The sequence below is a fragment of the Thunnus thynnus genome, chromosome 5 (genome assembly GCF_963924715.1).
Source record: "Thunnus thynnus chromosome 5, fThuThy2.1, whole genome shotgun sequence".
Classification (NCBI taxonomy): Eukaryota; Metazoa; Chordata; class Actinopteri; order Scombriformes; family Scombridae; genus Thunnus; species Thunnus thynnus.
The window spans coordinates 28817372-28879687 of NC_089521.1; the positions used below are offsets into that span (position 1 = coordinate 28817372).

The 62316-nt window shown below is 39.8% G+C and overlaps 2 protein-coding genes across 2 annotated transcripts; both read left to right on the forward strand.

Annotated features, from left to right (window-relative positions):
- Positions 1-1751: 1751 nt before the first annotated feature.
- lrriq1 (leucine-rich repeats and IQ motif containing 1) lies at positions 1752-45109 on the forward strand. The gene is made up of 26 exons (XM_067590603.1): positions 1752-2103; positions 2346-2442; positions 2677-2741; positions 2858-2978; positions 4113-4333; positions 4675-4749; positions 5065-6891; positions 7586-7738; positions 7916-8066; positions 8623-8816; positions 9774-9901; positions 10075-10148; positions 10666-10759; positions 19090-19269; positions 22742-23206; positions 23691-23874; positions 25380-25505; positions 25940-26023; positions 27048-27181; positions 27985-28056; positions 28183-28271; positions 29187-29288; positions 35826-35928; positions 36813-36873; positions 37507-37627; positions 41192-45109. The coding sequence occupies exons 1-26, from the start codon at positions 1981-1983 to the stop codon at positions 41326-41328; spliced, it is 5181 nt and encodes a 1726-aa protein (XP_067446704.1). The 5' UTR covers positions 1752-1980; the 3' UTR covers positions 41329-45109.
- Positions 45110-46300: 1191 nt separating this feature from the next.
- Positions 46301-53779, forward strand: alx1 (ALX homeobox 1). Its single transcript, XM_067590604.1, has 4 exons — positions 46301-48205; positions 48631-48935; positions 49316-49444; positions 52342-53779. The coding sequence occupies exons 1-4, from the start codon at positions 48016-48018 to the stop codon at positions 52681-52683; spliced, it is 966 nt and encodes a 321-aa protein (XP_067446705.1). The 5' UTR covers positions 46301-48015; the 3' UTR covers positions 52684-53779.
- Positions 53780-62316: the final 8537 nt, after the last annotated feature.

Below are 62316 nucleotides of genomic sequence, written 5' to 3' on the forward strand. Positions count from 1 at the left end.
TCCAGTGGCTGCCAAGATAATGGCTACAGACGAGTAACAGAAAACACTTGACAGTGTAAACACACGGCTGCTATCCAAACCGCTGCTGCGTTTGGGCCGGAGCCGCCATTGACTGGCATAATCTGCTGTATAAATCTGCAGCTTGGCCCTGTCTGGCTGCTGTCTGGGCTCTCTGCACTTGGACAAAAGCGATGGACACCTTGCCCACTGACAAAGGGCCTGGCCCTAATCGGAGCGGACAAGGCTTGCTGATGGAGCCTTTTTGAGCAATTGAACTTGGTCAATGAATCTTAGAGGACCTAATGAAACATAAGGGACAGGCAGTTTGACTCCAACAACGGGGGGCAGCACCAAGCTGTCCTGTTTCTGGCTGTCAGTCTCAGGACTGAAGTTGTGCTTTGACCCACAATGACCTTTATGAAGGCATGTCTGTTCTGAACCTGTGAAGATTCTAATGGTGTTGACCTTGCAGGCCACATACAGTAAGTGTTGTAGATGTGGTGCCTTTCATTGTCGCTGTGGAATTCAGTTTTGTCCTTTGAAGAGAAAATGAGTCTGATCTGGCGCCATTCTGTTGTTTTGTTTTCCTCCTGAACCGTCACGAGAACGGAGAACAGGCCTTAGTGTGTCTCCGGAGCAAACAGTTTGGGATGGAGGACATGCTGTTCTCCTTTGAAACTTTGAGGAAGGAGACTGGGTTCCTTTTAGTAAGCCCTCGGGAATGTGTATGGGAACCTGTGTGGGCCACTGGAATCTCCTCAAAGAGACAGAATACAGTACGAGTGCAGAGCCTTCACCACGGGAGAGAGGAACCGGTCTTTGTGATGAAATGCCATAGAAAAAGTGTGCATTGTTTACAGCCCAACATATTTTTTGTTCTTCTGGTCTTGTGATTCACCTACAAGGTCTCACTGACCCCTTCTAGCTGGCTGCCCAAAATGCCCACGCAAGTCCATGACACTACCTTTTATTTTCAAACAGAGTTGCTGCCACCCTGCAGTACCGCTGTTCTCAGACTGCTCATTGCACAAAAGTGTAACACTAGTTGGCCAAAACAAGTCAATTTTATAAGTGATAATTTCTATGTTTTGTACCTAACAGTTGTAATTTCGTTCATTTCCTTTCCTCTCCTTATATTTCTGATGAATCTTTTCATTTATAAATATCTGAATATTGCTGTGCTCAATAAATAAATCAATAAAGGACTTTGACGTAATTCCTGCAGAACTAAAGTATTTTGCCTAAAAAAAGAACAATGAACAAACACACAGTGTAATATAATATAAATTATAAATATCATTACACCTTGGATCTACTTCATGGGGTTTACATTATAAAACATAATTCCCTTCTCAAAATGTAAAAAATATATATGATCTTTTTTGCTTTCAATATATCTCATGAGATTAGAGGTCTACCAACAATAAATCAGGTTTTATTTTAATTTTAAGTAACTTTAAATTATGAATAAAGAATTCTGCAAGTAAAAGGAAAATAACCAACAGTTCAGATCTGAAATAAAAAAAAAACTGAGTTGAAAAAATCCAGCTATAATAACAAAGATGGATAACTATTCAAAACTATTACAGTGCTGTACTCTTTACAAAGATGAATGACAGTTTCGCTTTCTTTTAAGCAAAATACACAAATGTCAGACAACTCAGTACATATTTTTAGAAGGGACTTTCAAGCATAAGAGCGATAGTAAAGTTTCCATTTGCCTTTTGCACGATTTGTCCCTTGCGAGGTTCCGTAGTTCACATCGTCTCCATGGAGACCGAGGTATCTCCAAGACGCGAAAGCTTCATTTTGACTTGTTCTGCACGTTATAGCTACTATTAAATTAGCTTTGACGTGCTAAACAGCATATTATTTAGATAAATATGGGCATTTCCCGATAATAACAACAACTCAAGATACATTTCTGACGATAAACGATGTTAACTGAATTGAAAAAAACCTGTCTGACGTTTAAAAACCATGACGGATACTAATGAGATGTGTGCAACAATCATGCGGGAGCTGAATAACTTGGTCATCTCTGATACGGATGAAGGAGAAACTAAAGAAGAGCAGAAGAGCTTTTCATTTCACGAAGAGGAGGTAAGTTAAGACGAGGCCTGGATAACTAACTGTTACTTTAAGAAATAGTTGAAATTAACATTTGTTAATGTTAGCTTGACAGGTGAAGTTCACGCAAGCTAAATGTATTTTATTATGTTTCATGTTGAAATGAATGCTGTTGCTGCTGCGTTTTCTGTTTCCAGTATTCTGTTCATGCTTATTATATATCACTCTTATCATATATGGGCTAATCTAACTTTAAAGTTGTTTTCTGACAACAGGCCTCAGATGAAATTCCTCAGTCACTTCTCAGCTACTTTGAAACTTCAAAAAGCAGAGCAGCAGTTTGTGAGAAGCTCATCCTTGAGGAACTTGAAGGTATGGCAGCTTGTTGAATATCAAGCACATCATGCAACATTTTTTTTTGTGCTTCTTTATGCACTGCTTTTCTGTGGTAAACAAGGGAAAGACATTACTGCAGCTTCTCTATTTAAACATGATTTATCAAATGACAAATGTAGCCTGGCACTTTCATGATTTAATCAGTCAACTATTCAGCATTTCTAGATGATTACAATGGAGAAAGACTTTTCCTTCTCGTCTTCCCTTCAGATCTCACTGCATCACATCACACTGAGGACATGAGACGAGGAGACCTGCCTGCTGCACTTGATGAGGTAATGATGACACTGAATGAGCCGGTAATTGCTCCTCATTACAATTCAATGTAAACTCTCTTACCTGTATGACACATCCAAAAATACAACAGCCTTTCTTACATTGCCTCATACAGGTTACGTGTGGCACAGAAAATGCGGAGAACAACACTTTCACTGACACCCGCCTTCTTCCTGCACCCACAGAGTCAGAGGCACTCTTCACTCACAATGTGTCAGTGTGTCACAACAAAGAAGGTACAGTACATAATCAGAAACATGAAGTGAAAATGCTCAGTGCAGTGATGTGTAAAGCCTGCAGGGTGACACAATTTGCACTACAAACTGAGAAACACAAGACTCACATTCATACATCTACTGAAATTTTGTAGATTTAAAAAAAAAACTTCACATGGTGAAGGCTGGCTTTATTTCAACGACAGCAGAGGAAGAGAAATTTTATCTTAGTTATGTTAGTTAATCTTAGTTATGTTATCTTTTTCATGCTCATTTTCCAATTAAAAGCATCAACATTTGCTCACAAACTTTGCACTTAAGTTTCCAACTCTGCTCCAGAGCTTGTGAATAAAAAGCACTATTCATGAGCATTATCACATTATCTCCCCAGTATCCTTACGCCAGCATGATAGCATGATATTAATTCAAAGTGTACAAATATAGGTACAAAAGTGATAAAGCATCTCACATCAGTAGTGCTGAGTGATATGTCATTATATAATGTCATAATGTTGTGCCTCAATGAGCACTGAGGTGAGAAAGTTCATTGTTACAATCATAAAATCTCATCTGTTATGTACCTACATATCTAAATTGTTTACTTACATTATTCTCTTGAGGTTTATACACATGTTAATGCACCGCTGTGGGTAAAATGTTACTCTTTTCAGTCAAAGTTCAGTCTTCTGTTTCTATGGGAAGCACTGCCATGTTAAATATTGTAGTTAATATCACAGGTAGGACGGAAGTTGATGCTACATTTCCTCTCTCTCCTCTCTGTTCCTTTTTCATTGCACTGTTGTGGCCTTGTGATCTCCCTGTGCACTAAAACCCTTTATGGTAATAGAGCTTTTGCTCACAAGAGGTCACCATTGTCCTATTTTTTTCTTTCATACAGATCATGTAGTTTAGTAGAATAATGATGAAGGTGAACATACAGAGGATGCATAACCCCACCTTGTACACAGGGAAGAGGGTTAAGGGTTACATTTCAGAGTAATTTAAAGCTTTTATGCAAATTCACTGTCGACATCATGGTCATTAGACAAAAAAACTTGAAACTGATCGGCCCAAATGCTCCCTCTATCGTACATGTGTATTTCTCTACACTCGTTGTGACAGCTTGAAGTCTGTGAGCTTTTATACTTGTCACAGATGAAGCTGGAACAGATGAATATACAGAGTGTGAGCAACATTTGGCACTGGACACGAGGACCCTCGAGATCTCACTGAATGACGAAGAGAGAAAGAAAAGCGATGAATATGAGGTGGAACGAGAGAGGCAACACCGTGAGGAGATGAAGAAGGAGGAGCGAAGGAGACAAAGAGAGAAGGACTTCCAGGAGGAGCTGAAGAAGATAATGGAGGCAGAGAAGGTGAGTCACTCTGGACTCACCATTTATTCACCATGTTTTGTGTCCTGGTAACTCTCAGTAACTATTTTAGTTGAGCAAGTATCTAATCCTCCGTTGTGTAGTGAGTTGTCTCATATACGTCCTACTGAAAAAGGGAAACTAGTAATAGTAGTAATAGTAGTAGTAGTAGTAGTAGTCGTAGTAGTAGTAGTAGTAGTAGTAGTAGTACTAGTAATAATAGTAGTAGAAACTAGTGTGACAAGTATGAATGAGAGAGAGATAACTTTGTTTTAAAAAGTGTAAAATGTCACAATGTATGCCATTATTATGTTTATAATTTTATGACTGTTTTCTCTATCCAGCTCCATCAGAAGGAGCTTGAGTTGAAGGGGAAGAGGGCTCAGGAGAAACTTGAACAGGAGTTGTTGATTCAGCAGGTATGTCTGAATCCTCTTGTTGTATTTTTCACCACCTGTCCAACGTACAGGGGGTTTACACGACGAGTGTAGGCGCTACATTCATCATTATTTCAACAACTTTACTTCACAACTCAGAGCATCAATGATTTCATACACTAAATCATTGTAATCTACACTTAGCAGTCATAGTTCAGTGTTTGTCTTTAGGTGAATGGGTTGTGGGTTGTTTGTCATTTCCATAGGAATTTATTCATGTACTTGCAATCAAATGTTTCCAATGAAATGAAACAACTTCGTATTGTTGTAACTTTGTTGGCTGTCTCCACTGACCAGGAGCTGATCAGCAACTTACAGAGACGAGTGGCGGAAGAGAGGAAGATAAAGGAAGAGGAGTGGAAGAGAATGAAGGAAGAGAAAGAGAAAAAAAAGAAGGAGGAAGAAGAAAGGAGCAAAAGGGAAGAGGAAAACAGGAGGAAATGGGAAGAGTTAAAAAGTAAGGCAGAGGCAGAGAGGAAAAGGATGGAGGAAGAGATGAGGAGGATGAGAGAGGAAGCAGAAAAGAGAAAAATAGAAGAAATTAGACTTAAGGAAGAGGAAGAGAGAAGAAAAAAGCAGGAGGAGTGGGAAAAGAGGGAAGAAGAGGAAAAGAGGAGAATAGAGAAGGAAGAAAATAAGAAAAAAGAAGAGGAAAGACACAAGATAGAGTTGGAAAAGAAGAAGCTGGAGGATGAGATGAGAAGGATGAAGGAGGAAGAGGAGAGGAATAAGAGGATAAAGAAGGAGGAAGAGGAGAGAAAAAAGGTAGAAGTGGCAAGGAAGAAGTTTGAAGAAGAGAAGAATGGAAAGATGGAGGAAGAAATGAGACTGAAGAAGGAGGAGGAGTGGAGAAAGAAGGAAAAGGAAGAGCAGAAAAGGAGAGAAGAGAAAAATGTGAGAATAGAGAAAGAGGTGATGAAAAAGGAGGTTGAAGAGAGGAAAAAGCAGGAGGAGATGAGGAAAGAGAAAGAGGAGGATGACAGAAAAAAGATAGAGGCAGAGAGAAAGACGTATGAAGAGATGAGGAAGACGGGTGAAAAAGAACATGGAAATAAAGATGAAGAAATGAGACTTGAGGAGAGGATGAAAAAGACAGAAAAGGAGAGGAAAACAAGGGAGGAGGAGGAGGAGAGGAAAAGCGAGAAGATAAACATGATGGAGGAGAAGGAGAAGGAGGAGGAGGTAAGAGGAAAGGAAGAGGAAGATAGAAAATTGGAAGAAGAAAAAAGAACTAAGGAAGAGGATGAGAAAAGGAAAAAGAAAGATGAAAGGAGAGCGAAAAAGGAAGAGAGGAGGAGGAGGCAGGAGGAAGAGATGAGGAGACAGAGGGAAGAAGACGATTACAGAAAAACACAGGAAGAAATAAGACTCACAGAGGAGAAGGATGAGAAAAAAGGGTATGAAGCAGAAAACAGACAGATGGAACCTGACAGAAAAAACAAGTACGAAGAGAAGAAGCAGGAAGAGGAGGGCATGAGGAAGATGGAGGATGGGAGAATAAATATAGAGGCAGAGAGGAGGCAGATTGAGGAAGAAGTGAGAAAAAACAAAGAAGAAAACCTAAAAACAGAAGGAAGAAGACTCAAAGACGAAGATGACATCACAAAGTTTATCATTCAGGATGAGGAAAAGACGGAAAAACTGATTAGAGTGAATGAGCTGCAAGAGAAGAAGAGAGAAAATAAAAGCAGGAAAACTGAAAATGAGAGAGAGAATACAGATAACACAGGGAACTCCCAGACCTCCTCCAGCCCTGCTCCTTTACACAGTGAGTCCACAGTCAGTCCCACCATCACTGAATCTGTACAACAACATGACCTGGACATTAGTCAGAGCTCTGTATGTAAAACTACGGGCCAAGAAGATCCAGTGATAAGGCCTTCCACTTCTTCTTCTTCTTCTGGCTCTTTGCTCCTGTGCCTCCCAGAGCACACAGAGCAGAAGAGGTTGTCGTGGATGAAAGACTGCATCCCCTGGTCCAAACTCTCCCTCCAGAACAGGAGGAAGCAGAGAGGATGTGTCCGAAGTTGGAGAGGACCGAGGAGGGTCGCCGAGGCCAGCAGCCTGCCACCGCTCAGTCCAGATACTCTGCTTCAGTCCACAGGCTGGAAATCCCTGAAAGAGGTATGATTTGTACAAATGCAGAGTGTTTATACTGATACACTGAACCAAACCTACTGAGGATACCACTTGTGAAGAATGTAATTAATTGAATATGCGTTTTGCGCATTTTAGGCTGAAGTGCCTGTATTATGTGCCGTTATTGCTTGTAACATTTTCATGCCAAAAAAGTAAAAAGTAAGTTGTCTAAGAATTTTATTTTCCTCACTGTGGAAAACCAACTGAAACAGTGTTTTTGTACACATGAAACCCTGAACTTATTTTCCTGAACCAAGGCTACTAACATAAAGGTGATTTAGCAGATTTTTAAGGCCGGGAAGGGATCTACTAGTGCTATTAACAGGGAGGCTATGGGATATATTATCACATTAAATTAAATAAAACTCACAAAAAATATATGAAGTAAATAGCATTTTTTGCACATTTACCACTGATTCATGTGGCTTTGATTAAAGAGGATCCATCATTTTAACAGTAAACCATATCTGGCTCTTCCATATTTTGTTTTTAAAGCCCCTATATGTAGAAATGTATGTGCTGCCACAGTGTTTTTTATGCTGCCACTAGGGGGTACCAAAGTCACACATTTTCTATATTCTACACATAAGGACTAAAAGAAAAGACCAATGCAATTAACGATATATATCTTTGCCATGTCACACTTTCCTCCTTAACCTCTCCGCTTTCTCTGTTTCAGGTGACCACAGTGACTCTGGAGGACTTGCTTGGCTGTAGCTTATCTACTGTCGTCCGTTGTCGTCAACTTCGGTCCCTCACCCTCAGACGGTGTGGACTTAAAGCCCTGGAAGGCATCAATCAGTTACCAGAGCTCTGCTACATTGATGTACAGGTGAATATTCAGTCAATATATAATGATTTATTACTGCTATTTATAGGATTTTTTTGAAGGGACATGAAATAATTTGAGATCCTTTTTTAACTTCTATTTTGTGCTACAGGAAGTGAAGGAGAGATCAGTAGTGGTGGATATGCTTGTGTCCAAAGATCTTCTTTTGATTTGTTACAGGAAAATGACATCTCTTTTGTGGACTGTGAAAATATGACCAGTTTACAAGTTCTCCGACTTGGCCACAACACGCTGATGTCCATTCATGGTTTGAGTGGTGCTGACAATCTGGCTGTTCTAGACCTCTCACACAACTCCATCACCCGCATTGGTGAGACCTGGAAAATTCATTACTGTATACAATATCCTGTGACACATTCACTTTGATGTTTCAAACTTTAGAAAATATAAAATAAGATAAAACATAGAGATTAGAACATATATTGTCATAATGATGCGTAATCTGTATGTATGTATGTAGCAGCTTGAGGTGTTCATGTCTGGCAAGTCTGCAGTTGTACATAAGAGGGCAGCATCTCACTTCTTTTTAAGCCCTGCGTTTCATACACTTTATGTATGTATTGAAATGTGATCTATTTACTGAACTCAACCTGAGCCCTGAGGCTGAAGTCATGAATAGATATTGGCCAGGAAAGAGGTCAAACACATTGAATTGTATATTGAGCTACTGTATTACCGAAAAACTTTGTTGTGGCTCACCTCTAAAACTGACTCATAAACCCACATCATACAAAGATGATGACGGTCTCATTTCAACTTGAGCTTTTAGACATACTTATGCATGATTTACTATTAACATGCAGACTTATTTTGAGCTGTTTCCCAGTCTCAGTAGTAGCTTCTTCTCATTTTGATCTCAACCCCAGCTGGTCTGGAGTCTCTGAGGAGACTGCAGAGGTTGTCAGTGGATCACAACCAGCTGATCAGCACTAAAGGGTTGAGGGACGTATACACACTCCTCCACCTGGACTGCTCACACAACCACCTGGTAAACGTGGAGGGTCTGGAGAACAGTGCTCTGCTCAACACACTGGACCTGACAGCTAACAGCCTTGCTGAGGTAAAAACAGCCACAGCTGATCACTGTTCAGTGTTGCTATTTTTGGAGACCTATATGGAAACTGGTTTGGATGTTTTAGGGGGGTGCGGGGTTTGTAAGTCAGCATGTTGTATTGAATTACATCCACATCATGAAATCAGCAGGAAAACCTAATTTCAAAAACAGTGTGTTTACCGTCCATTTATTTTTTCACCTTTTGTAATTCAGAAGCAGAAGCAAATTCCCTTCCCAGAGATAGGTGTTTGAGGCTACTTGGAGTGATAAATAATATGAACATTAGAGTAGGCATCTGGTATGGATATCAAACCTTCAAACTAAAATCTCAAAAAGTATAACAAATACATATGGACTAATTTATTTAAACCTAACAAAATCAGGCATAGATAATGGATAGATGGTTAGAATTCATGAGGGGCAATTCATGCATTTTTGAATTGGTCACTTATACAGGTTTCATTCAAACTAAAAGAGAGAAAGTGTCAGCATGCACAATACCAAGGCCCTGTCACTGACACACCTGAATGAAAGTAATTAATTAATGTTATTAATTATACCCAAAAATGAAATGCCCAAATGTCTGTATTGAGAATGCTCTCTAATCAACAGTTAGAGAAAAAAATGTGCAATTACTGAAGCTTATCTTTCTCTTTCTTTGAGATTTTAACTCACATGTAATTTATGAGGCAAAGTCAAGAAAAAGTTACATGCAAAATAAAAATACATATGAACAAAAGTCATTTGTATGATAATGTATACATCTTCAGTATTTCCAAAGGTCCCTACAGAGTTTTACTTGTGGCCGACACTGATGACTGTAAACACAGCAGGACTAAAACAACTGACATTGATGGACGGGGTCATTTAGGCGCTGCTGGACCAGCAGCAGCAATGTAAAGTTAGTCTAACCCCTCAGTGTGACCAGTGTTAACTGACAACTTCACCCCGTTTGTCCATCAGCCCCCTAGTTTGAACAACCAGGTCCTCCTCAGAGAGCTACATCTGGATGACAACAGCATCTCCTCCCTGCAGGGCCTCACTGCCTGCTGGCTTCCCCTCATGCAAATCCTCTCTGTGGCCCAAAACAGGTACGTTCCTTAAGTCCTATTTGATATCTGCTTGGTTTTGTGATAGAAACATGAAGACGTAAATGAGCTCTTCGACTAAAAAAAAAGAATAAGAATCTAGATATATGCTGAATGTTAGCTAAACACTTAGTCTAGTACTCAGCTGTGTTACAGTGTTTATCTGTGTTTCCTAGAATTACCCAGCTGCCCTCCATGTCTGATTTTGTGTCCCTTGCAAGCATTGATCTTCGATTCAACTGCCTATCAGGTAACAGGTTGTCTTGATTAAACAGACTATAAATCCCTTTTCGTCTTCATAAAGCATACCAGCTTCTACTTTGCATGTAACATGAATGAATTCAAAACCTGTGTTGTTTCGTCTTTTCTTTTTTACTGACTTTACAGCCAATATGTGACACTGAAAAATTAGCTCAACCATTCTCAGGTTCTCATTGCATTCCATCTGTATGCTGACATTCCCGTACTCCCACTCAGCCACAGATTGATTGCACTTAACAAAATACATACATTTACGTGCACCAAATATATTTTTAGCCATAAACCCCTATGATCCCACCTTTTTATAGAATGCTACTGCATTCATTTTGGCAGTCCAGGTATATGACTTCATGGAAATAAGATGCATTAGTGCACAAGTCTCTGGAACGCATCTCTTTTTATTTCTTCCAGTGGATGTAGCCCCACCACAACTAGATTAGACAATGACGAATAGGTTGGAAAATACGCATTGACAAGGGGAAGTTGTTTCTCTGCTTCTCTTTCAGAGCTGAGGAACGTGTGTGAGAGCTTGGAGGGATGTCAATTCCTGCAAGAGGTCCATCTCGTGGGGAATCCTCTTGAGCAGGAGAGTGGCTGGAGGTAAGTTGAAGGTTGGACGTAGGAGTTGGAGCAAATTACATGGCTTACTGTTCTCCAGGATCTAAATAAATTGTTATCTCATCTGTGGAATCTTGTGGAATAGGGAAAAACTATTGTATAAAGATGATTTGAATGCGCTCTCCACTTTTTTAATTGGCAGTTCACCTATAGTGTACCACGTTTTCCTCCACAGTACCTGCTACACAGTTTCAAGCCAAGATAATGTAATTAGAAATTTCCGTTGTTCTTTCTGGAGGTTCTGTGGAAAAAAGTTTCAATTTCAGCTTTCTTTGCTATGAAATATCACTTGCTGTGATGGATGTTCAAAGGAACATACCAGCGAAAAGCCAGTATTCCTCTATCACAAAATCAGTCTATTGGCTCAGGTAGTCTAAACATTCCAGCAGAACACAGGCCTTCCTGTCCGCTTCCCAGGATTAGCGCTGTGATCCGCGTCCGCTATTAGATTACCGCAACGTGCCACTGACACGTGTGTACGTACGCCATACTTAGCGCTCGTAATTTCCCAAATATTGATACAACAGAAAAATCAATTATCTTTTAGTGTCAATTTGCTCATTCACTTATTGTGGCTAAATATTTTCCTCGTGTTAGGACAGTTGCAGTGAGCTTATATGTAAAATATGCAATGACCACTTATATTCTTCGTGCTTCTATTGGCGTGTCATGAGCAATGATGTCAGCTGTTACACTCACACCCATTTAGTACCAGCAAAATATCCAAAACATGAAAATCTACACTTCACTTTCCTGCCAAAAAAGCCATTAATGTTTCAGTTTTAGAAAATAATAGAAGACAGCATTTAGACTGTTGTATTGGGAGATTTCATTGGTAATTTTTGGGACTCTAAGTTTGCACCTTTAAATCAGCAACATCATATCTGAGAAGAGTCAAATGTCAATTGCACACGTCAAACATTGATGCTTTGTGCACTACTGGCCAGTCGTTCAGTAATGCTTACAGTTTGAACTTGAAATTTCTATTTTTATTTGTAAATTTTCTAGTTTAGTGGGTTTTTTCTGTCTAAAACTCCCTTAAAAAATAGGTTACTTGTGGACATTTTTCCCCTCTTAAGCCTTAACTGAAACATAACCTTAATATTTCAGTGAACTTTATTTAACCCCCAGTGCCAACAGTGGAATTAACCCTCTGTATTTCCACACTCATGCCCTGGCCCTTTCATCCCGGGCCAGTGATAACACTGGCTAAATTAAAGCACCAAAAGGCAAGCGCTAAGAATTACACTCCCTGTAGGCAGCCCATGATCCAGGAGACGTGGAAGAAGAAAACACTGAGCCTGATTAATCAGGGCCACTTTAAGAGCCTGTGTTTTGGAGGAAGTCTTCACTAAATGAAATACGGACTTGTGCTCTTGCAGGCTGGAGAAGGAGGACGCAGATGAAGGAATGTGAGCCAAGAACAGTGTTTCCCTCTGAAAGGAGGATGAAATTTATATCAATTTAGGAAAGGTTCAGGTTTAAGTCCAAGTGTAGTCAGTGTAGATAAACTGTTACTAGTTTCACATTGTCTAAAATGTATAGGTCCTGCTCTCTTTTGCAAAATATGAGTTTCAGATATTATTATAGGTAAAATGTAGCTTTTTTGAAAGTCTTGACAAACCTCCAACAGAAGGAAGACTAGTGCTGTGGTTATCACAGTACAGAGAAAATCCTCTTTCTGAGAACAACCAAAATATGTCTCCCAATTCTTTAATTAGAGTCACCCATTGTAAACATCAACTTGTGGTTTCTAATTATTTGTACATAGGTCGACTGTGTTCTACCAAATGTGTCTATGTAGCGTCCATTTCTTTCTTTTTTTTAAGAGTATATTTATTGATTTCTCAAGAGTCAGACAATTAAGGATGAAAGGGCATGATGGAAATTTGTACCATCTTTTCCAAACTACCCTGAATTAAAACACATTCTCCACACACACACACACACACACAATACAATAAATAAATATACAAAAAACATAATAAATACACATAATAAATACAAATAAATGCACATAATAAATGAAGACCAAGACAGAGGATTTATACAATTGGATATAACAAGGGTAATCAGGCATAATGACGGGATAATGGCATATTAAACACCAAGCCATACATGCAAATGTACCTCGAGATATCAGTTCATGCTAGTCTATAGAGACCACTCTGAAGGGCCTGGGTCCTGTCATCTTTAATATAGTCTAGGAAGGGGTCCCAAATAAAAAAAGGTTTGCCCTTGAGCCAGAAGCTTATAGCTTCTAAAGGGATAAGCTCCATAACACTCTGAAACCAATGTGAAACCTAAGGGACAGTGTTTGAAATCCACTGTCCCTTAGGTTTCCAGAACACATCTCCTCGCACAAAAAAGAAGCACCCTAAGCATCCTCAGTGAAGAGGGGCTAAGGCTCAGTGCTGCTGATTGTAAAACCTATAAAACCTGGTGATAAGTTTTCTGGTGTCAGGATTTTGAATAGCCTACTCCACAGCCGAAAGAGAAAACCCATTGGGGTGCAACTTTATAGCAGAAGTGATAAAACTGGATATTTGCAAATATCTGAAAAAGTTATTTTGAGGACGATTGTACTTCTCTCTGAGCTGATCAAAAGATATAACAATGCCAATGTCACCAAATCGCCCACAGTCCTTATACCCCTTCGAGACCACAAGGAGAAGGTGTGGTCGACCAAACCAGTTCTGGGTTTAAGTGGACAGGTGTGAGGAGAGAGATTAAGCCCTCTTGGTTTTCTAGTTTTCTTGTCAGTCTCTAGACTTTAAGAGTGTTTTGTAGGATAAGATTACCCTTTACATTAAAACAAACCCATTTCTTAGAGGCATATAAAATGTTAGGGAGACAGTGTTTCCCCTACCATTGCCTTGGAGGGATGACCCACCCCTCCAAGGGCCGGCGTTCCAGATTCAGAGGCGTGACATGTAACACATCAGTGTCAGCTCCCTGCCCTGCCATGCCAGCTGTCCCTTTTACACAGACATCGATCTGGCTCTGTGATTACCTCTGTAGCCGGCTTATTGGCAGAGCAACTCTGCCCCCTGACTCTGTGTCTGTACCTTTTATACAGAACAGCTAGGCGAAATAAAGGCGCAGTATTCCTGCCTTGAACACGCTGTGTAAAAGGGGCTAGAGAGAGAGTGTGTGTGTGTGTGTGGCTCCTCCAAGGTAAGCCAGGTAGATTCAGGATCATCTCTAAACCACTGCCACATATAACTACAGAGGCATGCAATTTGGTAACGTTTAATATCCGGTAAGTAAGTGTCAATCTAGCTTGCTTATTTCTCCGAAGAAAGGAAGACAAAGAGCTGTTTATGGGCGAAAGTGATTTCCTTGTCGAAAGAGCCGGGATCATTTGAAAGGGATACAACAATTGTGGAACTATATTCATCTTAAAAAGGTTCACTCTTCTTAGGAGAGACAGTGACAAGGCTGTCCAGTGGGCCAGGTCTTCTCTAATCTTGCGAATTAAGGGCACGGAATTAGCATTGTACAGGCCAGAGATGGGAGGGGGTGATATGTATACCCAAGTAGACAAAACCTGACAAGGACCAACGAAAAAAGTCAGAGCAAGTTGGGTACTGGGATACATTAGGGGTCAGGGGCCTTGCCTCAGATTTAGAGTAATTAATCTTGTAACCTGAAAATTGGCCAAAGGATCTAATTATCTCAACTGCTCTCGAAATAGAAGCCTCAGGGTTGTTTAGATAAAGCAGAACATCGTCTGCACATAGGTTAGATTTTATTCTGCATGGGACCTGCCTTACTTCTAATGGCCTCTGCCAAGGGCTATATGGCGAGGGCGAACAAATGGGGTGAGCCTGGACAACCCTGTATGAAGCCACACCCCACTGTGAATGCAGGAGACTTCAGGCCATTTTTAATAACTGAGGTATGAGGGGAAGCATATAGAAGAGATATCCATTGAATAAAGTTGTCACTTAAGTTCAATTTTGAGAGGACACCCAACAGGTAAAGCCACTCAATCTGGCCTTCTCCGCGTCAAGGGAAATCACTAGAGATTTGGCCTTCAACTTTGTGCCATACTGTATGAGATTTAGAAGTCTCCATACATTATTGCATGAATTACGATCATGTATAAAACCAGCCTGATCCTCTGAAATGATATCTAGGACGATACCTTCAAGCCTTAATTAGTAATTTTTAGTCCATGTCCAGCAAAGCAATTGGCCTGTAGAAGGCGCAGTCATCTGCAGGCTTGCCCTTTTTTAGAATTAATGAAATGTTTGCGTCCATCATACTGTCAATGACAGATTCAAAGGAGTAGGATAACATTGAGCAATGGGTTGATCAACAGGCTCTTGAAAGCTTTATAAAATTCTTGGGTCAGACTATCAGGTCCCGGGGCCTTGTTATTTTGTAGATCGTTGATAGCCTCTATGACTTCCTCGCAAATGACAGGCCTGTTCAGCAGCTCTCTCTGTGTATCTGAGACTGAGGCAGTCTGACACTGTATAAATGTTCATAGAATTCAAGGAATGAGTTGTTAATATCCTTGTTGTTATAAATTCTTCTACCAGGTCTGTCTTTTATAACTGGAATAGCCTGGGAGCCAGCCTTTACCTAGACTAAATTTGCCAAATATTTACTTGGCTTGTTCCCAAATTCATACATCCTATGCTTAGCAGACAGAATAGATTTCTGAGCCTCCATAGATAGGAGAGTGTCTAGAGCTGCTGTAGTCCTCAGGTCCTCTGAAAGGTTGAGGTTAAACTCTCCCTGTAGCTTGCTTAATTGTTGTTCAAGAATCTGATGTTCAGCCCTCTGCTTTTCCTTTAGATTTGCTGTAAATGATATAGTAAAGCCACAGATGACAGCCTTAGTGGTTTCCCAGAGTAAACTAGGAGACACACCTGGGGTGTCATTCTCAGTGATAAAATGATTAAACTGTTCTGTAAGATACAGTTTAAAATTAGGATTCTTCAGAGGGTGATTTGCAAACCGCCATTGCTGCTTGAAGTATTGTACTTTTGTGTGAAAAAATAATCAATTCTAGAGGATGATTTGTGAACCTTTGAATAAAATGTATAATACCTGTTGATGGGATGAGGAGTCCTCCATGTGTCAATAAAATGTATATCCTTATATATGTTACATTATATCAAAATGTATGATGTATAGCAGCCAAGTAGAGACTGACCATGCCCCAAATTAGACTGTGCTGTTTTATAAGATCTGTCCAGACGCAGGTTTAGGCAACAGTTGAAGTCACCAGCCACCACATAGGACTCAACAGTCCACTGAGAACAAGGAAAACACTGTAGTGTAAAAATCAGGGAAACATTTAGATAGGAAACAGCATCTCCATGGAGTGTCCCCTTAATCATAGCATACCAACCCGATGCGTCAGCCTTAATTTCCACCTCTGTCAGGGGTAAGGACTCATGAACTACGCCCCCGCTCTTAGTATTAAGGAGGAATAGTAGACCTGGCCCAACCATTCTCTTTTTAATTTTGAATGCTCACTGTCATTTAGTTGAGTCTCTTGGATCAGTGCTTGCATTCAATAGGGCCCTGAATCCTGTTAACATTCCAAGAACACACTCTAAATGTTTTGATTAATCCACGCCTTTACTTGAAGAGTTTACCAACTTTTATGTAAACAGTGTCACGGCTCTTGTCAATCAGATGTAATTGTCTTTTTAATTAGCCATAATTCCAGATGGTGTATAGAACAAATCCCCAAGCGTTATGTAAAGACTGTAGACTGTAAAAAACCGTCTGACAAAAACAAAAATGAGACGACGAAAAAAAAACAGAGAAATCCTCCCGCAACTTGTTGCATTTCTCCAGTGCTTCATACTTGGCCTTGGGTGCAGTAATTCTGTCATCACAATCTTGTAGTGAGGTTTCAGTGAGACATGAACCAAATGTGTCCGTAGTAGCTTCAATAGGTTCAATAGTTTCAATAGTTTTGACTACTGATGAGAGGGGTAGGTCTCCTTCTTTGTTGTTGCCATGTTTGGGTGATAGCGGGGGGTTAGCTTTCTTGCTAATGTGTCAAGAACTACCTTTCTCTGTCATATCGAGATGTATATTGAGTGGTTTGAAAATAAAAAACAATTAAGAGGGCTAAAATGACGTTTGTTACTCTATTAATGCATAAATATGCAGGAGCTGGTAAAGACGCGTATACTCACTACCCATGCTGCCCCACACCCCCCTGTGGCATCCATTCCTGAATTGAATTACACTCCCTACCTCAATGAGCTCATGTAACGATCAAAAGGTCCTATTTGGGGTTTGAGCTTCATTTGAAAACAGTCAGCCAGACAACATGCCCGTTGGGTTGGAATGTAATCCTGATCTGTGTCGGAGAGACCACATCAAAACTGTATCCCTCTGACAGTACACAGATCCCACCCTCCGCGGTCATGTCTTTGTCTCAGGGTGGCGGTAAGGTCGGGAAAAATCTGAAGGCTTTCACTGTAACCATTTATGCAGTTTTAAATCCTCTCCAAGCATTTAAAGAATAAGGTTCACAGTCCAAACCTGAATCAGAATGTTATTTCACTTTAAGCTCCAGGATAACTCCTAATCACCTTATTTTGTTTTATTTTTTTCACTGGAGTCACTCTGTTTCATCTTCAGTTGTGCTACAATACAGACTGAATATGACAATATTGAAACATCACAGTAAAATCGAGCATCTTGAAAGAGTCTGAATGTAAAGAGATATAAAATAAAAAGTACTCAAATATTCACAAAAAGCTCACATTATGAATCAATTTGAGGTTCTCCCTTGCCACATGTTTTATCCTACTCTGGTGACTTTCTAGACAAGATTTGAGAGCATATGGTGCTCTGGGAATCAGTTTTGAAAAACCTAGTTGTTCATAATGTTTTAAAAAATCGACTTTGTAGCCTGTGGGCTTGTATTTTTTTTACTCATTTTATTGTTGCCATTCCCTAGTGTCCTGTAGAGTTTCCAGCTCCACATTTTCCCACTGAACACAGACCACATTTGGCCAGTGCTCTGCTGGTGGATGCTCTGAGTCTGTTTCTCTGACAGATAGTTGGGATTCCTCTGCTTGTACATCCTTAGCCTCGGGCAGCAGTTACCTCTCCCCCAGACTCAGATATTCAGGGCTCCCCTCCAGTTTGTAGGCTGATACTACCTAATATATGCCATTTGGTAGAGGTGTTTATCCAAAGTGGTTGGATAAATATACTTTTAGAATTAAATATAAAGTATACAATAATGTTAAATGTCCCACAGTGTAATCAGATTGTAATTCCATTGCAGATCACAGTGTGCATCATTTGTACCAGTAGAGGAAGTACACTGAATTCACCAAATCACAATTAGTAGACGAGTCTGGTTAGTCCAGAGGACAAAGTGTACAGTGTACTCAGTATGTACGGATTGGCCCCAGTGGGACCTGAAATGTCTTCTCAAATTTTTGCTGGGAAGCTAAACAGAGAATGGTTCCCCTAACCCTTGCAGTTTTAGTGCAACTTTCTCCCCACTCTGCTATACAGATTTACATATGTGTTTACAATGAGGCAATGATTGGCTGACAAAATATTACTTTGATCAGTTGTATCAATGATTAAATGATCAACTTGAAATACAAAACAGAACAGAAATGAACGTCTTTTCAACTGCAGTCTGAAAGCCCTCTGTTGACCTGCTGGGCTTGTTGAATAAAAAGTGATAGTCATATCATGCTGATAATTCTTGGCAAAAGCCTGTAGGCCAAAGTGTCATGTCTCACTCCCACTACCCTCACAGAGCCTCATTCTCTAAAACTTCAGTCTAATTTTACAAATTTCTCATGTCTGCTGGATCTAAAATGTCTGTTCATATTGCTCTCAAAGGCCTTCATCCTCTTTGAATATACTGTGTTTATACTAAGCGTAAGACTCTTAATTGTTTGTATTGACTGTAGTGGTAAAGACTGCATTCAAGACACAGTACTATTGAATGTAGAAGTACAGTACAGCAAGAGCATACTTATATGAACTGAACTGTAATGTAAATGTGTCAGTTGAAAAGGTCTTGGTATCAATATATTTAAAGATATTACCAAGCTTTGTTCACTTATGCATTCATACACTTAAATGTGTAAAATTATTCATTTTAAATGAAATATTTAGAACATCAGTTAATTTATTTGCAAGACTTTATTGTAGTTTCAATTCCTTTGAATGAATGAATTGTGAATGACTCGTATGAATTTTTGACTGGGTTGATATTATAGAAACTAAAAAATAAAATTAGGGCATTGAAACAGTCTTATTGACCGCTGATATTTTACCCAGTTTGCTTTCCTTTACAGATCCGCAATGCAAAAAGCAGTGCCTGGCCTGAGGGCCATTGATGGCCAGGAGACACACTCCTTTCTATCACCCCTTGCTGTTCAACAGGTCAGCTTGGCCTCAGGCAGCTTCCTAACGTTCTGTCAGGCTCAGCTTCAGCAGACCCGTGATTTACAGCGGCAGCACAACGAAGAGCTCAGGTAAAAGCTAAATGATTAACTGCTTGTGGGTGAATGCTGATTGGAGAGAGTTGGTGTATGGGTGTTTGACCCCAGAATTTATGTGGCTTACTTTGCAAAACTGTCATGGACCCATCAAGGAGAAATCTGTGATGGGAGTTGTTAATTTTTAAACCAAATAACTTACAACACCAGAGATCAACTATGTGTATCGTTAATTTTTAAGCATAGTAGGATATCACATTTACATTCTTTGTGTTGGTGAAGTGAAATGTCTGAAGGACTGATTTCTGAAGCAGCTTGACATGGCTCATAGAAAGGTGGGAAGGAGGCAAATGCTCAGCTCAGATTTGTTCATTCATATTTGCCTTCATTAGAGGTGTCCTAATTGGAAAAAAGAGTAATAAAGTGACCATGTATTGTAGTTACAATGTCTTGTATAGCGGTCTCTTTTTCCCTTTTATTTATCCTGACACTGTTCTTTGTATAAAGAAATCAATCACAACTCTTGGCAGTGCAGAAAAGATTTAAAACTGAACTGGATAAGACAACATAATTGGCAAAAAACATCCATATATAAGAGGTCGTGTTACGCTTTTAATCTTGTGTCAATCAGTCTGTCAGACAGACAGACATGAAGCAGTCGGGAATGTCAGCTATCCTCTTGTTATGTCTGATACACAGGGTGTAGTGAGCCTAAAGACAACGTCCATCTATTTTCACAAGTCCTTCGATGTCACTGGCCTCCGCACACATTGATGCTCCTATGCAAGATGGACCACCAACACTTAAAACAGTGGTCAACTTTCTGCTTATCTTCGTGACCCTTCCAAATTACACAGCACAAAAGATGAAACGTGGCTGTGGCTACCCGTACGGGTCACACTGAGGACTCCTATGGCTTGGGGGGTAGCATGGCGCTCCCTTTGCTTCACCCCTCACTGTGTGCCCTCTACCCCCCTGGCCTCTGGACAATGAGCCATTCTGGGGGCTTTGCAAGGACCAACACAGCCATTTAACCCCTGGCCTGACCCTGTGTCAGACTGAGGTTTAGAGGAGGTGAGAAGAGTGCCACACGCCAGTCCACTGGTGGCTATAAGGTGGGAAACCATGGGGTTTTTCAGGGGTATGGTTTCACAACTTTTCTTTACGGGGTGGAGGGTAGAAGCTGAAAAATACCCTTCTTCTTCCTCACAAAAGTACTCTATTTTACACTTCCATTAGACTTTTTAGTGAATGGAACTAAAATTTCTAAGTGTCAAATAGTAGACTAATATTTCTGTGTCTTAGAGTGAGCATATGTGATAGACAAATCCGTATATACTACTAAAAAGTTTATTTTTATTTTAGAGGGGAAAAAATGGCTTTTACTTTTTTCCTCTCCTGGTCATGTTCTATATTCTCTTTGCATACATCCAGTGCTGCAGAACACTGCAACTGTCTTTTAAAGGCAAGCTGCAAGCTGGAGGGTTAACACAATAGCATAATGTCCTCTCAGGGCAATTTTCTTTACAGCTAACATTCAACAAGACACTACAATACGTGCATACTTAAGAATACATAAAGATACTGTATGTTACCATGGTTTAGGGACCAAAGAATACAAGAATATGCAGTTAAGAAGAGAAATTTTATAATCCAGTCTTGTATATCATATACTGTAATAAAAAATCTGTTACATTTAGTTACAGTATACAGTATTTTTTTTTTTTTTTATAAAGGCAGAAAAGTAACCCTGGCCTTTACAGTGCTTGTGCTTTTCATTGAACACTTGTCCAGTGTTTTGACAATAATTTAATTTTCTTATCATAAATTACAATGTTCAATGGATGCTTTACATGTAAGCCTTCAATTGTCTGTATAAATGATCATAAGCATCAGTTAAGACTCTGTTAAGACTCTTGTGCAGAATGTTTTTTACTCTTTTCTTAAGTCGAATTTAACTTTATCTGATTTCATATAATCTAGTTTACTAGATGTTTATTGAGGAGAATGAACTTAAAACAACCCTATTGCTAGACAAAACACTGATATTGGATGATCCCGGAAAACCTTGGATTATGTTAAGTGACATGTTTTTGAACAGTCAGTGTCAATGTTTTGTAGAAGTGTGGTTAAAGTATAGATATGATTAGTGAAAGATTGTGGTTATGGTTGATCTATGACAGAGTGTGAACACATGAGTGTCAGATGCACTAACCACCATCCTTAGTTTTGACCTTGCTACATAATTGCACTGAATGTTGATATTGGACATAATTTGTCTCCTAGAAATCATAGAATAAGTTTGTGATTCCTACAAATAGCGGGCTGCTACTGTCTATTGGCTTTGAGTTTCTGAAGTGTAACACTCTCTCCGAAACATCGTTAATCTTGTTGAGCTGACATCTATCCTGAAGTTGATGTAACTGGCATCAGTAAAGTGACTCCTGTAGAAGCAGATTCAAGCTGCAATAAAAAACACACAAAAATCTCTGTAGATTGTACAAGCTGGTATTCAGTTTCTGACTGCTTTCCACCATTATTGTAGTTCTGCTGGGTACACCCGCATGACATGGCCACAGCAAATGCTGTAGTCCCCAAATGCCCTGAAATCTAACTGCAAAGACGTGGATTTTGTCATCTACACACAGGGTTACAGACAGACACCGGCTAGTAATGCTCCATATGTGTCTTAAACATGTCATAAACATTCTGTATTAAAGCTTTAACATTCCTTTTTCTTCCTTCCTGCTCTAGTATACCAGTGTTATACATGTTCACAGTGACCCTGGAGTGAACCAGCAGGTACAGAGAGAGAGGCGGGGGGGGGGGTCACTGGGGTCACAATCCTTTCGGACCTCCCGACTCCTCTCTCTCTTGTCCCACTGAGAATGAAGAGCTAGGTCTTTGTCGAGAAGAAGCTTTTCTACCTAAGGCTACTGGTTTTCCAGACTGGCTGGGTAGTGAAGTGTCTCTGGCCCCTCAGGGTTTAAGACGGGGGGGGGGGAGGCAGAGTCAAGCAATGCTAATAGATTCATTAAGTTTCCATTGAGGTGGCTTTGTAGTCAGTTTATCCCTTCAATGAAAGAGACATTATATGGTATTAGGGTACACACAGAGCAGGCACTCAACGCAGGCACAAACCTTACCTTACCTCAGAAGAACTATGAAGAATAAGAAACAAAACCTGATATTTCATTAATTTACTATTTGATTTTGTTTCTTTTTATATGTTTGTGTGGATTGAAATTCTTAAGCCTTTGCATGGTTTCCATTCTGTTTATTTCAAAGGTTTGATTTACACCCCAGATACATCTTTTGAAATAATGTTAACTTAATCAGATAGTACCTCAAAAATATAGGTTATTCCATCTGTAAAAAAGTAAAGATGAGAAAATATCTTGACAGAAAATGTCACGGGGTCCCCTGCCCACCTACAGTAGAGGCAGACATCCTAAACATTAAGCACTCATGCCTAAAACTGTGTGTTTTTGTGCATCTATATTCACAGCAATGCCTCGTTCTCCCTGGATTCTGTTAAGACCTGCTGCCGACACTTCACAGAGGCTTTGCGGCTGGCTGAGGACCAGAGATTTGCCCATGAGTACGGTGACACTACTGCTGCTGACAAACAAAGAGGTTCAGGCCAAACAACACCTGACGAAGCACTTGATGAGGAAAGCAGCAGTGCTGGAAAGCTTAATGAGCGACCTGGAATGGAGTTCACTGGAAAAGTCTCACCACTAATTCCAAGGGAGGACAGTATCAGAACCAGCTACCGGACTTTTGAGGAGAACTTAGCCACAGACAGTTGGCATGGCGCATTAGACACTGTCACAGCTGGGCCAGATGTGAAGTCAGCAGTTTTCAAAGTTAACTCTGGCAGTTTTCATTCCTTTACAACAAAGAGAGAAATGACGTCCGCCAGTCTCAAAAAGGCAGCTGTGTCAAACCATCAAGACCTGGACCTCAAAAAGTAATTCACCAAATGTTCTATTTGAGTCAGTGGTGTCCACTTCTGTACATGTTAGGGCTCTGTACATCGATTCCATCCAACACCAAAACCTTTCATGGCACACAACTGGCCACTGCTGAGTTAAAGCAAACCTCTTTTTATATAATTCTTTTTATAGCAGTTCAGCTTTTTATTAGTTTCTGCTGCAGAGTATTTGTCTTCATTGGAACCTCCTCTATGTGATTTATAGCAAAAGATGTTGAACATCTTATTCATTTTAACACGCAGCTTCATCATTAACGCTGCGCTATCTTTGGGAGGACAATAGATCTTTGATATGAAGGGTGGCTCTGGACAGGCTTAAACTCTCCAGAGTCCTGCTCTCCAGATGTCTGCTCAGAAATAAATTTATGTTTTGAAAGATGAAGGTGCTATGACATCATGTATATCTCTCACTTTGTGTGCCTGCGTATATTTGTCTGTGTGTGTGTCTTTTTTGGAGCAGCACAGCAGCAGTTGTGATTCAGCAGCAGTGGAGGAAATACAGACAGAAATGTGGGAACATCATCAGCCCCCCCACAGCTGAAAAGGGAGGAGGAAAAGGAGGAGATGGTGGAACGCCAGAGTCAAGACCTTCCTGTATTAAGTGGAACGTTGTTGGTCAAGATCATGCAGCGACTGTCATCCAGGTAAAATCCAGGACATTTTTTGGTAATCTAGATTTACCTGTACAAAAGGTTAAATCCAATGAGTAGAGTTGGGCTATAATTTAGGGGCACCACTTTTCAAATCATATTTGTTGCCTTTGTCACCCCTGCAGATCACATGGATTTTTTTTTTTTTTTTCATTTGCCAATTTTTTCATTTTTTCCAGTTTCCCTCTAATGCTTTTTTGAAAGGACACTTTCGTTACCTTACTTTAGTGCCAAACCAGTGTGGTTTTTATAGATACAAATTTAGAGTATTTTCCTTCTTCCCACGCTGCAGTAACAGGTTCTTCCAGAGCTTCGACCTGACTGGGAAAGCACTGGGCACAATATTCTGGCTATGCCTGACAGTATTTGGGATATCTGACATATCACATATTATTTTTGGGTAATAATTATGTGTTAGTCAAGTTCAGTCAATCCATCCACTAGGTCACTATGTTCATTATGTTCATGGATGTATAGATGAATCTTAGAGTCTATACAATGTCATGAAACATCATCACAATATCCTATAGGTGATGGTGATGTCTTCAGATTGCTTTTTTGTCTGATAAAGAGTCCAAAACTGAAAGATATTATATTTACAATAAAGGGAAAAAGAGTGAAGCAGCAAATCCTCACATTTGAGAAGCTGGAATCAGTGAATGTTTGGTATTTTTGCTTCATAAATGACTTGAATGATTAATCAATTATAACATTTGTTGACTAATTTAATTTAATTTACTGCTCAATTAATCTACTAATCGTTTCAGCACAATTCCCCATAAAACTGTTAACATACCCACTGGTTTCAAAACCTAATTTGCTTTTTCAGCACAGACAAGAGACAGGCTTGTTAACCTGTCAATATGTAATTAAGGACCCTATTATTGTAGCTGAAGGCTGAGTTCACTTTCGCAAAGTAGATATGTGGAGATGTCCATGTTTCACCCTTGAACATCCATCTTCAAGCCTCATACGTGCTATCGAGGCTTACCCAGCTAATCCTCTGCACAGAGGTGTAAGCTGCTGTTCTGAAAAACATGCTACTCAACACTTCTCCCAAATCTCTTTTCAACACAAAAAGTGTTTGATGAGTCCTTTAGGGCTCTCTAAAGTAGAGGTGGGGGTGGTGGTGTGGATGGTCGTGGCAGGAGGTGTGTGTGTGTGTGCGCGCATGTTGGGGAGGTACGGAGTGATTAATCAGATTCCAAAGAAGTGCGGTAGTAAGAGTTCTAGGATTCGTGTTCGGCTGAACTTGAAGTGAAGTGTGCCCCCCCCCCCCCCCCCCCCAGCCCACTGGGAATTGGAGGATTTAGAGGCACACTGGAGCTCCATTTGTCTTGGAGCAGCCCGGAGTCACGCAGAGTTCAGACAGCAGAACACTCAGCAATTAAAAGAGAGGTTAACATGTTTTATCTCTCTAATGGGATAACACACAATATTTACGTTTGCCCTGTGATTCATGGAGAGTTTTGTACCATTTGTTTTTTGGGTACCTCCAGGCGTTCTGGAGGGGCTTTACTTTGAGGAGGAGGCTCACATCTGCTCTTGCTGCTGTCACATGCCCACACACCAGAGAGGATGACACCTTTGAGGAGGTAGACATGGATGAATTTGTCTTTGATGAGGTATGTACACAAGTTCATGTGTTCCTCACTTTCATGGTTCAGTAATGCCTCACCCCATATCCCGTCATACACACGGACCTGCGTGTAGGCCTACGCAAAGATACATAAACTCACACATGTTCTTACACACCAGACTATCTTTACGCACACAAACCTGCACAGATCCACTGAAACATGCAAACACATGTACAAAAAACAGCACACGTGTTAAAAAGATGTAAAAACACACATCACACATGTAAACCTGTAGGCATGCAAACGAGGACACACAAAACAAACATCCACAAATTCACAGGAACTATCATTACAACCTCGACACTCCCTTCACTATAAAATATATGTGTATGTTTAATTCTGAAGATGTTTTTCGCTGTTGTTCCTCTCCTGTTCCTGTCATGAAATTACGTGTTTAAAAAACTTTTATTTTCAAAAAGGCTGCACTGGAGAAAGACTGGACATTGCCGCTGTCTGAGGACTCACCTCCCAGATGTGACCATGTGTCAGAACAGTCTCAGAAGGTAACACATCTGTCCTGGGACATTCTGTAAAACCTGGTGGGCTGGTAACGCAGTGAAAGTGACCGGTGAATTTTGGGATTTACCAGCCCCTGTGTGATGTCAACAGAAGAGTTATTTTCTTGCCCTGTCCCTTTTTCATCTTGATTATCATCCCCTCCAGGATTTGTCTCACTCTCCCTGATTGATCTTTAAATTTATTCTCTTGAAAAACAAGATTATTTTCTGGAGGCCTGAAGGTTGCTCAGCACCAGCAGATGTCATTTTTCATGCTGGTGGACTGTCGTCTTGTTTTTTTTCCCTTCATTTACCTCTCGTTGGATCTTTTCTTTGGAGCGTGCTCAGTGCTGTACATCATGGTAGCCGGTTTAGGCCAGCTGATGGGGTGCAGCTGCTGTCGTGGCCGGCCTCAATGTGTTGACGCTGAGGTATACATCAAAGGCGGGGATGAACAATTTAGCACTTCCACAAAGAGAAAATGGGATCTGGAGAGTAATTAAGCTGTACGTTTGACTTACATATGAGCATTCCTTGGGTGTGAAAACTCACTCTGGTTAAAACTGTCAGCCAAATAGTTAAAATGAAAACATGCCCTTGAGTTTATTGTGACTAGGCATTATTGTATATATTATATTTAATTTTCCCCAAGGTATATTGAGGAGTGTGTGTTATCTAGACAGAGCTTAAACTCTGTTTTTCCATTTAGAGCCCCGGCATCACAGCCTTCTGAACACTTGAAAACTTTAAAGAGGATTCTTAGAAGTTTTTTTAAGTCAAAATCTAAAATATAAAGAACCACTCAGTTAAGTTAAAAAGAACTAATAGAATACTACACAAAGTGCTCAATATTTTTCTCTATTAATTGTTCTGGATTATTGTCACACATTTTAAATCAGAATCTTTGAAGCTCCTGTAACTATTAGCTTTTGTATGCACATTCTTTAAAAAATAAGCTAAAAAAATCTACACAAATTAAGTTATATGAGCAGTAAATTACTGCTTACACTGATTTGTGTTTGTATTTCAGCCTCTTGGTTCCTCTCCTGAACCCTCCCAGTACAAACTCCCACCACCACCTGTATGGAGGCCTAAACAGGCCTGGATGGCGGGGGAGCAGGTAGACTCTGCTGGGCAGAGAGTTTCCCCAGAGAGCTTTGATAGGTAGGACATCCAACCGCTGAATAACTGGCTGTCTTGTATGTGTTATTTATACTCCTAATTTCTGTTTTCACTTTAAATATTTCATTAAATTTAATACAGAGAGATGAAATAACAGTAATAGTAAACAATGTCTATCAATATGTTTTTTTTGCTGACATCACAGTGATGCCACATGAGTGTGAGTCTGCACACTGCAGAAACTCAAAGTGAGATTTTGCTACATTAAGCTGTTGAATATACAATACATAGGGACAGTCAGGCATCCTAACTGAATATTCTCACTTTGAGCCTATTGTACCTGTACATTTTAACATTTATGAGATTTGCATATGCATTTGATAAAAACAACTAAATAACATTTTATACCCATATTATTCTGTGTTTTTTTTGGGTAATACCCAAAAATACGGAAAGGCAATGAACACTCTGCATTGGATAGAATATAAATGGACAGCCTGACAAAGTTTTTAAGTGAGAATCATGTCTATTCTGGTCTAAATTATGCACATATTCAACATACTTGTGTCATGGTTGAATCTACATTTCAGTCTTAGATAATGTACCTTTTAAGAAACCTGCTTAAACCCCACTGAAACCAGCTGTCACCACTAGGACACTGTTGTTTTACTGGAAACAATAGGATACAATCATCTCTTTTGATAATAACTTCTTATCATTGTCATTGATACCTGCTAATATAATTTCTGCTGTTATGACTGACTGTATAGATATATTGATTAGAATTGTCAATATGTACTTTTTATGTTGTCTTTTTGAGGACAATAATCTATTTGTAATTTCAGAAGCAAATCCCCTGCTTCAACCTCTGTGCTCAGCGGTCTCTCCAAAAGATCAGAAAAGATTCTTGAAGAATGGTAATTCATCATCTTATCGTACGCTGTGTCTTCATGATGGCCTTTCACTTCCCATCAGTGTGTGTGTGTGTGTGTGTGTAGTTGTGTTATTAAGTGGAATTGTCTGTGTGATACATCTTTCTCCAGGGGCTTCACTGATAGCCACACAGCTCTTTTGATGCTCAAGAGAGCTGAGAAGATGAAGTCGAAGAAGCAACAGCAGAAGAAACATTTGGGTGAGTGTGTGCAGAATTGAATAGACAGAATTTATTTGAGCTTTGGATTGTGTGTTTCTTTTGGGTGTTATGCCTGTGTGTGTAATATTTCAGGCTTTCCAGAATCATTATTAGACTTCACTGTTTTTATATATAATAAGAAATATGAAGATTATGAAGGCAGATCGGAGGCTCTCATGGTTTACTTCTTAAATCGCCCCAACTACAAAGCTTTCTTTGTTCAGTAATCCCTCTACACCTGAACAATTTTTTATTCCCGTATCTTCATTCCTTATCTTTAACACCAAATATCCCCGACAATATGGAGGGAACTGCTATAAGGGCATAGAACTATTTTCTAAAAGGGAAAAAATCCATACTAATTTTTGCCCCTCCACATTCCCGTCTTTGTTTCTTCAGCCATGCTACAACAGCATCGAACCTTTCCACCTCGTGTACGTTAACGAGCCATAACAGACAGCAGAAGCCAGGGCCTGTCGCCTCCTATTGGGCCTTATTTGAGAGCCTGCAAAGGAAATAACGATTGCCAAGAAACCTCTTGACAAGTCATCCTGTGATGACTTTCAATCCATTTCATTGTAGTGGTTGAGTGCGGCTGCAGTGAAAGGTGACCTCACCTCCGCTCTGCTCCAAGAAACAGTAGTCCTGCCACGGTTATCATGCCACAGTCATGTAGAGGGAAGCTGCTCTTTGATCAGAATTGCAAATGCATGATTCCAATAGCAGGGCTCTTGTCATCTTGCTCCGCCGACACACAGGTCTATGTCGACTGTAACTTCTAATGGCATCTGCCTCAGTGGAACCAGAGCGCTGTTCTAATATTTTCCGAATGTTAGGTTGTGGTTTTCTGCTTCTGGTTTTAAGGCTGCCTTGTCCTTCTTTGACCCTCTCTTTCTCTTACTCTCCTACATGTAGATCCCTCCATCCGTCTAGCCTTATTTAGAAACTGCACTTACCAGCTGGATCCAGTGGAGGCACGAAACAGGCCCCCACCACGCAACAGAAACTATATTAAAGGTAAATCTTGCTATATATTTGATAGCCCTGTTGTAAAGTATGTACGTTTTGTTTTTTTTTCCCCCTGTTCACTGTAACAAAGACCATGCCATTTGTGCGGTATGTAAAAAAAATAGCTTATTGGGATTGGCAAGAAGAGGGTCAATTGCGGTGGGATGATTGGGGTAGAAGAGAGGGACAAAGAGGTTTGATCGCTGGGGGGATGAACGAGGGCTGAAGGCTGGTCGAGGTCATGTACGGTGGGATGATAGGGGATGAGGGGAGGGATAAAAGAGGTCGATTGAATGGGGATGAACGGGCGCTAGATGGAGACTTGATGTGGCTGGAGCATCTAGGAACCCGGGGGTCAAGACTCAGGGTGGGGGCACATCCCGATGAGGTTTCTGCTTCATCATCCCCTAGTTTTTCCTATAATGAAAGAGGGAGAAGGAGAATTACTGAGCTGGATGCATCGACTCTAAAATGCATGTATTTGATGATGGGAGGAAACCGGAGCACGTGAAATCCATGTGAACATGGGGAGAGCATGCAAACTCACCACAGAAAGGATCCGGGACCCTCTTGCTGTGAGGCTACAGTGCTAACCACTGAGCCACCGTCTCGACTACTGAGAGGAGAGAGAGGAGAAGAATGAGGTTTGGGGGGAGGGACATGAGAACCGAGACAAACGGGAGAGAAAGGGGGTAGACACACCTGTATAGGTAAACAAAGGTGATTGGTTTAGTGAGGCACAGGTATTTGAATTAGTGAGAGTGAGCGAGGCGTGGTCTTGTTCCTGAACTTTAGTTCTAATAACTTCATAAAAATCTTTCTTGGCCTGACATGAAGTCTACACAGACCAGAGCTGCAGACTTGGAATTAAGTTGGGCTTAACCTCTTCCACTACCCACTTCCCTACCACAGACCCGTTTTTGTCTTTTTCATGGGAGGACAGGGGATTTTAGGGGAGATAGCATATCAAAAGTATATGTATATATAAGTGGTATGCATCATCTGAAAGCTGGGAACCTCAAGATTAATTTAAGATGCAGCTCACCACTGTATGTCAAGTTTTTGTAGTCATAAATCTGTAATAAACATTGTGTTTTGGTTAGGCGCGTATTCAAATTTTGAAAGTTTAGAGTGTATAGGGGCTTAGAGGATTATGATGGAGTAATATGATGTTCATTCCCATGATCAATTATGTCTCATAAGTTGTTGCAGCAATTTTTGGGTTGATACCATTTGTTACACAAAATTTAACCATTTTTGACCTTGAGAATTGATAAAAATGGTCAAAATCCCTCCAAAATACCACATTAAGACACAAAGACCTTGAGGAACACCATAGAAAAATTCATGCAGTGATTTGGTATCAAAAACTTTTGACATTTGGAGATTTCTATAAGAATAGCTTTTTCGGCAATTGGATGGCAAGCACTTATGTCCTGGAAATTATTCATAAACTCCCTTATTGACTCCCTTATTATACTCCCGTTGAATCTGCAAGTCTCAGCTTTGCAGTCATACCCAATTTATGCAATTCCAAGACTGATTAGCGACCCCAATATGCAGAAATACTCAAATACATCATTTTTAGAATAGGAAAAAATAATTTGCACTGCATGCAAAAAAATGCATGAGATTAGCATAAAGTGGGCATTTCTGTAACGGGGAGACTTGTGGTTACCCATAGAACCTATTTTCATTCAGATATCTTGAGTTGAGAGGTCAAGGGACCCCTTTGAAAATGGCCATGCCAATTTTTCCCTTGCCAAAATTTAGCCTAACTTTGGAGTGTTATTTATCTCCCTTCCAGACTTAGGTTGTCTAGTTTCATATAATACCAGTATCTTTACTCCAGCTTTAAAACATTCGTCTCTGTCTATGTGGTTTTACAGAGACAAACAGGTGTCATTGTATCACAGATAATATGCTTTTTTAAAATTAAAACTTTTTTCTTACTGTTAAGGATAGTTATACAATCGGCCAGAGTCTAAAGAGTTTATCAAGATGTGAGGTAGTTTGAGAAGAGGCAAATGTCTTCCTCTATCATTTTCTGGTGTGGCCTCCTGCCCTGCCCTGAGGTGGAGAGATGATTTGGCATTGTGACTTTCACATCCAGACTTAAAAGGGAGGGAAGAGCTGGAGGGAAGACAGGAGGGAGGATGGGGGAAGTTGGCTTTTATCATGAGGGCCTGTCTACATCTTTCCTCTGCACCCACCCCCACCCATTAGGGTCAAGGCCTTACATCCAGAGAGCACGACACTCACGGTCATCCAGCAGTCAGCGGGACACCGCAACAACAGTGTTTGCCAACAGGCAGTGAGGTGACTGGTCTTTCTCTGGTCCAAGTCCAGTGCTACCATGAGCATGAAATACCTCTTAATTAGCTGTGGAGAAATACAATATGTTTGCTTGTCATTTTATGTTACAGTCTAAAAAAAATAGAGCAACACTGGGATGTTTTTAGTCTCACTTTAGCTCTTTTGGGTGGAACGCTTTAGTGATTTGTTTGTAGAATAGCTGTGAAGGAGTGTTTTTTTTCCATTAAAGCTAGATCTTATGACTCAGCTCTATGCAGTCAAAGATCAAGCAACAACTTAATTCAATGATTCTGAAGAAACTGAATTTATTTGTCAGCAGCCAATAAATTGCCAACCTCACCAGGCACTGGTGACAGATGAATTTTTCCCACTTAGAATTTCTCTGCCAATAATTTATTTGTAACATGAAAAACCACGCTTGTTGTATGACTGACTGTGACAAAATCATTATGTTATCGGGTGTTTATTTTGAACTTCAGGTGTATTATGTCAACTTTCCAGTACTGAGAGTCCTGACAATGGGATTGTGTCTGAGCGCAATATAGCCATGGATAAGCTCTGAGCCAACTGGCAATCAAGGACTGGTTGCATCCAAATGACCTATTACATTACAACAATATTTCCAGCTCTGGTTCTTTCCAATATCCTTATCTCTCCCCTCCACCCTTGTCTTAATAATTCATCAAACAGGATTGGTGTTCTCGTGCAACGAAGTGAAGCAGCTACATCAGCTGATAAAGTAACAGGGGTCAATAGTTAGGACATCACCCTTGCCTCTCTCCTTAATACCCTGTGTCCTCAGTTCGTTTTCTGATCCAACTGAGAGGGATCCTGTAAAATGCGTAACTCTAACCAGTGTGGTGCTGGAGGAGACGACTCCTGCTGCCTTTTTACAGGGTGACTATGAGGCAATGGCGACGGCGGCAACAGCGATGATGTGTTGGGAACTGGCTTTTGGTGCTGCGATCCTGGGTCTTCGTAAATGGGCCCATGCCAGCCTCCCCTCTTGCTCCCCTGGTCTTGACCTGTGGAAGGCACCCCCTCCTCCGGATCCATCCCCAGTGCCCGGGGCGTAGCCAGCCCAGCCCGGCCCAGCCAGCGCTCCCCGGCAGGGGCTAACGTTTCAGGCTTTGAGTCAAGCCCCTTCTGGAGGTGATTAGCCTCAAACCCATGACAGATTCTTTCCAAGATATCCGACGCGGCGTGTTTATTTTATCCGGGCTCTTTGTGTGGATGTGCTGGACATGAGTAACCCACTTGAAATGGGTATCGGCTTACATACCCAGAGAGAGAGACAGAGAAGGAGAGAATGGAGGACAACCACAAGATGTTTTATTTTAAAGGCAAAAAATTATAGAAATACACTTCCCATTTTTTAGATGATTTGTATTGTCAAGTGTCTGGGTGCTGCAGATGTTGAAGATGTTGTATGCCTCTAAGCATTCCTCCTTGTTTCTCCTTTTACTTTCCACCGCCTTCCATTCAACACCCCCAGGCACACACACATTTTTCCAGCCTCCTTCTTCCATCCAAACTCAGATCCAACCCCACCAAACATCCGTCCTCATGTCAGAGGGACATGAGGGTATATATTTTTATTTCAGCCTGGAACCCCTGCCTCCCGAGCACTTAACTCGATTTCACACTTCAAGTCATCTACAAAGTCCAACTGAAACACAATCATCTTGTTTATCATCTATCATCCAAAATAACTTAACGTAGGACTATTTACCACCATTCATATGCATTCAATTTCACCCCTGTAATCTCAGTGCTTCTATTTATCTCAGGCAGTTGAGCTCTCTTCGTCGTATATATTTGAGATGCACTGGCACGCTTAAGGAGGAATCATGCAGAGCCATGGTACACTGTGGCAGTAATCTGAGTCACTCACAAGAACACCCATCCGACTAAAATAAAACGCTGCATTGCTGTATTTTACAACAAAATGGCATATAGACAAAATACAAAAAAACGATAAGGTAAATAGCTGTAAGTGTCAACACATTAGTTTAGCTGTTTTTAAGTATTTTGGGGCAAGTCTCAAGTCTGTCAGAAAAGTCAAAAGTCAAGTTTCAAGTCTTCTAGGCCAAGTCGAGTATAAGCCTTCATAAGCAAATTGCAGAGATGCCAGTCTCTGAATGCTGACCGTTAAAATGGCACAGCTTTTCCTTTCAAAGCTGTGTTAACATTGTTTTTACATACAGTACCAGTCAAAAGTTTGGACGCACATTCCCCTTTCATTTGAATGAGGAAGTGTGTCAAAACTTTTGACTGGTAATATAGTTGACACCAGGTCCTTGAAATCCATGGGGCCATTCTGAATTCATAGATCTGTTCTGATCAAGAATAAACACTTTTTCCTTTAGACATGGTTGGACAACACAAAGTGCTACTGCAAGAGTTACCTGAACTGTCTTTTGTAAACATCTCGTACAGACTGCCTGTAGTTCAACTTTGACCTACTGCACTTTCAGTTTTCCAGTGCAATGAGTGATTATTATTACCAACATTATGTGCGTGCTCACTTTTGATTTTACCGCTAAATAAAGTGGTTTAGACGATCTGGAAAGACTGTAGACTTGTTTACAATCACCTGTTTCTTGCTCCATTGGACATTGTTGTAGCAACATTGCTATGTTCCCAGATCTCAGCAATTACTTTACAGTGGTATCATAACAAAATTACAAAAATTAGACCCAAGTTGTAATTTACTACAAAGGCAATGAGACCTGTTTAGTATTACTCAAAGTAACACTAGATCTTCATCTCATTCATGGAACCATTTATTTCTTATTAAGGTCTACACTAGTCCCTGTTGCCTGACCCTGTGTTGTTTGTTTCTGTAGTGAGGTTGGCGGGGAGGAGGCTCTAAAGTACCAGCATCATGTCTCTCCTTAAGCGCTGGTTTGCTGCGGGCCAAAGCCTCCACCCTCCTACTCCCCAACTCTCTGATATTAAGTCAGAGTTCTCCCCTCCTCAGTAGAGACGAGCTTGCTTAATGTGCTTAAGAGCCCTTCTTAACAGGCGTGACTCCTACAGGCCCCCTTCCTGATATCCTGGAGGAGTACTGGAGGGGGATTCAGGAGGTTTGGGGGTCAGGAGGGGGCTTTAGTGGAAGGTTCAGAGGGGAAATGGGAGAGGAGATTCTCTCCATGCTACTGAAGTCCAACATAATTTTTTACACTCATCATGTATCACTGGAGTACACAACGATCATGTGCTACGATATGCGTTCACCTCCAAGCATTTTCATCTAGATATAAAGGACATATAAAAACTGTAGACAGCAGTACAGAACCCTTGTTTGGTTCATACACTGATATAAAAGCTATATGAACATGTACATTGAGTGTTTTTCTGGACTGCCTGTGCCTCGCCTTCTCTGTATTTTCAGCTTTGGTAAGTGTGAGTAGCCATTTCCTGGCCTTTGCTGCCCCGGGGGGAAGCATCTATCACTTGACATTTTTAGTGGGGCTTCTCAATTAACCCATGAAAACTGTAAAGCTTTTCTCTCCTTTTTACAGCTCAGCAAAAGCAAGTAAATGGCTTAAATAAATGCATCATTAGTTCCAGCATTGGGCTGTCAAAATTCATCAGTTTTCACCCATCTACGGCAGCATTACTGTCAGCGCAACATAAATGTTTACTTTGAATTACAACCTTATTATGGGATTTCGACATAACTCATAAATCAGCAGCCTTTCAGATTTCACTCTTTAACAAACTGTTGTAACATTGCTTTGATTCAATTTCACTAAGAACCACAAGCCCCCACAATTGTTGGAAATAGCAGAACCTCTCTTGTTGCATCTTTCAGCAACTTTAAATGTATTATAACAATACCCCTGAGTCCTCCAAACAAATACACCACCTTAAGCCCAATATAAACACCGGGAGCTTTGACCACAGATCTCTCTCAGTGCTGGGAACCCTGGCCGGCTGTAATTACAGTGAACATGTCAAACGTTGTCACAGATTAGGCCTGTAACCTGTTTATTTGTTAAGCATGCACAATGGTGAGCATCTGTTAACACTTCCCTGCAGTACTGATTATGTCTCCTGTCATTTAGAAACACACCACCTTCTCCCCCAACACTCACTGTTTAGGCAGCACACTCATTTCTTTGCTACCATTGTCATCAAGAATGTTACTTAACCGACATGAGGAGTTGGAGGTATAAAAATAATCGGCTGTGACGTTTATTTGATGTTTTCTGTCGAGTGCAGTTCGTGAGGTTGAGCTGGGCCTTCAGCAAGCAGAGAAGACAGAGCAAGTGAAGGAGGAGTGGATGCGTACCCAGGCTGCTCAGTCTGACAGGGACTCAGAGAGGTGAGCATTACTGTACTGTAGATCAAAACATATGCAAAGAATCTATCTTCTACTTTACCTCTAATAGTGTCTAGCCATGTAGATAATTTAAATTGTGTCTGTCAGGGTTTTGAGATATTCGTCTGAGATATCACAGTGAGGTCTGAGGATTATCCAGCATAACTTGGACATTGTTTTTGGAAAGACACATTGAACTTTCTAAATTAAAATTCTCAGTGCTGTGAGCACCACAAACAAAATTCCATTCACCGTCACAGTATTGGTGTAGCAGCAGAAATCCCAAAGACAGCTATCTCACAAGCCGGCCAAATAAAACCCAAGCTGCCTTCATGGCTCGAGACTGAAGGTGCAGGAAGTGAGAAAGTACGTCTTTTCGTATTTTGGATAAATTGCAATCATGGTTTGAATCATTTCGTTTTGTTTCCAACATTTTTTCAACAGTTTGGATGATGGGTTTTACAGCATACAGGGATATGTTTACATCTAGAACTTTTTCTTAATAATACAAAAATCCCAAGACTTTTATTTTTTTAATTAGCTGGCAAATAGTACTCAAATCATATTTTCTGTGCAGATCTGATTTCAGTGTTTGTGTTAAAGCAGAGGGGCAAAGTATCACCAGAATGCAAGAAGAGGTAGCTCTTACTCCAAAATGTGAAATGGGTGAAATGTCTATTACGCAAGCAGTGAGCATATGTTCTATCCTGTGCTACCCCCTACCTTACCCAACAAACAGACATTAAGATTATCATACATGGAATCTGTGTTTATTTTACGATATGTCAGAGGTAATTGCGCAGAATTGAAGAGGGGAAACTGCTGAATTCATTTGAAATAGTGCTAATAACCCATACGTGTGGGCATTTTTTTTGTCTTACCCTCAGTGAGCATTTCTTACCAGAGATCAGCTCAGACATTCTGAATGGAGGCAGAGTGCAGCTTGTGGTGAGTACAGTCCCCTCCTGCTTTTCCTTGCAGTTCACTCACTTCATAGAATGAAAGTGAATCTTGATTTGAACCTTTTTTTGGGGGGGGGTGGGGGGGGCAGCTGCATGTATGTGGAGGTATGCAGTATTTACATTCACCAGTCAGAGTCATGTCCCGCGCTGTAGGTTCCCTCTCCTGGAGCCTGTCTCATCAGCTTCCATTTAAAGGAGAAAGGACGAGGGGGGGGTGGGAGGGGGTGAGTCTTGGGGTAAGCTCCACAGTGACACTTTCAATTGGATCAACTGGCTGCAATTTCTTCATTTCACTTGCAGAAATCCCTGTGTCACTTTTGAGCAGTGTGCCTGGACCGGAGAACGATACTGATGCTCGTGAGGTCTTTGAAGTCAGAAACTGCTGCTCTCCCCGTACCGTTATAGAGCAGTTTGAGTTATGATCACTGGCAAGAGGAGCCGCCCCCTTCCTCCTGTTTCTTAGATATGTTCAGACTGCAGAGCCGCTGGTTGTTGAATGTTTTTCAAAATGTTGGACTGCTTGCGTGAGACGTGTCACGTTGGGCCTCATTTGTGTGTATGTGTGTGTATGTGTGTGTGTGTGTGTGTGTGTGTGTGTGTGTGTGTGTGGTGCGTGCAGGCTGAACCAGGATACACAGAACTTCTACATCACGCCAGTGGATTGTGGGCCAACAGCAGTTTAGCTGCCCGGCCTTGCAAAGAGAACAATTATCCTCGCAGAAACTCCTTGGGTCATGCAAGTGAGTGTTTTATGTGAACATCTCACAAACTCACACACAAACTCACCCTGTTCCTGAAAAAACATATATATACTTTTAAATAAACTCTCAAACATAGGACTCAACAAGACCTGAAGTAAACTGACTCTTTTTAATTTTCACTCGCAAAAACTGGTGGTCCAGACATTTATTGCTTATGTTTAATTTTTAGAGATTATTTAGAGAAATTTATCAGATTTTGCTGTTTGTTCTCCCCAAACTCTTAAAATTGAGAATTAATTTATACACACATGCGTACAGATAAATAGACTTATCATTATTTTTTTTCCAATTATTGCAATGACAGAAAATTTGACAACTAAAACTGAAGAGTAACATAAAAAAACTCACATTTAATTCATAAATTCAACAGCAAAATACCGACTCAGTACAAAAACCAAGCTAACCGTGCACATACATCAATATTCCCTATTTGTAATTAGCCAATTGCTGAAAAGCACAAACCTGACTACTTCTACAGTTATTACTACGTCATAGATTTTGATAACATTAGAGAAGCTTGTCTGCATACCTGTGTGTGTGTGCACAGGTCTGTACATAAACCTGTGTGTACAGATGTTTCCGTGTTTGCACACATGCACCCATGGGTCTCTGGGTCATACAGAGCCGAGTTTGCCGAGCCAGGGATAAAGGCCACTGCTTATTCAGCCCAGACTGAGTCCACCGGTCGGCTGCTTTGGGAGGGGAGGGGAGCTACAAGGTCGGGCCGGGGACAGAGTGCCGTGAATTTCTCCTCTGACAGGAAACGGGCAGAGAGGAAAAAAAAAAAAAAAAAATCGGTCCTTTCAGCAAAGAATGACTGGCCCTTCTGTCAGGAGAAGTGGGGCTCAGGAGTTTGAGTGACAAAGATGCTACTGACAGCCTGACAGCAGATGACCACATTAAACAAGCCCAGGAATCCGAGTGAAGGAGAGCCCTGTCCACGTTAACGAAGCCAAATTGGATTCCGATGATGATTTTCAAAATGATATCCACGAGGTGCAGCAGCAGCAGAAGTGAGTGTTGTCGTGCTAAGCAGGCAGACCGTTGTTCTCCTTAGGAGTACGGCTTAGAGAAAGAAAGCCTCTCTGTCTTCGCTGATGAAAACCCCGCTTATCGTAGTTGTCTCTGGCAAATTGAAATATGAATGTATGTGTAAAGTGAGGTCATTTTAAAAAAAAGCCAATTAGATATTTCATAAACTTGGAAGGGTGTCTAATGGTCTCAGTAGTACATCATCAAAAACTCCTATCAGAGGTTATTTTAGTGAAATCGGGAAATTAGGAAAATAGGAAAGCAGCTCCTCTGATTCAAATCTTTTGATAGTCAGACTACAGGAGTCAGTTAAAGAGACAAATCAAACTTTATTCATCAAAAACTTGTATTTCCTTTGCTTCTGAAGTGACATACATACATCAAAGTGAAGGTTTAAAGTTAGAGGGTTCACTGAGTTTGCTATAGCAGTAAAGACTACATGAATACTCTATAACCTACTCAATAACCTACTGCAATGTGATACCCACCACTTGCTGGGACGGTGCCATAAAATGCGTTTCCAGGCTCACAAAATATTTTCATTACATGTGCAGAGGAAACCACTTAAGTTGCATATCTGCTCCCCCAATTTTGTCCGCTGTTCAACCCTAATAGGAGTAAATGATCGAAAACAATTTGTTTGGTCACAGTGGTTGGGTCAAATGTGTGGCCATTTGTTTATCTCCTTACATTTAAGAGCATGACTGCACAACTTGCATTGAAATTAGCAACATGTGCATCAAGTTTTTTGGGCTCTGTTTTTGATTTAGAACAGATAATTGAACAAAAGTCTTTAATAAATGAAATTCAGCCACCAAAGCCGACCTAAAGTTTCTTAAAATAAACACAAAAAGACTGCGGTGGTTTTCTCTTTAAACTACATTACACAAACCATCAGGAGAGGAATAGCGCTGCGTTAAACCACCGACATGAGTTAAATCAAAAACTACAGAGGTGCGATTAGGTATGACTTCAGTTCAATTGTGAGTAGATGGATATTCTATACAGTGTACCAGCTGTGCACGTATTTCGGGGCCGGGTCAGTACCTGCGATGCGTCCAGGGGCCCCCCCACCTCCTCCGGAGCCCTCCCCGCTGTTCGGCTCCCTGTGTGGGGTGGCCGTGGAGACCGCGGGCCTGGGCTCTACACGTGGAATGCATCATGCCCGCTCGAAGCACTGCCTTTGTTCTGTGTGTTTGAAAAAGCTTTGTACTGATCCCCAGGTGAAATGGAAAGGCCTCTGATACGGCACACAACGCTCCTGACTGACAGAGCACACAAACACAAAACTTACCTGCTCACGCTTAAGTCTTCACTGTGAGATTTAATATAGTGTCTTAAGTCTGCCGAGACAGAGATCAGAGAAACGCTTTATCTCCAAACTAAAGCTAAAATTGCATTTCATAGTAAAAACATTCATATTAAAGTAATGATACATTTTATTATTTAATATAAAGCTAAAAAGAATCCAACAAGCTTTGTGTAACTGCTTTAATGCTTCATTCTAGGGCTGCAAATAAAGATCATTTTCAATTAATTTATTAATCTGTCAATTATTTAGTCTACAAAAATGTCACAAAATGCCATCTGATGACATCTTCAGATGGCTTGCTTTGTCTGACCATCAGTTTAAAACCTAAAGATATTCAATTTACAATGATATAAAACAGAGAAAAGCAGCAAATCACAGCACACACATTTGAGAAGAGGGACCCGGCAAATGTTTTTGAAATTTCGCTTGCTAAATGACTTAAAGGAGTAATTGTTTGGTAAGATTTTGGACAGTTTTCTGTCGATTGACTAATTGGTTAACAGGTTGATTGTTTCAGGGCTAACTCGTTCCATTCAAAGTCAAAAGTCGGAAATTCCCTATTGGAAGGTTATGATAATAATCTCTGCGTGCCAGCAGTTTGCTTGAAATCAATAGAAAAGCCACAAGAGTTTTGTTACCCAACATGAAACGAATGTTGTTTCCATCCAGCTTCGCCAATTATATTAGCGATGCCGATAGGCTCGTTAGCAGGTAATGAGAGCAACTATACAAATGCAAATTTCCACTTTTATATGTTTCATTTACAACAAATATGTTCTGATGTATTGCATATATTACACAAAATCAAACATTCATACAGATAATTCCCTGTAGCAAACATTCTGATTTAAGTTAGAACTCCATGAAAGTCATAACATGTTGAGTAGGTCGTTCCTCACGTGTACAAGAATTAATAAACTACATTTCTGATGGTAACAGCAACATTTTAATTTGGAGCACATGAGTAGTCCTTTTTTCCAGAAACCTACTTTATTGATTATTGATAACCCATATTATTAAGAGCCATAAAAATGGCAGACAAATAGAGCAGACCACGTCACAGAACTGGCCACCTTTTAATTGACACATGAGTCCAAATATGTGATTTAAATAGCACAAATCTAATGAATTACCATTTGAAGTCTGCTGGCTTTACATGTGAGATATTGACGTGTTCTTCTTCTATGCTCTTTCCTCAGAAAAAGAGGTTCCGTCTCCTAAACGCGTTACGTCTGCTCCTCCATCGAAAAAGGAACGCATCTCCTTTCGAGACCACCCTGTCCAGTTGAGTGGCGGCTGGGGAGGGGGAAAGAAGAGGGACAAAGTGCACAAGTAAAACACAAACTCTACTGTACAGCCAAGACACCGTTCCTCCCGACCCTGCACTTGCTAAAGCAGCATAAGGCAGACACAGTTGTGGTGTTTTTTACATTTTTTTTTCATTACCTTTTTGCCCCTGATAAGAATACGATATCTATGCATCTATTTTGGTCCAGCACATGTTCCTGTTACCTTTGGATGCAACATAATGCTCACAACAATCTCTATCGTGCAATTTAGGAAATAGCAGAAATCAAAACAGCACAAATGTGATGTCCTAAGTTAATCTTCTTTGTTAGTTATAATGCTATTTTATCGCCTGTGTGGAATGCCCCCTGCAGCTGTTCTTCTTAAACAGAGCTGAAAACTTGGGCTCCCTTTCCTGAAAATTAATCAAGAGCAATAGGACCTGGACCAGCCCAAATATCTTCAGGCGGTTCCATGATGTTCATTCTGCTCAAGTATCACTGCCTGAACGCAGTCGCAGCCAACCAGCACCAAAACACATGGAACAAAGACACAAACCTTTAGCAAATGACACGCTTCATATGCAAATGATGGCAGGAAATAAGAACCAGGACCTTTGATACTCGTGGATTCATGTTTCTTAGGATGTTGAACTTCTGTTATTGCACTCTTTTGATAAAAATATAGGGATTATAGTTTGTAAATATCACAACGGGCTTGCTTTTTCCACCTCTCCTGTGCTCTCCTAGGAGTAAACTTTAATCAAGCCCAGAAATTTAAGTGCAATTTTCTCATTCTGTGGATATATTTAGCCCTCGCTAGCCAACAGTGGACTCGAAATTACTGCCTTTATGAGCCGAGCACAAACATTGGTGTTAGAATTAGAAAGATGTTTTCTTTATTTTCAGTCGTGGATTATAATGGCCTTGTCTGTGTATTTGAATTTGGAGAGCCGAAGCGTCCGTCCACAAACACTGTCCTACCGGAGGTGGTGAACCTCAGGCTTGGAGGTTCCTAGCTGGTCCGCCGCCTGGAAATGATAACTTAATGAATGTCAAAACAAATAGTCAGAGCTGGAGAGTGGCTCCCTGGCAGGAAATGCATGTCGTCTATTTATTTTCCTTCTATCTTTCACTTACACATGTCTGGAGGATGTGTTATGACTGTACACGGGCTGATGGGGATTTTTGTCTTGGAGAGCAGCGTATGCCAGAGATCTGGTGGTCCTGCCCACTCGGGGGCTGTTGTGAAACCCAAGAGCACTGCCCTCCTTCAGGGGGTAAACTTATTTTTCAAGCCTCCTGGGGAGACACCGAGGGGGCGTTTCTCTGTCATCGCACTGTCATGATACAGCTGTGGTGCTGGACAAGTCGGATTTCTATTACAACATTATAATAGAGGTGACCTAAAAGGAAAATATATGCACATTCTGTCACTAGTGTCGTCTTATTTGACACAAGTACTGTCTCGTCCAGGCAAAGTTGTAGGGCTCTTCACTACTATAATTATATTGTTAAACTATCGTCCACCAGACTTCATTAGATTTGTTTACTTTTAGGTTATGGCTAAATTATATGTAACTTAAGACATTCAAAATCCATTGCCTGGTGAAATGAGCGCTCCACCACACATTAAGATAAGATGAAGAATGTCCCTCTCAGCTCAGACTGCCCTGCCAGCCTGACCTCAAGTCAGCAAACGTTGTCTGGCAGAGAAAAGGTTTTGTATTCGAATCGCTCCAAGCGCTTCCTATAAGTGCATTAAAAGGAGCAGAACAGTCTAGTTCACTAAACATTATACACTGTGCATGTCTAGTGACTATTTTTGAACGCATGCTATACAGTTTTAGATTTTCAGATGTATCTTTCTTACAGTCAGTCATTGCTTTCCATTTATTTCAAGTAGCAGACGACTTCTTCTTCTTCAAACATCAAGTCGGCATTGATTATTGTCATCAGTGCATCACTGTGTGGTAATGCAGTTTAAGTGCATATTTAAAAAAAAAAAAAAGCACTGCATTGGCTCACAACAGTTATGTTATTTTGAGAGAATATATTGCAATTCAAGCAGCTTCAATAGTGTGCTGATTCATTTTCACATTGTACGGAAATGAATGGGAACCAATGGCTGCCTGGAATGATACAAAAAGCACAATAACATTTCTTGAACTCAACAGCATGACTTGCAAAATGCTTAGCTGCAACGTAATGTGTCAGTGATTTGTTGTTAAAATCGGATAAAACAACACCGTGCCCGAATTTCTCTTGGTTACACTTGTGCAAAAACAACAACAACAACAACAAAAAAAAAGAAAAAGTGAGGAGGACAGTGCAAGACGTATACAACAGACAATCTAAAGTACATGTGTGTGCAAGCAGCATGACATACAAACTGAAATTGTGGTTGTAGGAGGAGTAGTGCTGATTTGAAGATTTAGTAATGTGCTGGTCCAGCAAAGAAGCAGTTATATTTATTACTGGAGTGAATAATAAATCATAAGACTAATAAAATGATTAGGATTGTAGGGAAAGTCTGTAAAATAACCTTAATTTCAAATTCCATCAAAACTTATTGATAAAGAAAAATGGAAAATGGACAGAAGAGACGTTATTTTCTTATATTCTTCTAAATTTCTGTCTTTTGACATAATTGGCCAGCTTATTTAGCCAAAGTAAAGAAAAGGGGAATGCATATAAACTCTGAGGAATGTGCAAGCTCTCTCAGAAATATGAACCATATTTAGGAAGAAATTGGGAATAAACTCACACAAGTAGAAACCCTTCTGCATCGGTCCCTGGTAAAAGTCAAAGCTAATTTATCCCCTGAATAGTAACTGTTGGCATACAATATCACTTAGACAGTGAAAACAGCTCCGATTCTCCTCTTTCTAGGAGTTGAGGGGAAGGACTGATGTTACTTTTAGCTGGCTATGAGAAGACAATTTGAAAGTTATTTTAAAAATGTGTTAAATATGTTTAAAGGAGAACAAAAGCTTTTAAATTCAGACGTTAGAGAGCTCGTTCCTCACATACGGATATGTGACATTTATAGCAGAAAGTGTATTCACATGCTTATATGTGTATACAGCTACTAAAAATGATAAAAAATTAAAGTTACATTATAAAATGTATGTTTATATGCACACACATCTTATTGATATAACTTTTTAGGTCAATCCATGCTTTATAAAGGCTTTTTGTAATAAAGTCTGATCATATGATGCGATTTAATCCTGTTTTTTTCTTGCAATATATCTGAGAGATGAGATTATGTGGAAGAAACTATTGATATGAATTACATAGGTTGATGACATTATTTTAATACATTGTTCATCAGGAGGAGAAATACCTCCCGGTTCCTCGTTAAAGGGGTTTTTTGGGGAGTTTTTCCTTATTTGAACTGAGTGTCTGAGGACAGAAGATGCTGTATTGCTGTACAGACTGTAAAGCCCCTCGAGGCAAATTTATGATTTGTGATATCAGGCTGTATAAATAAAAAATTGACTGAAATTGAAAATGGACTGTTTGTCTAGTTGTTGTTAAAATGATAAACAGCACTTATTTTGCAACTGATTATAAAATGAACTGTTTGCACTTCAACTGTTGGTGACTCTGCACTGTTAAAGGTACTTCCTGTGTTTTATTTGACTAAATGTGCCTGTTAAATAAAAATTCAAAACATTAAATCTAATAATATAATAGAGGTCATCAGTTTTTAAATATGTGTTTTTGCTAAAACCTGAATCTATAAAGTACATTTTTAAAATAGTAAATAATTATTTGAAGGTTAATGACTGTTTCTAATGTGATATCTGGGTTCACCCCATCAGTCACTGCTGTTTGTTCTTTATTCATATTCACTATGTGAAGCACTTTGCAAAAGTTAAAGGGGTCATTCAAGAAAAATCTTATTCTTCTAATTGTATAATTATTAAAATAAGCGTTTGCCTTGTATCAATATCATCTGGATTTTGCTGGACTGACTTTGCCAGCTGGTTTGATCTGGTTTCAGTCATAGGTGGCCTGTGTAACATGTCGACATGAACCCAGATGACTTAGTCAAGTGATTTAGAGCAGAAGTTTGTCGGCGCTCAGGAATGCCTGACTTGTGGAAAAACAAAAGACAAACAAACAAAATGAAAACAAACTTTAAAGCACGAATGCGCTGCTTTCACTTTTTGATATTCTGCCTTATGAGCCAAATGTTCTGCAGACTCAAATGACATTCATAAGCTCCACAAAATTTGTGCTTTTGGGGAAAATAAACTCTGGTCGTTTGTGTGTTTCGTGGCTAGCCAAAGTTTGAAGACATTTCAATAGATTGAATTAGACCCAAGGGTAGCTTTGGGCATCATGATGTCATGTCTCCTGCTCTCAGAAGTGGCATGCTTTGGCCTCTCAGGCTTTGGTTCGGTTGTGTTGGATCACATTCAGTCACATTAAGATTGAAATGAATGATAATTAGTTAAGTTCAATCATATTTTGACCACGATGGCTGCCACATAATGTTATAACAAACTGGCAGCCCGTGTTAATATTAAAAGTGAGGTCTTTCCAGGTGGCTCACATGACATATTGGCTGCAGCACTTTACAGAATTAGTCTGACTGATCGGCCTAAAAGGTGACCAATCCCTCCAACTTTACAAACCCAATGCAGCATCTATTGTGGCAGGAATTTCCAGCTGAAAGGCCCACCAAAACCACAGTGAACTTTTCACATTTTCTCCTCAGCGTGAGCCAGTGTGCGGGGTCATCCTAGAAGCCCAATAAGACACCCCCCCCTGCTACTTAAGAGCACCTCTATTTATTTTTATTTTTTCTCTTGTGGCACCGTGCAGCCCCAGGTACTGCCACTGACCCTACAGCGAACCATAGCTATACAGTACGCATGGTGTGCCTTGCAGGTGGTGTGGCTCTGCGTGGAGATGTGGAGGTGGGAGATAGGCTTTGGTTAGTGGAAACATAATTCCTCCAATAAGAAGAAATAGAAGAACAGCTCTTCCTGTTTTTTTTTTTTTTTATGAAAAAAAAAAAACCCTCCCTGTTGAGTCCTGTGTGTCTGCTCCTGGATGCAGGCAGGGCGGCTGGGTTCAATGAAACTCAACTTTCCTGCATGAGGAGGATGTTTGGTCTTTAATTCAAGCAAGAAAAAGGTCAATACTTCATTTACAGGACTTTTAGATGTCAAATATTAATCCTAAATTGATGTTTTATTTTCACAAAGGATAGCTGTCAAACCTCAGCTTTTCACTGAAGGCAGCGGCCCTCTTTATTTATTTATTTATTTATTTTTTCTTTATTGATCCTTTTTTTGGTCTCTAAGTCACAATAAAATAAAATAAAGAAAATAAATAACATAAATAAACTGAGAAAAATAAATAAAATAAGCAGCAATAAGCGTTCAGTCTTTTATCTTTACTGAAAAAAGTCACAATCACTCATTTCTTCTTCTAATGACTAAATCGTCCAACATCGGATTTAAAACGTGAGTTTGATTGTTTGAGAATATAAATCTGAAATTTTTTAAAAAGTTTGGATTAATTTCAGTTTGAGAGCAGACAAAATATCGAACATCACTGACATCAGATTCACATTAAATTAGTCAAAATACATTTTTAAAAACATTTGTTACAGACCCGAAATACAAGTAGAGCCTAACATCTGTCTGTTAACACAGATGTGATGTTCAACACGATCAGTTTGATCCACACTGAACATCATGATGAAAACTGTACATTTAATATATTGACTGTCGCCTTCATTTGTCAAAATGTCAGGACTTACAACAATAATAATTTATTTAATTTAAATCCCCTCCTCTCCTCTCATTGTTTATGTCATTTAAGTATTGTCAGGCGTGCAGGTGCCTAATTAATGGTTAAATTGTGTAACTTGACTGTAATTTCTTAAAAATGGAAAGAAAGAACTACATTTGGAGACATATTTTCAAGTGCAAAACATACTGGACGCAGCAAATAATAAAAATAAATAAATAATTTTCCGTCCTGCTTTCTGTAAAAAAAATTTTTTTTTGCTCTCAGACAAATTCAAACATATTTAACTGTTGATATTTCATCTTGAAATATACGTTGAAATATACGTATAAGACAAATATACTGTAAGTCTACTGGTTAGTTTCCTGTAAGGCATAAAATAATCATTAGAATATTTTCTGGAATTAATTAAATTAAAGTATTTTTGATGCATATTCAAATATAAATTGAAGGAGATTTTTGGTGTTGACTTCATTCCGGCAACATACAAGTTAAAACACTAAAAACACAAAACGCAATAAATGAGCAGCAGAGATCAGCGACCTCCTGAAGTATCCAGAGACTCAGATTAAATCCCGTTTGTAGTCACAACGTGTAGCTGCAGATAAATGATTGCCTCATTCTGAACGTCTAAACATGCTGTAAATTAAAGTCAGTTTTGATTGTCTCCTCTCAGAGTCCTTGTGGGTCCAGAATCACTTCAAACTGCTGTTTGGTTTGGATTCAGGGGCGTGGGAGGAGTTGGTGCTGCTTCATATTCAGAGAGGAGGGGGGCTCTTTAAGGATCTCATTCTCTTTGGGGCTATAAAGACGTTGTTGCCTTCAAGACAGAGCAAATTAACTCCATTGGCGAATTATTGCATTACGAGGGACCGCTCCGTTCATCGGTGCGCGACGGCGATTAGTGTCTTTTTTTTTTTATGGTGACATTTGATTAAAAGCGAGCGGAGTTCGTGGATAAGATGATGGAGTACATGGAGGATAAGTTTGCCTTGAAAAGCCAAGCGATGAAGGCCAGCGATTACTACATGGATCAAGTCATCGAGAGCCTGGACAGCGCGCAGTACTTCAGCAAGTCTCCCCCGAAATGTGTGCAGGCCTTCGGGCTTCAGAGTAGCGAACACCGCTCCTCGCCCTGCGGAGACCAAAACGGTGCGTAAAAATAGAACTTCTCACTGTTTGTGCGGTTCGATATGAGCTGTTGTGCATCTGTGTGACACTTCAAGAAAGTTTTAGAAAAAAAAATAACTTCCTGTTGTTTTTTTTTTCCATTTCAAAACTTTCACATTTAATTACACTCATTGGATGTGGTTTCTTTGATTTTTTTTACTTCAAACATGTTTGAAATTCGCATAAGTTTATTGTTATTTTTTAATTCTTCCACTCTGTTTATTTTAGTATAATAAAAACTGTCTTAATATTAATAAATTATCTTAAAGGCTAATTGGTCCACATACTAATTTGCATTGTCCATATTTATATTTTAATCTTTAAGATGCACGTGCAATATAATGACTCAGCATGTGTAAAATGCATTATCATTCATTTATAACTTTGTGTGTTTGCTCACTACACAGCCAATTACGGTGTGCCAAAAACAGACGACGACACTTTGCACTCGGACCTCGGGAGGTCGATGGACAATTGTTGCACTCTGCGGGCGTCTCCGGTCACAACCGGACAGGAGAAAACGGATTTGGACGACATGGGAGACAAGTGCGACAGTAACGTGTCCAGCAGTAAGAAGAGGAGACACCGGACGACCTTTACCAGCGCGCAGCTGGAGGAGCTGGAGAAAGTCTTTCAGAAAACTCACTATCCAGATGTTTATGTGAGGGAACAGCTGGCCATGAGGACGGAATTAACAGAGGCCAGAGTGCAGGTACAGTTTATCATCGGACTCTTATGTTTTAAGTTTATTAGGAGCTTTAACTTGAGCAGAAGAAACCATAAAATAAAGAAAGGAGGGCGAGATACGCTGCTTTGCGTAAAATATCTCCATAGGTGCTTTTATATAAAAAAAATACCACAGAAATATGTTAGCTAATTAAAAATATTTTTCAGAGGGACAAACACGTTTATTAATCTTTTTTACTATTGCGCAATGCTCTACAAAAATATATTTAATTGATTTTTACCAGATTCTGTGTACGCTTTTTCTTGAGGTGTACTTTTTTTTCTCGTCTAAAATCTTGTAAAAACTCACAAAATGGCTTCAGTTATTTGGTTTTATTTTATTTGTTCTTTTTTTTTGCCTTCCAGGTTTGGTTTCAGAACAGAAGAGCAAAGTGGAGGAAAAGAGAGCGCTACGGACAGATCCAACAAGCCAAAACTCACTTTGCAGCCACCTACGATTTATCCGTGTTACCGAGGACGGACAGTTACACACAGGTACGTTTTTATTCACCTTTTTTTTTCTGTAACAGTTAAAATATTGTCTATGTCAAATGAACAAAGATCATTTAAAGCTCAGACTCCGGTTGGTGCGTAAAACCTCACAGCGGCCTCTGATCTCCGTCCTTCATTTCTCTTATTCCTCTTCAACAAATACTCATTTAATTCACGCTACAGCAAATGAACGCTGTTATCTGCATGAATCAGTCCGCTGTCATTGTTGCTCTATTAATCACTTATTATGAAACCCATCTTCAGATAAGAGGCTGAACGCTGATTAGAGACTGTGAGGTGTCACGGCTGAATTAATGACCTTATATCAGATTTCATGTTAGCTGAACATTTATCTTGCAGTTTGGACAAAGGTCAGGTACAAGAGGAGGTGAGAGGAGACAGACTGTGTCAGTTTGTCCTTTCAGTAGGTGTTTCCTAATCAGAAACTGGGATGAGGCCTCCAAAATGTTGTAGGTTTTGCAGAGATGGAAATATGCAGGAGGCAGTTCTCTGGAGAGGCGTGTGCTCACATTTTGAGCGTACAGAAAGCAGCTTATGTGTTATATTCATAGGAGAGTTGTATAAAAGCAGTAAAAGTCACAGTTAACAGCGCTGCTATGCCCTGGCAGACCAAGAGACCAGGTTAGAAATCTGTTGGACTGTCTCGTATTTTCCTCACACATGTTTCTGATAGATACCCTTGGATATCAGCCATGCCCGTTCATACAGCTGATCCAGATTACTGTCATTAAATAGACTATCCTCTTTTTTTTTTTTTTTTTTTTTTTTTAGCTACATGTAACTGTGTTGGCAGTTGGTGTTTCTGTCTCCCTAAACACAGTGGACATGGATTGCATTCTTGTGGGTTTTAAAGGGTTTGGTTTTGTTTTGTTGACAATTGTTGGCCATTTCTTTTTAGGCAAAGACTGAAGTCCTGCTTATCGATGGCACATGTTGTCAGGAAGGCAAAACGGATGATTGGCCAAGCTGACTCTCATGCTACAACCACATTTTCGTGCTACAAAAGGAGTTTATCTAACTGTCAAATCAGACTTTTACTCTTGACCAAACCACAATTGGTTCGTGGTGTTCAGTAAAAAATTCTCTACTTTGCCAAAAGGTGTCCTGTGCTGAGCAAAAGCCAGTCTGTTCAGTCTACAGTATATCTACTTTTGAAGATTTTTCTGATTTTGCTGCCATATTTATTCATTGATGTAGAATTTATGGAACAATTTTGCTGCATTTATCTGTATTTTTGATATCAAACTATAGTCGCTCTTCATTTCAAGAACAAATGAATTTGCATGCTGCTCTCATGCTACTTACAGTATTTATCCTGGCTTGTCTTCTCGGTTTGATTGAAATCTTGGCGTCATTGACAAGTGAATGAAGTCATTTGAATGTGATCTGTCAGTGAAGACTGTATTTTTATGTTAAAGGCGGACATGCTTTCTGCGGTTCTGTCGACTGAAGCTCCTGCCTTTAAAATCAGTCAGTGTGGTGTTTACTGTGTGCTGACCAGATGGGTGCATGTCTGCTCTCTGTCCTCTCTGTCCTGTCTGCTGCTCGCTGACACTCTAATAAAATGCCAAATCTAAAAATATGGAAACTCCTCCGAGATTAGAAGACGGCTTTAGTCTTTGGGATTATTTGGATCCTTGTGAATTCAGAGGACTTTTGAGATATTGATCCTTAAATTGTTGGTTCGCTCAAAAAACCCAAACTTTTTTTTATTTTTTTAACCTCTGGCGATACCTTATCATGCAGATAGTTTCTGTTTCATTTGTCCAGGTTTTAAATCATCTGTCTCTGAGTTTTCTGCTGCAAATATATTACAATGGAGGTGTAAATAACACAAAAATCTCTCTGTAGAAACAGCCTTTGGCTTACTCTGGATAATCCACAAAACACAAGGTCAACAGTTTTCATAGAGATTATATCTTTGGTAGAAAGTAGAATTATCATTTATGGAAAGATATGTTTCTGTTTAATTTATTAAATGTATTTTTTCAATATTTAGAGAACCACAAACACAACTCCATTCACCTTCATTGTATTGGGATGAATCTCAGAAATAGATCAAACCTGGACAAATAAAAACAGATACAACTAGAGTTAAGTGAGAAAACCTGTTTTTGTAATACAGGTGAAAGAACCAATTAAAGATTTACTGTGTATTTAAGAAATGTGCATTTTAAACATTTAATCTACTAAGTTGTAACAGTTGCAACTACACGTATACTCGGCAGCAGCCGCGGCATTAATCTTTAGATCTATAACTTTATTTTTGTTTATTCTTTTTCTCTGCTGGTGACTCCTGCAGCTTCCTGATAGTTCAGCTGGGCTGCAACAGAGAACATGTGCATAGATAGAGAATAGAAGATTTAGGTCCTATATATTTTTTAAAATTTTTTATTTTCAGTGCAGCATGCAAGACGTAAACATTCCTATAAACCAATAGCGTGTGCCGCGGCACCCTGCGGTGCCTTGAGGACAGTCTGAGGATGCTGCAGAATTTCTAATGTCGTTCTATATTTATTGTGCATTTTTAGTATCATTTCATCACGTTAAATTGAGGTGACATTTACATTAATTATGTGCTATGATGTGTTTTCAAATATATTAAACCAGATGAAGTAGAAAACATTAAAATCACTGTATTAAAAATGTTTAATATGCAGTAACATCTCAGGTAATGACATTTTATCCTAAAAAGTTTGGGAATCACTGCTAAATGTATATGTAGGCCTAAATCTATCCGTCTATACAGCCAGTTGAAATCTTTATAAAAGGCCAGTTTATTAATCTAATTGAACTCATTTTGGCGCCGCTGCTCTCGTGTATCCTCATGATGTGAAAGTTATCCTCCCCAGTGTCTCACACACTCTTTCACCCAACAGATCCCTAACAACCTGTGGCCCAGCCCTTCTCCCGGCGGCTCTGTCGTGTCCCCGTGCATGCTGCCCCGAGGCTCCCCTCCCTGCGTCACTTCCTACTCGCACTCCCCACGCTCGGCCGCCGGTGCCGCCGACCACGGCTACGTGGGCTTCCCCAACCAGCAGAACCAGTTCGGCCACGTCTCCCTCAACAACTTCTTCAGCGCAGACTCCCTCCTCACGCCGGCCGCCAACGGCCACCACGCCTTCGAAACCAAGCCTGAGTTTGAGAGGCGCTCGTCCAGCATCGCAGTGCTACGCATGAAGGCCAAGGAGCACACGGCCAACATCTCCTGGGCCATGTGATCAAGGTTCCTGTGCATGTCTGGAAAGTCTGGATAATGTATGGAAAATGGTTTAAATTTCCAGTGCATGGATTGCCCAGAGTCTGAAATAATTTTAGAAAAAGCTGTTTTTTTTCACTCACAGCACAGATCTAACTACAGTTTCCTGGCCTACAGAGTAGAGGTCACTTATTTGTTGTGTAGGAAAATCAGAGTGATATGGTCATTCTCACAATCATACTGCCCTGCTATTAAGATCTGCAACACATCAAACTCTAAAATGATAAAAAATAGGGTCTGGGTAGAAAACAGAAATGGAAAATGTGTCAGGATTTGAGGTCCTCTACTTATCCTAAAAGCTATGAGTCACTCTCTTAGCTCATATTAGCCACAAAAATTTTAAATATGATGTTGTGTGACAGTCAGCTGTGTTTCTGGTGTCAGTACGGCGGACTGAGACAATCACGTTTTCATAGATGCTTTTTTGAGATAAGGGGTGGCCTTCATGTAGTTCAACCAAAGCAATACATTCATATCAGTCAGACTTTCAGGGTAATGTCCAGTGCATTGTTTTGCAGTCCACAATTACCTTCTCTGGTTAGACCAGACGTTTGATGAACCGTCGTGATCTGTGGAGGTGAGAGCTGTGGTGTGAATAAGCTTTCTATGTTGTCGTTTTTTTTTTTAACGGAGGTCGGCCGGTCCTCCGTGTTTCTTCTTTACCGAGACAGAAAGAGGGGTGAAAGTGAAACAGGAAGAACTAAAGGCTCTAGTGGGATTCAATCCCATTGTGGGTACATGTGGATCCAGAGGGAGGGGTCCCAAACCACTATAGCATTTCTAAGCACTGTGAATAAGTTGTTTTTTTTTTTTGTTTTTTTTTTTTACCTGCGCCTCTCATCTTCCTCCCTCGTTCCAGCTCAGGACTGAGGATGAGCAGAGCAGAGAAATAAACTGACTTGACGTACTAACGTGTCTGTGTGCTTTGCAGCAAAGCTCTGTAATCTTCGTTGTCTGCCTCTGTTCTGTATCACAGGTACACAACGCAGGCAGGTTTTGAAATTGTGTTTTTGTTATAAATTTATCTGGTGAAAGCATAATAAATGAATGTCACTTGATTCCGATATGACTGCACTTTTTTTTTTGGAAGATTATAAGGCTGGTGATATTCAATATTTTTGTTATTTTCAACAAAGACCAAAACCAACATGAATTGATCCTAACAAGTATTGCCTGCGTATGCAATACTCCAATCCTCTGTGCCATAGAGCTCCGTTGTTGTCTCAAAACTATTAAAAACATTTCAATGTGCCTCTCTGTTGCACTGCGTGACATCTTCCTTCATTACCGTGAACACGCACACTGTTTATTTTGATTTATTTGACGTCCTGCTGCTGTAAAAACTCATTCAAGCGCCAAATTTGTATTAATTTGCAGCTGAACATAGTCTCCAACAAAAGCACTAATTACTCCTGTTTGAGTCTAAAAAAACTACAGTGTTCAGCTGCTTTAGAAAATTAGTGGAGCTAAAAAAAATAATCAAACTAGATATTTGTGACTTGTTTTAAAAGATTTATGTCTTCAGGAGGAACCAATGGGCTTTGGGCGGAGCGCCACAGATAGGTCAGGGAACTCGGTGCAGTAGGTATTGAGAGATGGACGAACACATTTTTGGACTTTTTCTTCTCATTGTTGTTGACAATAAGCAAAATATAGAATAATACCAGCCTTACCCTTTAAAATCGTATGACAGTTTATCAAAGTCATGTATTTAAGAAAAATGATATATTTAACCTAAACATATGTATTAAGAAAAAAAGAGCAGCAGATATTTGTCACTTGTGAGATACAACAATAATTAACAATTTTATTTAGAACATTACACCACTTCATATGTTGCTGCTGTATGGCTGTAACTAATTATTATTTTCATTATTAATTAATCTGTCAGTTTCTGTTTGTTTTCAATTATGCAATTAATCTTTTATTAGTTTAGATATAAAATGCTGAAAAATGTCCATCATTAGTCCACGTCGGTGTCTTCATATTGCTTGTTTTGTTTGGCAAACAGTTCAAAACACACATATTCAATTTAAAGTGTAATGAATCAGAGAAACACAGCATATCCTCACTATGAGAAGCTGGAAAAGCAAATATTTTGGATTTTTGCATGGCAAATGACATAAATTATGTTTTTTTATTTATCTTAGGAACAGCTCTGTTAGCGCATTAGTTCATCTCTTCATTCATCAATAGTAGCAGTTTCCATCAGGTCCCAACAATAAATGTTACTCCTAAAACATGCAGTCCTTGTTCTTTAATGTATCACACTGTCATGTAATTGGGAGCATGCCTTCTTCTTTCTCTTCTGTTTCCTCACTGACGTCATCCTTTTGTTTTGCTCTGAGATCACAGTCAGTGGTGGATAGCATCTCAGGGAAACCCTGTCTATAGGAACGGTGGGCTTGATTCAATTAGAACTGTAACTTATATCAGATGCTTCGGTTTGAAAACAAGCTTGTTTCCTCTGGGCTACTTCCTGGTTGCTGCCATTCAAAAGTACAGATCCAAGTACCTTATCTGCACGCATCATAACACTGAAGCTTTGATCCCGAAGTGTCCATAGAAACAGGGTTGGTTGTGTTCCCTGATGTTGCAGTGAGGTGTTTCTTGGTTTAGACACAAATTGTGAATTCACGGCATCTTGATAAAATTATAAGATATTTATATTTCTATGTTGAATTTAATACCTAAATTATGCAGTAGTTGAGGACAAACCATGTCTCCTTCAGACAGTGCTCACATTTCAAGTCAGCAGTTATCACTTAACTTTAGGTAGTTTTTCACGTAATAGCAAGTTTCAAATGTGAGCAGCAATGATTTGAACAACAAAAGGGGCTTTCAGACTGAGAGTTATCTTGTAAATTAACCTGCAGGAATGTAATTTTTTGAGGCATATCTGTTGCTAAGTTCAGTAGCATGATGTGCAACTCTGAAAACTTGCAATTTGCAATGATGATTTTCTTTTGAAGTTCAACTATTGCATTGCCTTACAATGAACTATGTTACTAGCTGTCCTTGGTTAGTTATAGTCATCATACCATTTATTGGCTGTGGTGGGCTCAACAGGTGGGTCAAAAGGTCAGAACACTGTTAAAGAATGGGACTCAACTATATATATGATGAAACATTTGTGGTTTTCTGCAGAGTTACAGTAAATAATTAAAACTAATTAAAGCCCCCTAATTCATCTACTTAAATAGGTCAATGGGTGTAACAGTATGTCAGTAAATTAATGCTCATTGTTACCAAGGACTTACTGACTGGAGGAGCAAAGGCCAAAGTGGGAGGACATTGTTATAGTGGCAAAACATCTCTTAGAGGTTTAAATCTTCAGACTTGACTTGGACCTGCCTCAAAAAACTTAAAGGTACTCTGATATAAATATATAAACAATATTTCTATGATGACCATTGTATGGAATGCAATTCCCTATCCCACCCTTTTCAAACTCCAGCTTTCACTATACTGGTTCTCACAAGTACGAGATCCTCTGTCAATAACTCTGAGGATAGGATAGGATATACTTTACTGTCCCAGTGGGAAATTTGCCTTGGACTTCACAATGTCTGCAGTATTAAAGACAACAAATACATTCATCCATCAATTGCACGTGCCCTTCTGCATCATCATAAAAGTGCACACATGTTACAATAAATAAATAAATACTGTGATGAACAACAAGAAGAAGTAGTACAGCTACGGCATATACATATTACAGCCTAGGTGTGGTTGAGGGCTTTAATGGACAGGGGACAAAGGAATGTTTGAAACAGTTGTGCTTGTTTAAGGGAACTCTGTACCGTCTGCCTGAGGGGAGGAGCTGATATTCAGGGTGAAGAACATGAGTTGGGTCTGAGATGATTTTTCGTGCCTGTCTGATTATGGTTTGCAGAAAAATATCCTGAAGACTGGGATGTTGACAGACTCCCATAATCTTCATGGCTGACTGAACTGTCAAGTTACCAAACCATGCAGAGATACTGTGGTTTGGTAACCGAATGGTTGGTCTAAAGGATCAGTTCCGTTATCTCCAGCCAATCACAGCTGCTGCTCAACCTATGAGTCTCACCATGCCTGTTAATTTAGCCCTCATAAATGCAAGATCTTTAACAAATAAGACCTTTATTTGAAACCATTTTATCACAACCTACAATTTGAATTTTCTGTTTTTAACAGAGACCTGACTTAGGAGCTTTGTCCCCCCAGCTATATGTTTTTTAATTCTCCCAGACTCACTGGTCGTGGATTTGGCCTTCCTGTGGCTCTTAAAAAGCATTTTATCTGTAGCCTCATCTCAGTGTAGAAACCTCCTAGCTTTGAAGTACTGATGTTCAAAGTCAATTGTGATACTTCTGTCTGCTGTATTATCGTCCCCCTAAACCCAACAGTAGATTCTCATAGGATTTTTCTGATTTTATTTATTCTGTTATTCCCAGTAATGACAAAATCTTATTGGTTAGGGATTTTAATATTAACTTGGACAACCCCACTAATAGCTTTGCTTCTGAATTTTTAAATATTTGTGAATCTTTTAACCTGATACAGCATTTATCATATTCCATGCATGAACAAGGCCACACTCTTGATTGGGTTTTTACTATGGGCTTATCTGCTAACTTCCTCACTTTGAAAGATTTTGTCTCTTTGTCTCTCCAGCTGCTCCTTTCCCAAAACATACAGTTCACTCTCGCATCCTTAATATGAGATCTGCTGATATTTTTTCCTCTGTTTTCTCTGGCCAGTGTAGCAGCTTAACTACGTTTCAGATATAAATTACCTCGTTGATCAGTTTAATGTTTTATGTTCATCAGTTTTAGTTTACATTGGTCCCATTAGGGCAAGGTCAAGGCGCCAGTCAAATCCATCACCTTAGGTAAGTGATGATACTCTCCAACTAAAAAGTGAATGTAGTAACCTGCAAGTCCACCTTCTTCATATGGGAGTTTTTTATCTGCTTACAATTTATTAATAAAAAAGATACTTACATATTTTGCAAACCTTGTACCTGTAAAAAAACATAAGTCTAAAGCTCTGTTTAGCACCATTGATCATCTTGTAAACCCCGCACCTTCAACTGTTTCGGCCTCCTTTGTTGAAGATTGTGGTAAGTTTTTAGCTTATTTTGTTGAGAAGGTTAAGGGTATCAAAGTCTCTATAACACCCCCTACCTCATGTATAATTTGCACTTATCCTCATGTGGCCTTGACACTCTACCCCCCAGGTCTTCCAAAGAGGTATTAGAAGTCATTGCCCCTAGTCTTCTCTCTATTGTAAATGAGACTCTGTCCTCCGGTTTGTTCCCAGACTACTTCAAACAAGCCTGTATTCAGCCTCTTCTAAAGAAACCTGGCCTTGATCCAACACTCCCTCATGATTACAGACCAATCTCTAAAATACCATTTGTCTCAAAAATCATTGAAAAGGCTGTTGCTAAACAACTACTGGAAATAGTGGAAGCTAATAACAATCTCGACCCATTTCAATCTGGTTTTCGCCAGATGCACGGTACTGAAACTGCTCTACTAAAAGTCACTAACGATATGCTCATGAATGCAGATTCTGCTCATCACTCCATTTTAGTATTGTTAGACTTGTTTGCTGCCTTTGACACCATTGATCATACCATGTTGCTGGATAGACTAAAACACTGGGTCGGCATGGATGGATTTGCCCTCAGATGGTTTTCATCATATCTTACACAGAGATCTTTCAGGGTGACCATTGATGATTTTGTCTCGTTGTTGGCTCATATGTTGGGTGGAGTCCCACAAGGTTCAATCCTTGGTCCCATGTTATTCAGTTTGTACTCCACCTTGCTCAAATTATTGGTCAGTTTAAGATTGCTGCCCACCATTGTTATGCAGATGACACCCAGCTTTATGTATCATTTAAATTTGACAAGCTTAAAAAGCAGAATTTTTTACAGCTGAATACAGATAAAACAGAAATCTTGGTCACTGGCCCAGACCAAGTTTCAGAGAGTATTAGTCCTTACCTCAGGCATTTTGCAGGGAATATAAAACCATCTGCTTGAAATCTTGGTGTTGTGTTTGATCAAAATCTGAATTTTGACCATCACATTAAGAAATTGGTTCAGTCTTGTTTTTTACCATTCAGAAATGCACTGCCTGGGAACATCATAGAGAAAATCATCCCACCTGCATTACTGTAACTCCATATTTTATTGTTTAAGGGAGTCCAGTTGCACAACTGGTTCAGAATGCAGCAGCCAGGTTTTTGACAAACACTAAACATATTACCCCCATTCTGGCCCACTTACATTGGCTTCCTGTACTCTTCAGAATTCAGTTCAAGATGATCCTGATCACATTCAAAGCCCTCCATGGCATGGCACCCTCTTATATTTCTGACTTATAAGCCAACACCCTGCATAAAGATTACTCAGATCCTCTGACCAACTGCTCTTAAGTGTCCCACGGTCCAGGATCAAAACAAAGGAGGACCGTGCTTTTACCGTTTTAGCTCCAACACTATTGAATTGCCTCCCCCCCTACTCAGGTCAGCTGAGTCTGTACCACATTTTTAAAAACATTTTAAACCCCCCTTGTATAGGCTGGCATTTTGCATAAATTAGTTGTTTTTCAATTCCTATTGGTTTTATTTGTCTTTTAATTTTGTTTTGTTTGTTTATATTGCTTGAATGTCTGTTTCTGTTTTATAAATTGTAATTTTACTTGCTGTTTTCATGGTGTGTGAAGCACTTTGGAACTGCTGTTTTAAAAAGTGCAATCTAAATAAAGATTACTTACTTACTTTAATGATAACAAATTGAAAACGCCTTTTTAAAAAAATCTTCTCCATCGATGTGACATGTGATAGGTACAGTTTAAGACTTTATGAATGCTACCTAAATTAAATCAGTCAGTGTGCAAAGTGGTTCAACTGTTGTCGGTGAAATGATTCATGTGACTGTTTTCTGATCTCATTTCAGTTGTTTTTGTAACTGCTATATGGGTCATTTGGAAGGCAGTGGCAAGCAAACTATTTAGTTTTTTTCATATGAAGACTTGTTTTCAAGGGGCCAATAGTGGATTCCTTTGGAAGACCTTTAACAGCACTGAATCAAACCAAAGCCCAGTGAGAAAAGTGAGGAAAATGAGGAAAAGCTATTTTTATTAAACCTTTTGTAAATGAATCAGAGGATACATTCTAGTTGTACATACTGGTTTGGTATTATCCTTGCTGACTGCCCAAAATCACTCTACAGCAATGTACTGTAGATTACGCTGTTAGCTCACAAATAATATGGTAATGAATTCATGAAAAAGGAGGGAAAAAAGTTACTTTGTTTTTATTTTCATTCTCAGTCAACTCACTAACTTGAAACACTGAAGTTCTGTGGCTCTACCCACCGAGGTTTACCTCATCCAATGATTTCTGCCTCCCGAGTAGCTCTGTGTCTGATAAACATGCGTATAACTAAAACACCAATCTCTCTCTTTTATACTTGTCATCTTTTTTTCCATCACTCCTGTGGCCCTGCTGCCCTCCCATCGCCGTCATCTTTGTCTCTCTGCGGGGCGGTGATCATCACACTGTGACGAGACAACCAGAGACTGATGATCATACAACCAGGATTGCACACATGTGGATAAGTTTGTGTGTTTGTGTGTGTGATACATAGAGAGAGAGAGAGAGAGAGAGAGAGAGAGAGAGAGAGAGAGAGAGAGCTTCTGCAGACCAGATCCATCAACAGCTCCAATGGGTTTGACCCTCCCAGGTTAACCGCAGCCATTAATATAAGAGCTTCCCTCCCCTGCCTCCCTACTTCCCGCACTACCTCACGTGGGGGAGGACAGTGTGTGTGTGTGTGTGTCTTATACACACACATACACACACACACACAGCTGTTGACATGAAGAAATAGAGCTACATCAAACGTTCCTGCGGCAGGCGGCTGAAAAATAGAGTCGGCGGTCACGTCTGTTCCACAGCAGAGATCTACACTTGCTGTCAGCCCACTGTTGTTATTCTAATCACTCAACACTGATGTTCTACTTCTTCTCCTCTGGAATGGATAGACCAGCTCACCACCAGTCCATCTTTTTCCTTACTTTTTTTTCTACTGAGCATAGTTATTTGTCATAAGCCCTCTCCTTGGCCCCATGCAATATTCTTAGACCAATTCTGATTTTTTCAGAGGTCCTATAATAAGACTTTCTTCTCAGACTGTGACAAAGTACAAATACTGTAGAAATGTTGGTTGGTGGAGGCTTATGTTACATACGAACAGCCATGTGATAACCTCGAAAACACAAATCTAAGATAAATCAGACTTACGTGGCAAAAAAGAGGACATTTTGCCGTCTGTAAAACTTTCCCTGACTTAAGATCTGAGAACAGGCATGTGATCAGTTTTGATCTGCTAAAATCTTGCAGCAATAAAGCAGGCAGACCTTGTGTATCCAATTATTAGGCCTATGACTCACAGTTTGAATTGGGCAAATGAATGAATGTAACAAAACTTTTTCTCCTTAATGTTGTGTGTTTTTGAGAACTTTAATACTCGCCTCACAACAGCCAAAAGACTCAATTTAGCACACATTACGGTATTTATATGCAAGTTCCTGCTTTTACTTATGGATGATCGTCCTGTTGCTTTTTTTTTTCTTTCTTTTTCTTCTGCAATGTTTTTAATATTGAAGATTATTATTGATTCCATCTGTATACCAAAATATAAGTTGCTCAACATTTTGTAATTTATCAAAAAAACAAAACACAGAGTTAAAACAGTTTTGAAAGAAAAATGTCCAAATCCAGTAAAACCACATCTGTGCATTCAGAAGAAACCAGAAGGCTTGACATGGACCCGAGCTGTGGAAGCCAGCAGTGAAGTCTCTGCTACTCCAAAACTGAAAATGCAAATTGTTGAAATATAGTTCGGTTGCCCAATAAACCCCTCTAGTGGTTTGCTGTGGTGCTGGTACAGTGTGACACTTCATCAGTGTCACACACAGTCTGTTGAGGCAAATTAAACCAGTCAGTGTGAGGTGTTTTTCATGGTTGTGAGATCAAATACACAAATATCCACATAACTTATGAGGAAATATATAATTTCTCATTAATGCTAACAAAAACAAACAAACAAACAAGCAGTATAAATAAACTGCTTGATTCGTCAAATCTGATTACTATAGAGGCCAGTTAAGAATTTTCTACAAAAGGTGTATTCACTTTAGAAGAGCCATATGATGCACATTTTGTGGCTTGTATTGACCCATTTGGGGCCCGTTTGCAGCACATTTGCATGCTTTAATGTGCAAAAACACCTTGTTTGATTTCTACTCTCCCTGCTGCAGCACTGCTGTGCCGTAAGGTTTCATAATGAATCAGACTTTATTATGAAACCTTTTTTTTCCCCCTTATAAGAAAAGTCTGTTGTTTTTTTTGTTTTTTTAAATGTTTTATTGCAACACACTTTGCTGTCCTTTGCAATATCTTCCTCTGTAGTTGCCTGTGAAGTGCTTCAAAATGTTGCAAAAGCTATAGGCTATTTTAGTCCAAGTTAAAATTAAATATATTATATACTGTGGCAGAGTACTGTGTTTTGAAAGAGGGAATTCAAAAAGTT

Coding starts and splice junctions, on each gene's coding strand:
- lrriq1 (XM_067590603.1), top strand. CDS start 1,981: ATGACGGATACTAATGAGATGTGTGCAACAATCATGCGGGAGCTGAAT. Junction 2,742..2,857: donor TGCCTGCTGCACTTGATGAG/GTAATGATGACA, acceptor TGCCTCATACAG/GTTACGTGTGGCACAGAAAA. Junction 10,149..10,665: donor TCGATTCAACTGCCTATCAG/GTAACAGGTTGT, acceptor CTTCTCTTTCAG/AGCTGAGGAACGTGTGTGAG.
- alx1 (XM_067590604.1), top strand. CDS start 48,016: ATGATGGAGTACATGGAGGATAAGTTTGCCTTGAAAAGCCAAGCGATG. Junction 48,206..48,630: donor GCCCTGCGGAGACCAAAACG/GTGCGTAAAAAT, acceptor CTCACTACACAG/CCAATTACGGTGTGCCAAAA. Junction 49,445..52,341: donor GGACGGACAGTTACACACAG/GTACGTTTTTAT, acceptor TTCACCCAACAG/ATCCCTAACAACCTGTGGCC.